Source organism: Somniosus microcephalus, unplaced genomic scaffold (assembly GCF_052327205.1).
Source record: "Somniosus microcephalus isolate GS21.2 unplaced genomic scaffold, FLI_Smic_1.0 unresolved_chr8, whole genome shotgun sequence".
NCBI lineage: Eukaryota > Metazoa > Chordata > Chondrichthyes > Squaliformes > Somniosidae > Somniosus > Somniosus microcephalus.
The window spans coordinates 12,367,357-12,439,445 of NW_028225186.1; the positions used below are offsets into that span (position 1 = coordinate 12,367,357).

At 44.4% G+C, this 72,089-nt stretch overlaps 2 non-coding genes across 2 annotated transcripts; one reads left to right on the forward strand and one right to left on the reverse strand.

Annotated features, from left to right (window-relative positions):
• Positions 1–18,624: 18,624 nt before the first annotated feature.
• trnar-ucu (transfer RNA arginine (anticodon UCU)) lies at positions 18,625–18,718 on the reverse strand. The gene is made up of 2 exons: positions 18,682–18,718; positions 18,625–18,660 (listed from the first exon to the last, which is right to left on the reverse strand). It is a non-coding gene; the product is annotated as a tRNA-Arg (tRNA).
• A 2,095-nt stretch (positions 18,719–20,813) lies between these two features.
• Positions 20,814–20,895, forward strand: trnas-cga (transfer RNA serine (anticodon CGA)). Its single transcript has one exon. It is a non-coding gene; the product is annotated as a tRNA-Ser (tRNA).
• The last annotated feature ends 51,194 nt before the right edge of the window (positions 20,896–72,089 follow it).

The following is a 72,089-nucleotide window of genomic DNA, read 5'->3' on the forward strand; positions in this document are numbered from 1 at the left end:
GATCTTGTTGTTTCTGAGATTGAGATTCCTGAGACTCCCAAGGTTGCTGAAGGTGTGTTCATAGAGTCATAGAGTTATACAGCACAGAATGAGGCCTTCGGCCCATCGTGTCTGCGCCGTCCATCAATCCCTGTCCAGTCTAATCCCATTTTCCAGCATTTGGCCCATAGCCTTGTATGCAATGGCATTTCAAGTGCTCATCCAAATGCTTCTTGAATGTTGTGAGGGTTCCTACCTCTACCACCCTTTCAGGCAGTGAGTTCCAGATTCCAACCACCCTCTGGGTGAAAAAGTTCCTCCTCAAATCCCCTCTAAACCTCCTGCCCCTTACCTTGAATCTATGCCCCCTTGTTATTGACCCCCTACTAAGGGGAAAAGTTCCTCTTTATCTACCATATCTATGCCCCTCATCATTTTGTACTCCTCAATCAGGTCCCCCCTCAGCCTTCTTTGCTCCAAGGAAAACAACCCAAGCCTGTTTAGACTTTCTTCACAGCTGAGGCGCTCCATCCCAGGTAACATCCTGGTGAATCTTCTCTGCACCCTCTCCAAAGCAATCACATCCTTCCTATAGTGAGGCGACCAGAACTGCACACAGTACTCCAGCTGTGGCCTCACCAGCGTTTTGTACAGCTCCATCATAACCTCCCTGCTCTTATATTCTATGCCTCGGCTAATGAAGGCAAGTATCCCATATGCCTTTTTAACCACCTTATCTGCCTTTTCCGCTGCCTTCAGGGATGTATGTACATGTGCACCAAGGTCCCTCTGACCCTCTGTACTTCCTAGGGTCCTACCACACATTGTGTATTCCCTTGCCTTATTTGTCCGTCCAAAATCCATCACCTCGCACTTTTCAGGGTTAAATTCCATTTGCCACTTTTCCGCCCATCTGACCAACCCGTTTATATCGGCCTGTAGCCTGAGGCTTTCCTCCTCGCAATTTACCACCCCATCAATTTTCGTGTCATCTGCAAACGTACTGATCATACCTTTTACATTCTCATCCAAATCATTTATGTAGATCACAAACAGCAAGGGACCCAGCACCGATCCCTGAGGTACCCCACTGGACACAGGCTTCCAGTCACAAAAGCAACCTTCGACCATCACCCTCTGCCTCCTGCCACTCAGCCAGTTTAGGATCCAATGTGCCAAGGCACGCTGGATCCCATGGGCTCTTACCTTCTTGACCAGTCTCCTATGCGGGACTTTGTCAAAAGCTTTACTGAAGTCCATGTAAACCACATCCACAGCATTTCCCTCATCCACCCACCTAGTCACCCCCTCGAAAAATTCAATCAGATTGGTCAGACATGGTTTACCCTTGACAAAGCCATGCTGATTATCCCCGATTAATCCTTGCCTCTCCAAGTGGAGACTAATTTTGTCCCTCAGAATTTTTTCCAATAATTTCCCTACCAGAGATGTTAGGCTCACTGGCCTGTAATTCCTTGGTTTATCCCTGCTACCCTTCTTGAATAATGGTACTACGTTAGCTGTTCTCCAGTCCTCTGGTACATCCACTGTGGCCAGAGAGGTTCTGAAAATTTGTGTCAGAGCCCCTGCAATCTCCTCATTTGCCTCAAACAACAGCCTGGGATACATCTCGTCCGGGCCTGGGGATTTATCCACTTTTTGGCCTGCTAAAACCGCCAGTACCTCCTCGCTCTCGATCCTAATATGTTCAAGTATGTCACAGTCCCCTTGCCCGATTTCTATGTCTACATCGTCTTTCTCCATAGTGAACACAGATGCAAAAAAATCATTTAAAACCCCGCCTACATCATCTGGCTCTACACACAGATTGCCACTTTGGTCCCTAATGGGCCCTACCCTTTCCCTGGTTATCCTCTTGCCCTTAATATACTTATAAAACATCTTAGGATTTTCCTTTATTTTGCTCGCCAGTGTTATTTCATGGCCCCTCCTCGCCCTCCTAATTTCTTTTTTAATTTTGCCCCTGCACTTTTTATACTCCTCTAGGGATTCCTCCGTCTTTAGTCTTTTGTAACTGCCAAAAGCCACCCTTTTTTTCCGAATGCATTTTTGTATATCCCTTGTCATCCAAGGTTCCCTTTGCTTGTTGGTCCCACCCTTGACCTTTACAGGAACATGTTGGCGTTGTACTCTCTCTATTTCCCTTCCGAAAGTCTCCCACTGCTTTGATGTGGATTTTCCTATAAGTAGCTGCTCCCAGTCCACTTTGGCCAGATCCTGCCTTATCATATTAAAATCGGCCTTCCCCCAATTTAGAACCCTTATTTCCGGGCCGGCTTTGTATTTTTCCGTGACCACCTTAAATCTCACCGAATTATGGTCACTGTCGCCAAAATGCTCTCCTACTGACACTTCCACCACTTGCCCGGCTACATTCCCTGGAATTAGTTCCAGTACCGCCCCCTCTCTTGTAGGACTTTCTACATGTTGGCTCAAAAAGCTCTCCTGGATGCACTTTAAGAATTCTGCACCCTCTAAGCCTTTCACACTCTGACTATCCCAATTAATATTGGGGAAGTTGAAATCCCCCACTATTATTACCCTATTATTTTCGCACTTCTCTGAGATTTGCCTACATATCTGTTCCTCTATCTCCCTCTGACTGTTTGGGGGCCTATAGTACACTCCCAGCAAAGTGCTTGCCCCCTTTTTGTTTTTAAGTTCTACCCATATGGCCTCATTAGAGGAACCCGCTAATATATCATCCGTCCTTACAGAAGTAATTGACTCCTTAATTAATATTGCAACACCCCCTCCCCTTTTACACCCCCCTCTGTCTCGCCTGAAGATTCTATACCCCGGAATATTGAGCTGCCAGTCCTGACCCTCCCTCAACCATGTCTCCGTGATAGCAACAATATCGTACTCCCATGTGTTCAACAACAACTTCAGTTCATCCACCTTATTTGCAAGACTTCTTGCATTAAAATAAATGCCTCCCAGCCTTGCCATATTCCTTTTTCCTTCACATATTTGCTCTGCCTTCCCAGCTGACTTGTTTTTTCCTCTGTATTTGGCTGTAAATCACCCCCTACTATAGCTCCACTCTGTATCCCATCCCCCTGCCAAGTTAGTTTAAACCGCCCCCAGCAGTGCTAGCAAACCTCCCCGCAAGGATATTGGTCCCCCTCTGGTTCAGGTGTAAACCGTCCGACTTGTACAAGTCCCACCTTTCCCAGAAGCAGACCCAGTGATCCAGGAAACTAAAGCCCTCCCTCCTGCACCATCCCTTTAGCCACGCATTCATCTGTTCTATCTTCCTATTCCTATATTCACTAGCACGTGGCACCGGGAGTAATCCAGAGATTACAAACTTTGAGGTCCTGCTCTTTAATCTTCCACCTAGCTCCCTAAATTCTTGCTGCAGGACCTCATCCCTCTTTTTACCTATGTCGTTGGTACCAATGTGGACCACGACCTCTGGCTGTTCACGCTCCCCCTGCAGAATGCCCTGCAGCCGCTCAATGACATCCTTGACCCTGGCACCAGGGAGGCAACAAACCCTCCTGGATTCACGTCTACGGCCACAGAAACGCCTATCTGTTCCCCTTACTATAGAATCCCCTACCACTATTGCTCTCCCACTCTTTTTCCTCCCTTCCTGGGCAGCAGGAGCACCCCCAGTGCCAAGAAGTTGGCTGCTGCTGCCTTCCCCTGGTGAGTCATCCCCCTCAACAGTATCCAAATCGGTATACCTGTTTGAGAGGGGAATGTTCACAGGGGTCTCCTGCACTACCTGCCTGCTTCTATTGCTCCTCCTGGTGGTCACCCATTTCCTTTCTTCCTGTGCAGCCCTTACCTGCGGTGTGACCAACTCACTAAACATGTTATCCATGACCTTCTCTGCATCGTGAATGCTCCACAACCCATCCACCCGCAGCTCCAGCGCCTCAATGCAGCCTGCTAGTAGCTGCAGCTGGATGCATTTCCAGCATGCGTGGTCAACAGGGGCACCGGCAGTGTCCCTGAATTCCCACATAGAGCAAGAGGAGCATAACACTGGGCTGGACTCTCCTGGCATGACTTACCCTTAAATTAATTTAAATTAATTCACGATCACCAATTAAAGATATCTCTAAGGTGCTTGTATAGTCTACCAACAGTCCCTGCTACACCAGAAAAGACCCTCGTAAATATAAACTACAGAGTTAAAGTTTAAAAAAGAGAAATACTCCCCAACCAATCACTTACCTGCTCCCTGGTGACGTCACACTCTGATTACTTTTTACCTCTCTCCCCGCTGCTGAGTTTGTGTGCCTCGCTGCTCCCTGCTCCGAACTGGTCAGGCCTCGGTACTCGTGTCGGTTTTTATACCGGGCTCACCTCGCTGCTCCCTGCTCCGAACTGGTCGGGCCTCGGTACTCGTGCCAGTTTTTATACCGGGCTCACCTCGCTGCTCCCTGCTCCGAAATGGTCGGGCCTCGGTACTCACGCCGATTTTTATACCGGGCTCACCTCGCTGCTCCCTGCTCTGAACTGGTCGGGCCTCGGTACTCACGCCGGTTTTCATACCGGGCTCACCTCGCTGCTCCCTGCTCCGAACTGGTCAGTTATGAGGTTGTTGTTGAGTCGGAGCTCCTGCAAGTTGGTGAGGTTCGAAAAGGCAGCCTTGTTGATGACAGCAATGTTGTTAATGTTCAGCTTTAGTGTCCGGAGATGGGGAGCATAAGAGAAGGCGTGACTATAAATGGTGAAAATCCTGTTGTAGCGAAAGGTTAGGAGTGACAGCTTGGGAAACACCGCGACTGCCTTCCCATCCTTGTAACAGGAAGGTAACTTGTTGACTCTGTTGTGCTCGATAAAGAAGGAAACAACTTGCTTTCTTTTCGATGCAAATTCAAAGCAGGCCACAGATGTGAGGAGATTGTGTGATAAATCCCAGCTGGGGATGGGTGGGCACTGGGATAGGGAATGGGCAGGGAGGAATACGATCTGATTGTTCTGCAGGACCAGGCTCTTCATAGGCCTGAGATCCAGATAGTGGCACAGGTTGGACAGCTGTCTCTGGTTGTGCAGCCTTAACCCAGAGTATTGAACATTCTGTAGATCCAGGTTTGCAGATTTGAGAAACTCGGTGTTTCTTAAGGGGTTGTTCTTGATGATCAAACACGAGATGTTCCTCAGGTCAACTTTAGAAAATTCCAAAGCATCGGAGAGTTTGTTATTGGACAGATCCAACTTGAGAATGTTGCTGAGGAAGTTCCGTTGGCAGTCAAATATTGTGAGAGAGTTGTTAGAGAGGGAAAGGTTTCGGTGGGAGGGCGGGAGGGCGGTGCGATGTTGTAGGGAGGCGAGTTGATTGTTGCCCAGATCCAGGAGCGTCAGATTACTGAGCCCAGAGAAAGCGCTCACCAGATGGGAGAAATTCTGGAGTTTATTGAAGCTTAAGACAAGTGTTTGAAGATTGTCCAATACAGTGAAGGCTTTGGGTTCAACTGTGACTAAGCGGTTGTGATGGAGCAGGAGTTGATCTAACTTTTCAATTTCTTGGAAGCCCGAAGAGTTCAGATGAGAGATACTGTTGTAGGACAGGTTAAGGGTCAGTAGGCTGGTGAGATTACTGAATGCACCACAGCAAACACTCTCAATCCGATTGTAATCCAGCCGCAGGGTGAGCAGCTTGGAGAGGGTGCGGAAGCTATCCGCTTGCAGTTGGGTGAGCCAGTTGTGGGAGATGTTCAAGTCCACGGTACTGGCTGGGAGGTCGGACACGGCACTAGAGACCTGTGTCAGGAAGCGGTGGATGCACTGAAAGGTACCATTGTGGCTGGCATCCTGCATGCTGTTATTGAAACTGTACCCGGGGACTGTGGGCAACAACACATTGCAGGAGAGGGCACAGAGAAGCAGCAGCCAGTCAACGCTCAGTCTCAACATCACAGCCTCCTTCTTCCGTCCGCGGGTTCAGATGTTTTGCAGGACCTCACTGAAGAAAAATTCTGTGTGTGTGAGATGTTTTTCTCTGTCGCTGCCAGAACATCCTGTAAAGTCAGAGATGGTTTACATTGTCAGTTTAGTAGAAATTAAGCAAATCAGTTAACCTGCTGCCACGGATATTCTGTTCTCTGCAACTCTGAAAAGCCATTCCCATGTTTAATATCTGTGATATGCGGAAGGCTCCTTTCTGTCCAGATATTACCAGCTCCCTGAAGACCCCTTACTCCTCTGAACACCTCACGCTCTCGCACACCTCGACCATTCCATCATCAGCTGCGGCTCTCCCAGGCCACGCCTACTTTCTCATTAAGATCTGCTTCCTGTTTGTATTGAAGTGCCCAAGGCCCCAGACCCTGATGACTGTGTTCTCGAATACTGAGGGAAGACAGAGAGGAGATAGCAGAGGCTTTGAGGACAATGCTCCAAACATCCTGTGCACTGGGCCCCATATTACAAAACGGATATAGAGGCACTGGAGAAGCTGCAAAAAAGGTTTGTACCAGAACTGAGAGGTTTCAACTATCAGGAAAGATTAAACCGGCTGGGGCTCTTTAGAAAAGAGACTGAGAGCTAACCTGATAGAGGTCTTTAAAATTATGAAGGGGTTCGATAGGGTAGACAGAGAGAAGATATTTCTAGTTGTGGGGAGAGACCAAAACTAGGGGCCATACATATGAGATAGTCACTAATTAATCCAATAGGGAATTCAGGAGAAAGTTCATTACCCAGGGAGTGGTGAGAATGTGGAAGATGCTACCACAAGGAGTGATTGAGCCGAATGTCATTTGAGGGGAAGCTAGATAAGGACCTGAGGGAGAAAGCAATAGAAGGATGTGGTGATAGTGTGAGATGAAGTAGGGGGGGAGGAGGCTCGTGTGGAGCATAAGTGCTGGCGTGGAGCGGTCGAGGCGATTGGCCTGTGTCTATGCTGTAAAATTCTATCTAAACCTTGGATATGGAAGTTGGGCCACATGCCTGCAGTTGCCAATATAACAACTCTCTTCAATCAGAGTGAAAGGGATAAATCAGATAACTACAGACCAGTCGGCCTAACATTGGTGGTGGGTGAGCTCCCAGAGAAACAAAAAAGAAAGTCTTGCATTTCTACAGCGCCTTTCATGACCTCAGGACGTCCCAACGCTTTAGCGCCAATTAAGTGTAGTCACTGTTGTAATGTAGGAAATGTGGTAGCCAATTTGTGCACAGCAAACTCCCACAAACAGCAGTGTGATAATGACCAGATAATCTGTTTTAGTTGTGTTGATTAAGGGATAAGTATTGGCCCAGGACTCAGGGGAGAACTCTCCTGCTCTTCTTCGAAATAGTGCCATAGGATCTTTAGCACCCACCTGAGAGGACAGACAGGGCCTCGGTTTAACATCTCATCTGAAAGACGGCGCCTCCGACAGAGCAGCACACTCTGTGTACTGCATTGGAGTGTCAGCCTGGATTTTTGTGCTCAAGTCACTGGAGTGGGGAGAGCGAGGGTTACTCAGGGCAAGGGTGCTTCCCACTGAGCCACGGCTGACGGGAGCAGGGACTGCAGGGAGGATGAGCAACCTGACCACAGCTCCGTGGAACGGGGGGCCATTCAAGAGGGTGGAGTAAATAGAAATGTTGTAGTGGTAGGGGATAGTATTATTAGGGGGATAGATAGAGTTCTCTGCAGCCGAGAGCGAGAGTCCCGAAGGCTGTATTGCCTACCCGGTGCCAGGGTTAAGGACATCTCCTCTGGGCTGGAAAGAAACTTGCAGTGGGAGGTGGTGGATCCAGTTTTCGTGGTCCATGTTGGTACAAACGACGTAGGTAGGACTAGGAAGCCGGTTCTGTTAAAGGAGTATGAGCAGCTAGGGGTCAAATTAAAAAACAGAACCTCAAGGGTAATAACCTCTGGATTATTACCTGAGCCACGAGCGAATTTGGCTAGGACAAATAAAATTAGAGAGTTAAATGCGTGGCTCAAATACTGGTGTGGGAGAAATGGGTTTTTGCTTCCTGGGACACTGGCACCAGTATTGGGGCAGGAGGGAGATGTTCCATTGGAATGGGCTTCACTTGGCCAGTACTGGGACTAGAGTCCTGGCGGATCATATAACTAGAGCTGTAGAGAGGGCTTTAAACTAACTAGTGGGGGGAGATTCCTAGAGAGCAAATAATAAAAATGACAACAGCGAAGGTCATAGACTTCGGTAGCAGTGGGGAAATTAAAAACCAGAGCGTGTCAGGAAGGGGCAGAAGGTATGGAGTAAAAGGTAAAGTAATAAAAAGGGCAAAAGCAGGAACTAAGTGTCACAAAACATATTTGAAAGTTCTCTATCTGAATGCACGTAGCATTCGTAACAAAATAGATGAGTTAATGGCACAAATAACGACATATGGGTATGATCTTGTGGCCATTACAGAAACATGGCTGCAGGATGACAATGCCTGGGAATTAAACATACCAGGTTATCTAACGATCAGGAAGGACAGGCAGGAAGGAAGGGGAGGTGGAGTGGCTATGTTAATAAAGGAAGGAACCACTGTAATACAGAGAAATGATATTGGGTCAAAAGATCAGGATAATGAAACAGTTTGGGTGGAGGTAAGGAATAATAAGGGGAAAAAAACACTAGTGGGCGTAGTCTATAGGCCTCCGAACAGTTGCAACTTTGTTGGACGGAGTATCAATCAGGAAATAGTTGAGGCTTGTAATAAGGGAACATCTATAATTATGGGGGACTTTAACTATCATATTAATTGGATAAATCAAATTAGGCAGGGCAGCCTTGAGGATGAGTTCATTGAGTGTATTAGGGATGGGTTTCTTGAGCAGTATGTAACTGAACCGACCAGGGGGCAAGCAACCTTAGATCTGGTCCTGTGTAACGAGACAGGATCAATTAAAAATGTCCTAGTAAAGGATCCCCTTGGAATGAGTGACCATAACATGGTTGAATTCCATATTCAATTAGAGGGTGAGAAGGTTGGATCTCAAACAAGCGTGCTAAGCTTGAATAAAGGAGACTATGAAGGTATGAGAGCGGAATTGAGTAGAGTGGATTGGGAAAATAGATTAAAGTGTAAGACGATACATGATCGGTGGTGTACATTTAAGGAGTTATTTTACAACTTCCAAAAAAAATATATTCCACTGAGAAGAAAAGGGTGTAAAAGAGAAGACAGCCATCCGTGGTTAAGTAAAGAAATTAAGGATAGTATTCGACTAAAAAGAAGGGCATATAAGGTAGCCAAATCCAGTGGGAGGATAGAGGATTGGGAAAACTTTAAAAGAAAGCAAAAAATAAAAAGATTGATTAAGAAAGGGAAGATAGATTATGAAAGTGAATTAGCAAAAAATATAAAAACAGATAGTAAGAGTTTTTATAGTTATATAAAAAGAAAAAGGGTGGCTAAAGTAAATGTTGGTCCCTTAGAGGATGAGACCGGGAAATTATTGGTGGGAAATATGGAGATGGCAAAAACACTGAATGAAGATTTTGTATCAGTCTTTACAGTAGAGGACACTAAGAATATCCCAACACTGGACAAGCAGGGGGCTATAGGTGGGGAGGAGCTAAACACGATCAAAATCACTAAGGAAGTGGTACTCGGTAAAATAATGGGACTCAAGCCGGATAAATCACCTGGACCTGATGGCTTACATCATGGGGTCTTGAGGGAAGTGGCAGTAGGGATTGTGGATGCATTGGTAATAATTTTCCAAAACTCCCTGGACTCAGCAAAGGTCCCGGCAGACTGGAAAACTGCTAATGTAACACCCTTATTTAAAAAGAGCAGTAGACAGAAGGCTGGAAACTATAGACCGGTTAGCCTAAAGTTTGTGGTCGGTAACATTTTGGAGTCCATTATTAAGGAGACAGTAACAGGACATTTGGATAATCATAATTTAATAGGACAAAGTCAGCATGGTTTTATGAAGGGGAAGTCATGTTTGACAAATTTGCTGGAGTTCTTTGAGGAAGTAACATATAGGGTGGATAAAGGGGAACAAGTGGACGTCGTGTATTTAGACTTCCAAAAGGCATTTGACAAGGTGCCACACAAAAGATTATTGCTTAAGATAAAAAATCACGGGATTGGGGGTAATATTCTGGCATGGATAGAGGATTGGCTATCTAACAGAAGGCAGAGAGTTGGGATAAATGGTTCATTCTCAGACTGGCAATCAGTAACTAGTGGTGTTCTGCAGGGGTCAGTGCTGGGTCCCCAACTCTTTACAATCTATATTAACGATTTGGAGGAGGGGACCGAGTGTAACATATCAAAGTTTGCAGATGATACGAAGATGGGAGGGAAAGTAGTGAGTGAGGAGGACATAAAATACCTGCAAAGGGACATAGACAGGCTAAGTAAGTGGGCAGAGATTTGGCAGACGGAATACAATACTGGAAAGTGTGAGGTTATGCACTTTGGCAGGAAAAATCGTAGAGCAAATTATTATCTTAATGGCAAGAAACTGGAAAGTACTGAAGTACAAAGGGATCTGGGGGTCCTGGTGCATGAAACTCAAAAGGTTAGTAGCAGGTGCAGCAAGTGATTAAGAAGGCCAATGGAATGTTGGCTTTCATTGCTTGGGGGATAGAATATAAAAATAGGGAGGTATTGCTTCAGTCGTACAAGGTATTGGTGAGACCGCACCTGGAATACTGCATACAGTTTTGGTGTCCATACTTAAGAAAAGACATACTTGCTCTCGAGTCAGTACAAAGAAGGTTCACTCGGTTAATCCCGGGAATGAGGGGATGGATATATGAGGAGAGGATGAGTAGATTGGGAATCTACTCATTGGAGTTCAGGAGAATGAGAGGCGATCTTATTGAAACATATAAGATTGTGAATGTGTTTGATCAGGTGGATGCGGGGAGGATGTTCCCGATGATGGGTGAAACTAGAACTAGGGGGCATAGTCTTACAATAAGGGGCTGCTCTTTCAAAACTAAGATGAGGAGGAACAACTTCACTCAGAGGGTGGTAGGTCCATGGAATATGCTGCCCCAAAAAGCTGCAGAAGCTACATCATTACATAAATTTAAAACAGAAATAGACAGTTTCCTAGAAGTAAAGGGAATTAAGGGTGACGGGGAGCGGGCAGGAATTTGGACATGAGTCTAGGTTCGGATCGGACATGGCCCTGTGGGTAGCGGAGCGGGCCCAGGGGCTGTGTAGCCTGATCCTGCTCCTACTTCGTGTGTCTAATTCTGTTGATTCAGGAGATGGTTCTATGATAGTAGATTGGCGGCTAGGATCAGATCAGCCATGATCTTATTGAATGGCGGAGCAGGCTCGAGGGGCCAATTGGCCTACTCCTGCTCCTATTTCTTATGTTCTTATGGTCTTATAGGGCCTGATGAAAGGGAGGAACTGAAAGAAATCAGTATTTGTAGGGAAATGGTGTTAGGGAAATTGACGGGATTGATGGCCGATAAATCCCCAGGGGCTGATAATCTACATCCTAGGGTACTTAAGGAAGTGGCCCTAGAAATAGTAGATGCATTGCTGATCATCTTCCAACATTCAATGGAATCTGGAACAGTACCCATAGATTGGAGGGTAGCTAATGTTACCCCACTATTCAAAACAGGTGGTAGAGAGAAAAATGGGAATTACAGACCGGTAAACCTGACATCGGTAGTGGGGAAAATGCTGGAGTCCATTATAAAAGATGTAATAGCAGAGCACTTGGAAAACAGTGACAGGATCGGACAAAGTCAACATGGATTTACAAAAGGTAAATCGTGCTTGAGTAACCTACTGGAATTTTTTGAGGATGTAACTGGTAAAATAGATAATGGAGAACCAGTGGATGTGGTGTATTTGGACTTTCAAAAGGCTTTCGATAAGATCCCGCATAAGAGATTAGCGTGTAAAGTTAAGGCACATGGGATTGGGGGCAAGGTATTGACTTGGATAGAGAACTGGTTGACAGACAGTTGACAAAGAGTCGGAATAAATGGGTCTTTTTCCGAGCGGCAGGCAGTAACTAGTGGGGCACCGCAGGGATCGGTCCTTGGAACCCAGCTATTCACAATATATAATAATGATCTAGACAAGGGAACTAGATGTAATACCTCCAAGTTTGCAGATGACACAAAGCTGGGTTGGCGTGTGTGCTGAAAGGAGGATGCCGAGAAACTCCAGTATGATTTGGACAGGTTGGGTGATTGGGCAAAAGCATGGCAGATGCAATATAATGCGGATAAATGCGAGGTTATCCACTTTGGTGTCAAAAACAGGAAGGCAGATTATTATCTGAATAGCAATAGATTGGGAGGAGGGGAAGTGCAACGAGACCTGGGTGTCCTTGTACAGCAGTCGCTGAAGGTGAGCATGCAGGTGCAGCAGGCAGTTAAGAAGGCAAATGCTATGTTGGCCTTCGTAGCGAGAGGGTTTGAGTACAGGAACAAGGATGTCTTGCTGCAGTTGTACAGGGCCTTGGTGAGACCACATCATGAGTATTGTGTGCAGTTTTGGTCGCCTTATCTGAGGAAGGATGTTCTTGCCATGGAAGGAGTTCAGCGAAGATTCACCAGGCTGATACCTGGGATGGCAGGAATGACGTATGAGGAGAGATTGGGTCGATTGGGCTTATACTCGCTGGAGTTTAGAAGAATGAGAGGGGATCTCATTGAAACTTATAAAATTCTGACAGGACTGGACAGACCAGATGCAGGAAGGATGTTCTCGATGGCCGGGGAGTCCAGAACCAGGGGTCACAGTCTAAGGATAAGGGGTAAGCCATTTAGGACTGAGATGAGGAGGAATTTCTTCACCCAGAGAGTGGTGAACCTGTGGAATTCTCTACCACAGAAGGCAGTAGAGGCCAGTTCATTAAATATATTCAAGAAGGAGTTGGATATATTTCTTAAGGCGAAAGAGATCAAGGGGTATGGGGAGAAAGCAGGGACCGGGTACTGAATTTGGATGATCAGCCATGATCGCATTGAATGGCGGAGCAGGCTCGAGGGGCCGAATGGCCTACTCCTGCTCCTATCTTCTATGTTTCTATGTTTCTATGTCCTTATATGGGATAAAATTAGTACTCAACTAGAAACCGTTCTAGAAACCAGGAAGCTGGTTAAAAGACAGAAGCAGAGAGCGGTAGTTATTGGGTGTTTTTTGACTGGACTATGTAAAGAGTTGGCCCCCCTGCATCACTGCTGCGACCGTTGCCCTTCTTGCTACTTCAACAATCTGGACTTAGGTACAGGAGGCAGACGTATCGACATTTGCTGCTAACACGAATAACAGGGAGCCTGGGTAGCTGTGAAGAAACCGTCAGTGAACATTTAGAGAAGAATATGGAGAGGAAATGTACACCAAATGCTGTGTTAAAAGCTGCCGAGGAGTCTCCAACAATAGATATTTAAAGAGCAGAGGAGACCATTCGGCCCACTGTGTTAATTCTGGGTCTTTGCCACAGCAATACTAAACTAAACCCACTGACCCACTATCTCCCCATAGACCTGTATCAATCGCAAACTAATCCCACTGCCCCACCCTCTCCCCAAAGCCCTGTCACAATCCCAAACTAATCCCACTGTCCCGCTCTCTCCCCAAAGCCCTGTAACAATCCCAAACTAATCCCACTGACCCGCTATCTCCCCATAGCCCTGTATCAATCCCCAAACTAATCCCATTGCCCCGCTCACACCCCATAGACCTGTATAAATCCCAAACTAATCCCACTGCCCCGCTCTCTCCCCAAAGCCCTGTAACAATCCCAAACGAATCCCACTGACCCACTATCTCCCCATAGCCCTGTATCAATCCGCAAACTAATCCCACTGCCCCATACACACCCCATAGACCTGTATCAATCACAAACTAATCCCACTGCCCCGCTCTCACCCCATAGCCCTGAATCAATCCCAAACTAATCCCACTGCCCCGCTCACACCCCATAGACCTGTATCAATCACAAACTAATCCCACTGCCCCGCTCTCACCCCATAGCCCTGAATCAATCCCAAGCTACTCCCACTGCCCCGCTCACACCCCATAGACCTGTATCAATCACAAACTAATCCCACTGCCCCGCTCTCACCCCATAGCCCTGAATCAATCCCAAACTAATCACACTGCCCCACTCACACCCCATAGACCTGTATCAGTCCCAGATAAATCCCAGTGCCCCACTCTCTCCCCATAGCCCTGCGCCGGCACTTTGAAAGAGCTTTGCAATTAATTTCATTCACCTGCCCTTTCCCCATAGCCCTGTAATGTTTTTCCTTCAAGTATTTATTCAAATGCCTTTTGAAAGTCACTATTGAATCTGCTTCCACCGCCCTTTCAGGCAGCGCATTCCAGATCACAACAACTTGCTGCTTAAAAAAAATGTTTCCTCATGTCACCTCTGGTTCTTTTGCCAATCACCATAAATCTGCGTCCTCTGGTTCCCGAAACTTCTGCCAGTGGAAACACTTTCTTCTTATTTATGCTATCAAAACTATTCATAATTTTGAACATCTCTATCAAACCTCCTCTTAACCCTCTCTGCTCTAAGGAGAACAATCCCAGCTTCTCCAGTCTCTCCACATAATTGAATTCCCTCATCCCTGGTACCATTCTGGTAAATCTCCTCTGCACCCTCTCTAAGATCTTGACATCCTGTGTTGACTTTAACAACATAGCACTGATTTGACACATTCCTGTGAAAGATCATTGATCATTAAGAGATTGTAAATCTCACCTGCTTGCTGCTGGGGTTTGCCGATGTTGAGCTGAGACTGTAAGTGCAATGGTTTTGAAATGACAATCAGAGGGGATGTGGTTTAGACGTCACATGAATGAAATGACAGTTTCATCTTAAAAAGGAGAAGTGTAAGTGAAGGCAGTCCACGAGGAGGCTGGATTGGCTCGTGTGTGTCATGGGCTGTGGTAACCCACTGTCCAAACTGCCTACTGTGGGCAGCAGCAGCTGGAACAGCTGGGAGCCCCTTTCATTATCTTTACAACTTCCCTTCTCCACCTCCCCCCTCCTGCTGAAACCCATCACAACTGGTCCTCTGCTCAGCCATTGCCCACAGCCAGCAGGGCGAGTGGACAAGAAGCCAGGCTCATTCACCCTCTCCCTAACACAGGGCCACCGACACCAATTGTAACCGCTGCCCAGGCTCAGGTCAGCTCCCTCAGCACAGGCCGGGGATGAAGCCAGGGCCTTTCCAAATGCAAGGAAGCAAGAAACAAATACTGGCCAGGAAAGTCTCAGCGAGTTCGAGTAATCTGTGTGTTTGTTTGATTGAAACCAAAACAGCTTCGAACACGAGGATGCGTCACACAGGTGGAGAAATTCAGTTCACTTTTTCGACACAATTCAAAGCAGCAGAAGCAATGAACACGTTGAAACCGGCAAATATGAACACCTATATCAATAAGCAACAATAGAATAAGGAGCATATGGCACAGAAAGGGAAGAAATGAAAGAAAGATTCAAAGAAAGAAAGAAAGTACAAGGACTTGGGGTTTTATACACGGGCACTGTGTTTCTTTCTGCGCCGGGACAGCAGAGGGCACAATCGGAACATCAGCCACGTTAGTGCCTGAAACATGGTTCAATAGGAACAGGAGGAGGCCATTCAGCCCCTTGAGCCTGTCGAACAGGAACAGGAGGAGGCCATTCAGCCCCTCGAGCCTGTCAAACCGGAACAGGAGGAGGCCATTCAGCCCCTTGAGCCTGTCGAACAGGAACAGGAGGAGGCCATTCAGCCCCTCGAGCCTGTCAAATCGGGACAGGAAGAGTCCATTCAGCCCCTCGAGCCTGTCAAACCGGAACAGGAGGAGGCCATTCAGCCCCTCGAGCCTGTCAAACCGGGACAGGAGGAGACCATTCAGCCTCTTGAGCCTGTCGAACAGGAACAGGAGGAGGCCATTCAGCCCCTCGAGCCTGTCAAACCGGAACAGGAGGAGGCCATTCAGCCCCTCGAGCCTGTCGAACAGGAACAGGAGGAGGCCATTCAGCCCCTCGAGCCTGTCAAACTGGAACAGGAGGAGGCCATTCAGCCCCTTGAGCCTGTCAAACAGGAACAGGAGGAGGCCATTCAGTCCGTCGAGCCCGTTACACTGGAACAGGAGGCCATTCAGCCCCTCGAGCCTGTTACACAGGAGGAGGCCATTCAGCCCCTCAAGCATGTTATACAGGAACACGAGGAGGCCATTCAGCCCCTCGAGCATGTTGCACAAGAACAGCAGGAGGCCATTCAGCCCCTCAAGCCTGTTACACTGGAACAGGAGGCCATTCAGCCCCTCGAGCCTGTTACAATGGAACAGGAGGACATTCAGCCCCTCAAGCCTGTTACACAGGAACAGGTGGAGGCCATTCATTCCCTTGATCCAGTTACACAGGAACAGCTAATTTATTATTAATGTTTCATGTGATGTGTTTGCTCAGAAATAAATTGTTAAAAACTTTAACCTGCATTGGCCGGGAATCTAAACCCGTGTCTCCCGGGTGGCAGGTGAGAATTCTACCCCTGAAGCACCAATGCTCACAGTGACAGCAAAACCCATTTTCCAGTAGCTACAATTTATTTTTGACTTTTGTTAATAGAAGCGAGGACACTGCGGTAAAATAAAAAGCGAAATGCAGCAGATGCTGGATCTGAAATTGTTCATTAAATGTTGGAAACACTCCACAGGTCAGGGAACATCTGTGGACAGAAAAACACAGGGTTAACCTTTCAGGTCCATGAGCTCTCGGTAGAACTAAGATTTTGCAGCTTTGTAGGTCCCGTGTGAGTTTCCTTCCAAACTTTTTAAACGTTTAAACTGCTCAAAAATTACGAAACTACACTTCCCTCGAAAAAAAAATGACCCGTACGGGGATCGAACCCCCGAACTTGGCGTTTTTAACACCACGCTCTAACTAACTGAGCTAACCGGCCCATCTGCAAAGCTCATCTACAGTAGCGTCCCTGTTTCTGGTATTTGCCCGCTAAGTCACTTTGTCTTTGAAGGCTGTAAAAGAAAGACTTGTATTTCTACAGCCCTTTCACGATCTCAGGACATCCTAAAGTGCTTTACAGCCAATGAATACTTATGAACTGTTTTGCATCTGTGACAGGTAGATTGGTCAGGAGGAGGTCAAATAGGTTTTCCCCTCGTGTTGGTTCCCTCACCACCTGCCGCAAGCCCAGACTGGCAGCCATGTCCTTCAGGACTCGACCAGCTCGGTCTGTAGTGCTGCTACCGAGCCATTCTTGGTGATGGGCATTGAGGTCCCCACCCAGAGTACATTCTGTGCCCTTGCTGCCTTCAGTGCTTCTTCCAAGTGGTGTCAACATGGAAGAGTACTGATTCATCAGCTGAGGGAGGGTAATCGGTGGTAATCAGCAGGAGGTTTCCTTGCCCATGATGTTCCTGTGTAACAGGCTTGAGGGGCTGAATGGCTTCCTCCTTTTCCTGCATAACAGGCTGAATAGCCTCCTCCTGTTCCTGCATAACAGACTCGAGGGGCTGAATGGCCTCCTCCTGGTCCTGTATGATAGGCTCGATGGGCTGAATGGCCTCTTCCTGTTTATGTGTAACACACCCGAGGAGCTGATTGGCCTCCTCCTGTTCCTTTATAACAGACTCGAAGGGCTGAATGGCCTCCTCCTGTTCCTGTATAACAGACTCAAGGGGCTGATTGGCCTCCTCCTGTTCCTGTGTAACAGGCTCAAGGGGCTGAATGGCATCCTCCTGTGCATGTATAACAGGCTCGAGGGGTTGAATGGCCTCCTCCTGTTCATGTATAACGGGCTTGAGGGGCTGAATGGCCTCCTCCTATTCCTGTGTAACCGGCTCGAGGGGCTGAATGGCCTCCTCCTGTTCCTGTCTAACAGGCTTCAGGGGCTGAATGGCTTCCTCCTTTTCCTGTATAACACGCTCGACAGGCTGAATAGCCTCATCCTGTTCCTGTATAACAGGCTCGTGTGTCTGAATTGTCTCCTCTTGTTCCTGTGTAACAGGCTTGAGGGGCTGAATGGCCTCCTCCTGTTACTGTGTAACAGGCTCGAGGGGCTGAATGGCATCCTCCTGTGCATGTATAACAGTCTCGAGGGGCTGAATGGCCTCCTTTTGTTCATGTATAACAGGCTTGAGGGGCTGAATAGCCTCCTCCTGTTCATGTGTGGCAGGTTTGAGGGGCTGAATGGCCTCCTGCTGTTCCTGTGAAACAGACACGTGGGTCTCAATTGCCTCCTCCTGTTCCTTTATAACAGACTCGTTGGTCTGAATTGCCTTCTACTGTTCCTTTATAACTGGATCATGGGCCTGATTTGCCTCCTCTTCATCCTATGTAATAGGTTCGAGGGGCTGAATGGAGTTCAACTGTTCTTGTACAGATCTTGTATCGCTGAATGGCTTCCTCCTGTCCAATGCAACAGGCTCGAGGCGTTAAAGGCCTCCTCTTGTCCCTGTGTAACAGGCTCGAGGGGCTGAATGTCCTCCTCCTGTTCCTGTATAACAGGCTAAAGGGGCTGAATGGCCTCCTCCTGTTCCTGTGTAAAAGTGTCATGGTACTGAATGGTCTCCTCCTGTTGCTATGTCAAACGGCCATGGGACTGAATGGCCTCCTCCTGCTCCTGTGTAACTGACTCAGGGGTTGAGAGTACTCAGAGGGAAAGTGTTGGGGTGGTAGTTTCCCTTCTCTGAATTACTGATTTACTGCAAAATGTACCGGCAGTGGAGGAACCACGACCCAAAATCCGACTCTGGTGGGACTCGAACCCACAACCTTTGCAATGCCTTAATCTGTCATACAACTAGAAATCCAATGCGCTATCCATTGCACCACAGAGCCAATTACATAGAACTCTATTACAAAAGCAAAATAGTGTTGATGCTGGAAATCTGAAATATAAACACATGAAATGCTGGAAACACTCTGCATGTCAGGCAGCATTCCATGTCTTTTTAAAAGGGGTCTATTTTCAGTCCCGGATCATTCTGTGTCTGTTTAAAAGGGACATGCTGTCAGTCCCGGATCATTCTGTGTCTGTTTAAAAGGGACATGCTGTCAGTCCCGGTTTATTCTGTGTCTGTTTAAAAGGGACATGCTGTCAGTCCCGGATTATTCTGTGTCTGTTTAAAAGGGATGTGCTGTCAGTCCCGGATCATTCTGTGTCTGTTTAAAAGGGACATGCTTTCAGTCCCGGGTTATTCTGTGTCTGTTTAAAAGGGATGTGCTGTCAGTCCCGGATTATTCTGTGCCTGTTTAAAAGGGATGTACTGTCAGTCCAGGATCATTCTGCATCTGATTAAAGCGGGTGTTGCATAATATTATCGAGTCTGCTTCACCGAAACAGTCCATTTGCACGAACTGGTCCCCACACGAGGCTCCTCCTTCTCTATTTCTCCTCACCCCCCAAATAAAACTAGAATCATTAATGGTAACCATGAAACTATCGCATTGTCGTAAAAACCCATCTGGTTCACCAATGTCTTTCAGGGAAAGAAATCTGCCGTCCTTACCTGGTCTGGCCTTTGTGTGACTCCAGTCCCACAGCAATGCGGTTGATTCTTAACTGCCCTCTGAAATGGCCTAGCAAGCCACTCAGTTGTAACAAACCGCTATGAAACAAAATAATAAAAATAATAAAAATGATGCTGGACAGATCCATATCATCCTCCCCTTGAGGTCCCCACCATCACAGAAGCCAGTCTTGAGCCAATTCGATTCACTCCACGTGATATCAAGAAAAGGCTGAGCACACTGGATACAGCCATGTCTCTGGGCCCTGACAACACCCCGGCTATCATTCTGAAGACTTGTTGCTCCAGCCAAGCTGTTCTAGTACAGCTACAACACTGGCATCTATCCAACAATGTGGAAGACTGCCCAGGTATGTCCTGTCCACAAAGAGCAGGGCAAATCCAATCCAGCCAATTACCGCCCCTTTACAGTGCTGTAAAGTGGCACTTACTGACCAATAACCTGCTCATTGATGCCCGGTTTGGGTTCTGCCAAGAGCACTCGGCTCCCGACTTCATTAAAACCTTGGTCCAACATGAACAAAGGAGCTGACCACCAACATCCTGTGGGTTACCATTCAACATAAATACTGTGACAACAAGAGAAGGTCAGAGGCTAGGCATTCTGCATCGGGTGTCTCACCTCCTGACTCCTCAAAGCCTTTCTACCATCGACAAGGCATAAGTAAGGAGTGTGATGGAATACTCTCCACTTGCCTGGATGAGTGCAGCTCCAACAACACTCAAGAAGTTCGACAACATCCAGGACAATGCAGCCCGCTTGATTGGCACCCCATCCACCACCTTAAACATTCACTCCCTCCACCACTGGCGCACCGTGGCTGCAGTGCGTACCATCTACAAGATGTACTGCAGCAACTCACCAAGGCTTCTTCAGCAGCACCTGCCAAACATGCAACCTCTTCCACCTAGAAGGTCAAGCGCAGCAGGCGCATGGGAACACCGCGACCTCCAAGTTCCCCTCCAAGTCACACACCATTCCGACTTAGAAGTATATCGCCGATCCTTCATCGTCGCTGGGTCAAAATCCTGGAACTCCCTCCCTAACAGCACTGTGGGAGCACCTTCACCACACGGACTGCAGCGGTTCAAGAAGGCGGCTCACCACCACCTTCTCAAGGGGCAATTAGGGATGGGCATTTAATGCTGGCCTTGCCAGTGCACCCACATCCCATAAACGAATTTAAAAAATCCTATCAGCATATCCTTCTATTCCTTTCTCCCTTCCTCTTAAATGCATCTGTAGTATTCGCCTCAACTAATGCATTCTCAGCGCTCTTTGGCCAAAGAAGTTAATCCTGAATTCCCTGCTGGAATTATCGGTGAGTATTTATGACCTGTTTTCTCTTAGCTATTTCCTGACTCACTCACAGTAGGAAGCATTTTCTCCCTGCTAATGTGCAGCTGCGATGGCCGAGTGGTTAAGGCGTTGGACTCGAAATCCAATGGGGTTTCCCTGCGCAGGTTCGAACCCTGCTCGCAGCGACTTTGATGCAAATTCTTTATTTTATTTCATCGGCTCCCTGTGGCGATCACTGGCCCCGAAATTGATCAGAATTCCCTCCACTGCACTTTATTACTCTGATTAACCCAAAGTTCCACTTGAAACACTAATAATTTATCGGCATCAATTAGATATTGTGGATTTGTTGGGAAGTAGTGAGCAAAACACACAAAGCAGCATCAAAAATACTAATTAATAAAGAGCCCTGCAGTGTTTGGTAGGGAATCACCTTCAGCTAGTAAGTGGGAACAGGTTTGGTTTTATAAAACTGAACACGAATTAATAAGTGTGTAAAAAGACCGTGGCAGGACTCGAACTTGCAACTTTCATGATAACTTCAGGATTAGTGCCATAGTCTAATGCCTTATCCATTGGGCCACGCAACCAGTAGGAGAAGTTTGTAGATCAGCGCCATCTGTGGACAGATAGACACAGGGTCAACCTTCCAGTTCCTTGAGCTCTCGGCAGAACGAAGGTTTTGTAACTTTGCTTCAAAGTATTACAGCTCCAATCTTTTCAGCAAATAGCAAAATTAAGAAACTACCCACACCATCAAAAGTAAATGCCATGTACAGGAATCGAACCCACGGCCTTGGCATTACTAGCACCACGCTCTAACCTACGGAGCTAACCAGCCGGCCTTAACTCCCTTTCCTATTAAATTCAATTTATGTTGATTTTTGGTTTTTGTCAGTTGTCAGTGCTCCGGTTTCCTCCCACAGTCCAAAGATGTGCGGGTTAGGTTGATTGGCTATGATAAATTGACCCTTAGTGTTCGGGGGATTAAATACATGGGGTTACGGGGATAGGGTGGGATATGTGTTGGTGTAGGGGTTACGGGGATCGGGTGGGATATGTGTCGGTGCAGGCTCGATGGGCCGAAATGGCCTCTATCTGCACTGTGGGGTTTCTGTGATTCTGTGACTTCGAAGGCTGTAAAAGAAGGACTCTGATTTCTACAGCGCCTTTCACCTGAGGACATCTCAAAGCGCTTTACAGCCAATATAGTTGTAGTCACTGTTGTCACATAGGAAAAACAGCAGCAGCTAATTTGTGCACAGCAAGCTCCCACAATGTGATAATCGAGGATAACCTGTTTTAGTGATGGTGATTTGCGGATAAATATTGGCTACAGGACACCGGGGTAAACCTCACCACCCCCTGCTCTTCTTCCAATAGTGCCATGGGATCATTTATGTCCACCTGAGAGGGCAGAGGGGGCCTCAGTTTTGGAATTGTATTCCACCACAATCTGTAACCTTATGAACCGGCATATTCCTCACACTACCATTAGCATCAAGACAGGGGACCAACCCTGGTTCAATGAGGAGTGTAGGAGAGCATTTCAGGAGCAGCACCAGGCGTACCTAAAATGAGGTGCCAACCTCATGAAGCTACAACACAGGACTACACACATGCTAAGCTATGGAAACAGCATGTGTAGACAGAGCTAAGCGATCCAACAACCAACGGATCAGATTAAAGCTCTGTAATCCTGCCACATCCAGTCGTGACAATTTTAATTTAATTTAATTTGTTCCTAGGACTTGGGCATCGCTGGCAAGGCCAGCATTAATTGCCCATCCCTAATTGCCCTTGAGGAGGTGGTAGTGAGAAGCCCTCTTGACCCGCTGCAGTCAATGAGGTGAAGGGACTCCAATAGTACTGTTAGGGAGGGATTTCCAGGATTTTGACCTAGCGACGATGAAGTTATGGTGATATATTTTCACGTTGGGATGGTGTGTAACTTGGAGGGGAACTTGGAGGTGATGGTGTTCCCATGCACTGGCTGCCCTTTTAAGAACATAAGAACATAAGAAATAGGAGCAGGAGTAGGCCATTCGGCCCCTCGAGCCTGCTCCACCATTCAATAAGATCATGGCTGATCTGATCTTGGCCTAAACTCCACTTTTCTGCCTGTTCCCCATAACCCTTGACTCTCCGATAGGTCAACAATCTGTCTATCTCAGCCTTGAATATAATCAATGATTCAGGCTCCACAGCTCACTGGGGTAGATAATTCCAAAGATTCACAACCCTCTGAGAGAAGAAATTCCTCCTCATCTGCGTCTTAAATGGACAAACCCTTATTCTGAAACTATACCACCTGATTCTAGATTCCCCCATGAGGGAAAACAGCCTCTCAGCATCTACCCTGTCAATCCCCCTCAGAATCTTATATGCTTCAATAAGATCACCTCTCATTCTTCTAACCTCCAATGAGTATAGGCCCAACCTGCTCAACCTTTCCTCATAAGGCAATCCCTTCATCCCAGGACTCAACCTAGAAAACCTTCTCTGAACTGTCTCCAATGCAAGTATATCCCTCCTTAAATAAGGAGAACAAAAATGTATGCTGTACTCTAGGCGTGGCCACACCTGTACAGTTGTAGCAAGATTTCCCTACTTTTATACTCCATGCCCCTTGCAATAAAGGCCAACATTCCATTTGCCTACTTAATTACTGCATGCTAACTTTTTGTATTTCATGTACGAGGACACCCAGATCCCTCTTAACCGCAGCATTCTGTAGTCTCTCTCCATTTTAATAATATTTTGCTTTTCTATTCCCTCCACGGCCTCGCCCCTCCCTATCTCTGTAATCTCCTTTAGCCCCATAACCCCCTGAGATATCTGCGCTCCTCTAATTCTGCCCTCTTGAGCATCCCTGATTATAATCGCTCAACATTTCTGTTGCCCTAAGCTTTGGAATTCCCTGCCTAATCCTGTCCACCTCTCTTTCCTCCTTTAAGACGCTCCTTATAACCTATCTCTTTGACCAAGCTTTTGGTCACCTGCCCGAATTTCTCCTTATGTGGATTTGTGTCAAATGTTTTGTCTGAAAATACTCCTGTGCAGCACCTTGGGACGTTTTACTACGTTAAAGGTGCTATATAAATGCAAGTTGTTGTTGATGATGGTGGTGGGGGATTCGGTGATGGTCATGCTGTTGAATGTGAAGGGGCGGTGGTTAGACTTTCGCTTGTTGGAGCTGGCCATTGCCTGGCACTTGTGTTGGCTGTTGTCATGTGTGGCACACAGTGACATATGTACAGTATTTGCCGATAGGATAGTGTAAGATTGACAACTGCAGGATGTATGCCTAAAGATTAATACAGGAAATTGTCAGATAGAGTCTCGAAAATATAAGCTTATATACAGATGAGCAAAAGCTGACGGCCGATTAGCTCAGTTGGTTAAAGCGTGGTGCTAATAACGTTCGATTCCCGTGCGGACCATTAACATTTTTGTTTAGAGGTTAGTTTCGTCTTGTTCTTTTTGAGCAGCTTAAAAAGTTTGGAAGAAGACTCACACGGGACCTGCAATATTTTAATGCAAATCTGCCGAATTAGTTCTGCCGAGAGCTCATGGACCTGAAAGGTTAACGCTGTGTTTCTCTGTCCACAGATGTTCCCTGACCTGTTGTGGTTAGGATCCGGAGTGCAGTGACTGAAAGGGTAGTGGAGGCAGGTTCAAGTAGTAGCTTTCAAAAGGGAAAAACATTGCAGGGCTGCAGGGAAAGGGCGGGTGAGTGGAACAAGCTGAAGTGATCTTGTAGAGACCCTGCACGGGCTCGTCGGGCCGAATGTGTTTTCGAGCCCTGTGTCTCTCGAGCCCTGTGCCTCTCGAGCCCGGTGCCTCTCGAGCACTGTGCCTCTCGAGCCCTGTGTCTCTCGAGCCCTGCGTCTCTAGAGCCCTGCTTCTCTCGAGCCCTGTGTCTCTCGAGCCCTGTGTCTCTCGAGCCCTGTGTCTCTCGGGCCCTGTGTCTCTCGGGCCCTGTGTCTCTCGGGCCCTGTGTCTCTCGGGCCCTGTGTCTCTCGGGCCCTGTGTCTCTTGGACCCTGTGTCTCTCGAGCCCTGTGTCTCTCGAGCCCTGTGTCTCTTCTGGGATTTTCGCTATCGCCATCCTGATTGTCCAGAGGGAACGACGGGAGCCGTTCCAAGGGGTGGGGATCCTGTGAGGGTGCCAGTCAGTTCCTTCTGTACCCTCTAGATGGCACCTTCACTTGTTTGTTTCTAGCCCTTTGTTAATTGTTCCTAGCCTCCTGTGTTAATTCTTAACGGCCTGTTAGCTGTTCATGGGTTTCACCTGGTGTTCTTGGTATATAAATTCTGTGGTTGCTTCCCTCTTTGCTCAGTCCTAACCAGGGAACCGGGTACTAGCCTTCGCTCTGTGGCTCCTGGCTTTGTCTAGCTGGTTGCCATGGTTCTCTCGAGCTCTGTGTTTAAGATGTATCTAAGTCTGTGTTCTTGTTGTTCTTAGTCTTGATACGGTGCTGGGCTGGACTAGCGTGTTGCCATGCTGGCGCTTGTCTTGAGCTCTGTATTGATAAGCCTGTTACCCCTGTGGCAGCCCCTCGTGATAGCTTGTCTCGAGTCTCGTCTCAGCAAGCTGGTTGCGCTTGTGGTAAGCTTATCCCAGCTCAGTATGGACAAGTAGGTTGCCTCATGGAAGCTGTCCTGAGTTCCTATTCTTGACTTGCCGTTTTGTAACTTGTCTCGAGTTCTATGTATATTGTTGTGCTCCTTGTATGAATCTAGTTATGTGTGAATCTAGTAAAGTACCTTAAAGATTGTATACTTGCCTCTAGCCTGGTTTCTGCACTTGGGTCCAGAACCTACCTTGCCCGGAGAGCACGGCCCCGTATCTACACGGCCCCGTGGCTCCCCACCCCCCTGACAGTTCTGAAAATCATCCGTTAATTCCTGCTCTCTGCTTTCTGTCCGTTTGCCAATCCCCAGTACATAGTAATATATTACACCCAATCCAATGAGCACTAATCTTGTGTAACAAACTCTTGGTTAGCCCCTTATCGAATGATTTCTGAAAATCCAAATATACTACATCCACTGGCTTCCCCTTATCTACCCTGCTAGTTGCACCCTAAAAAAACTCTAATAGATTTGTCAAACACGATTTCCCTTTCATAAAACCGTGTTGATTCAGCCTAATAATATTTCGATTTTCCAACTGCCTTGTTACCGCCTCCTCAGTAATAGATGCTAGCATTTTTCCGATGCCAAATTTCAGGGTACTGGCGTCTAGTTCCCTGTTTTCTCTTTCCATCCTTTCTTGAAAAGCGGGGTAATATTTCCTGCCTTCCAATGCAGGGGGACCGTTCTAGCATCTGGGAAATTCTGGAAGATCCAAACCAAACTCTGCTAACAGCTGCTTTGTGTCAGCTGTGGTCATTTGGTAGCACCCTCGCATTGAAGTCAGAAAGCTGTGAATTCATAGTCGCACTCCGGAGATTGAGGACAAAAATCTAGGCTGACCCTCCAGTGTAATACTGAGGAAGTGCTACACTCTCAGAAGATCCGTCTTTCAAATGAGATGTTAAACTGTTGGCCCCGACTCTTTCTCTCAGTTGGATGTAAAAGATCCCATCCCACTATGTCGAAGAAGGGGAATTATCGCCAGTGTCCTCACCAATCATCACTACAGCAGAAGATCTAGTTATTGTCACATGGCAGTTTGTGGAAGCTTCCTGTGCACATATCGACTGCTGCCTTTTCTACACTGCAAGTGACTACTCTTCAAGAATTACTTCATTGGCTGTAAAGTTCTATTGCTGTATATCTGCAGCCACTCCAGTTAAAAACAAAGGATGTAGGCCATCAGCTCCAGGGGATTTGTCTGCTTTTAGTCCCATTAAATTCACCATTACTTCTTCTTTAATAATATTAATTCCTTTAAGTTCCTCATGCTCATTAAACCTTTTGTTATCCACAATTTCTGGTATGTTACTTGAGCCTTCTACTGTTTAGACAGATGCAAAATATTTGTTTAACTTCCATGCCATTTCCTTGTCCCCCATTATAAATTCTGCTCTTTCTGCCTCTGAGGGACCCACGTTTATATGTGCTCATCGCTTCTTTTTTACGTACATTAAAAATTTACAATTTATTTTTATAATTCTTTCTAGTTGACTCTCATATTCTATTTTCTTCCTCTTTATCAATCTCTTGACCATTCTCAGCTGAATTTTAAAAATCTCCTAATCCATTGGATTGCTCTCATTTTGGCAACTTTGTAAAACTCTTCTTTTAATCTAATACTATCCTTAACTTCTCTAGTTAGCCATGGTTGGACAACTGTTCAAGTGGAGTGTTTTTATTCCCTAGGGATTTTACATTCGTTGAGAATTATTAATTATTAATTTAAATGTTTGCCATTGCTGTGAACCATCATATCTTTTAACAACATTTTTCAATCTACTTTACGAAAGTTGCCCCTCATATCCCTGCAATTGCATTTGTTTAAATTTATAACCCTAGCTTCAGACTTAACCGGAGCATTCTCAAATTTAATATGAAATTTTATCATATTATGATCACTCTTACCCAGATGATCCTTTACTATAATATTACTAATTAACTCAGCTTCATTACACAATACTAAATCTAAAATAGATTGTTACCCAGTTCGCTCAAAATATTGTTCTCGACAACTGTTTCGAAGCATTCCATTAACTCGTCCTCCAAAACATTCTGCCAATTTTGTTTAAAGTCTTAATGAAGATTAAAGGACCCTTTTTTGCATTACCCTTGATATATGCTACACTAATTTCCTCATTATACGCTGTCCAACACATTGATTACAATTAGCGTTCCTATAAACTAGTGTTATCTGCCCTTTGTATTGCATTAGCTCCACCCATACTGGTACTACATTCTGATTTTCTGTTCTAAGCTCTTTGCTCACAACTGCCTTTATCGCATCCTTTTTACTTAGTGCTACCTCCTTTTCCATTATGCCTATCGTTGCTAAACGTCAAGCACCCGGGAACATTTTGTTCCCAACATTGGTCACCCTGTAACCACGTCACAGTAATGGCGACTGGATCAAACGTATTGATCGCTATTTGTGCCATTAATGTATCTCTCTTGATATGAAGTTTTCGAGCATTCAGTCATAACGCTTTTAATATTAACTGCTCTACAACCTGACGTTACTCTGTGGATCTTAAATTTTCCCTTACCTGAACCCACACTCCACTTATTAGGGATTGTTCTCCTTGGAGCAGTGAAGGGTAAGAGGTGTTCAAAATCATGAAGGTTGTGATAGAGTAAATGAGGAAAATGGTTTCCAGTGACAGAAGGTTTGGTAAATAGAAGACACAGATTTAAGATGATTGATAAAAGAACCTGAGGCAACATGCAGAAATATGTTTTAATGCAGCGAGTTGTTATGATTTTGAATGCGTGGAGGAAGCAGACTCAATAGTAACTTTCATAACAGACTTGAAGGGGAAATGTACATGGCTATGGGGAAAGTGCAGGGTATTAGTACTGACTGGACAGATCCACCAAAAGCCGGCACAACGACTATCTCTCGGTCTCTCTCTCACTCTCTATCTCTCTCTCTCTCGCTCTCAATAAAACAAGGCTAAATGTATTTAATGACCCAGCCTCCAAGGCTCTCTGGGGCAGAGAATTCCACAGATTTACGAACCTCTGAGAGAAGAAATGCCTCCTCATCTCATTTCTAAAAGGGCGACCCTTTATTCTGAAACTCTGCCCCCGAGTTCTAGATTTCCCCACGAGGGGAACCATCCTCTCTGCATCTACTTTGTCGAGCCCCCTCATTATCTTATATATTTCAAAAAGATCACCTCTCATTCTTATAAATTCCAATGTGTATAGGCCCAACCTTCAAAATCTTTCTTCATAATTCAACGCCGTCATCTCAGGAATCAACCGAGGGAATCGGCCCAGGATTCCCTCAAATGCAGGAATATCCTTCCTAAAATAAGGAGACCATAACTGTACGCAGTACTCCAGGTGTCTTCTCACCAATAGCCTGTACAGTTGTAGCAGGACTTCCCTGCTTTTTATCTCCAACATGCTTGCAATAAAGCCAACACTCCATTTCCCTTTTTGATAACTTGCTCTACCTGCCTGATCACCTTTTTGTGTTTCATGCACAAGGACCGCCAGGTCCCTCTGAACTATAGCATTTTTTAATCTCTCTCCATTTAAATAATAATTTGCGTCTTTATTTTCCCTGCCAGAATGGATAACCTCACACTTTCCCACATTATACTCCACCTGCCATATATTTGTCCACTTTGAGTCCTCTGCACAACTTGCTTTCCCAGTGTAAGATTCGAATTTGGAGGAACTCTAGAGGGAGATGTAATTGAGGGCAAATACAGCATTTATGAAAACAACGAAGAAAAGCTTGTTAACAAGGAGAGTGACCCTGCTTCCTCAAACAAGAGGTGTACTCACAGGGGATTAACAGTGGTTCATTCAATTTATACAATTTTATAAGCAACGCCCACTTACTACAGAATGGGGTGTATATGCACAAACAGTTTCAAAACAGTTGTCCTTTATTGCTTATCGTGGTTAGTCACTCAACTGTCGGCTCCACCCTTCAACTGTCGGACCCACCCCCTTGAACTCAGGTACCCTTGGACCATGTTAGCCACAGATGCGGATTGTAATTCTGCTCCCCGCATTCATCTTTTCCCCATTGTAGGCCGTGTATGTAGTTTGAGAAAACATGTCTTATCCCTTTCTGTCGAGCAGGCCGGGTAATTGCAAGGCCACACTGATTCATATGTTCTGAACTAATACCATTTGATTGTTAATTGTATTCTTATCTCCTGAGAAGACAGGCAGTGTTTAGACAATGCTCTACTTGAGGGGCTGCAAACATTTTCCCATGCACTTATCACTTCTATGTGTATTTGATGCTTGATATTCGACCTGCTGCATTCCTATCTGTTCCCAGCTGCATGTTGTCAGTATCTGTTCCGAAAACCCATCTCTGTCTTAAAAAGCTAACATAGTCAAGTATCCCAGAATTCATTGGGATCAAGCTGCACCTTTCAGTTTAACGTCGTCAAGTATTCCAGAATTCATTAGGAACAAGCTGGATCCTTCAGTCCCCCCTTCCAACCCCCTGAAAGGACCCTTGAAGCGGGGTTGGAGAGTGTGCTCTCTACGCTACGATAGTGTGATAAGCTGGTGGGTTTATAGTATTTCAGAAATGCATATAGGTTTCCCCAATCAAATAGCATGAATGATGAAGATTTTCCTGTAATCCCCCTCCCAATTTCTTCTATACTTCCCCCCCCCCAGTTCTTTGGCTATTCCAGGTAGGCCGCATATTTGTTGCATATAGATCTGGTGTGAATCCTGTCGGGACGGCTACCCATCGAGGCACCAGATATGCATCAGATGAGTAAAGTTAATATTTAGGTATTCCCCAATTCATTATACGATTGCTTCATTATTCATACACTTGATTTTTCCAACATGTTGTTAAAGACATCATCTGAGACGCTAAGAGTAGGAGCAGTACAAACATTATCAGTTTTAACAATTTGTTTTGCAATTCGTTTAGCCTGAATGCGTTTACATTTCCTGCATGTCATACATAACAAGGTCAGGACAATTACTAACTGCACCCCGAATAATGCATGTGTAATCAGTCGGATCCATGGGTGGATCTGTATATTTAGTCCCCAGTCTATCCTTATTCCTCCGCCCGCTGCTCCTATTGCTGCATCATATGGTCTGGCAGTAACGGCCCTGATCTGATCCCTTCCTTAAATTCAATTCACTGTTCCGGTGTTCCAATTCTGCCCCGCCTGTGGTATCCTCTTTTTCTTCTATCTTTCCTGATGTTACCCCGCCTGGGGTCTCCTCTACATTGCTTCGGATGTTCTTATTCAGTGTGCTCAATTAATTGATTAGTGCTGGTTAGTCATGGCCATGAATACCCAATTGGCTTATATATCAAAATCTTACTGCATAGTGTATAAATTCATCAAATACACTCATTACAAGTTGGAGACTACCAAAGCCTGTGAAATAATAGGAACCTAAGGGTGTGCTGATATATTAAGTGCAATATCCCACCAGTGTGGGTTATCCTCTATGCTGTCAATTTCAATATCCATTCTCGAGTTGTCTTGCTACAAAATATAAAAAAATGCTTTAGGAATGAGTCCAGTTGCATCCTGAGCTCACTGAAACCCTCAAACAACAGGGAAATGTAGTCGAGTATCAGAATTTTGCCATATAATTGTGCAGCTCCTACATAAGTATCTCATTTACTGTCAATTTCACTTGAGCATAGGTTTCGATATAAAGTGAAAAGTGTTGATCACCTCATATTAGATTCGTACTGGTTCATCCCACGCTCTGTTACCTACAAAACACAAGTATTACAGTCACAGTTAAATTCAGACTTACATTCATTTCCAGCGACATTACAGTTTAACATCTAATCAACAAATCTTGGAATTAAAAGATTCTCCAGATCTCTCTATTACTTGTATCCATCTTGTGGATAATTCTTACTAAACATGATTTCTCCTTAGCCTCAATTGCCCCAATCCAGATTCCATGTAACTCTCCACTTCAACTCCAATTTCAATCCCTTTAGAAGGTAGCAGTGTGTTTAAATCAATTCTGATTGTTTCATTAAATAGATAGTTTCTCGATGGAGTATGTGTCAATGCTTTAAACGTTGTCTCACTCTCCTGAGCCACATTAACTATTTTTTGCCTTGCTGTTGTCAAGTAACTGAGCAGACTGAGACCCGTTCTTCAGTGCAGATTCACCATACATTATCGGATGGTTATTGCATCATACATAACGAAGCACCCTTGCACGCTAATACCAGTATCTCAATATCGTGCCACACGTGTCCTCTGATACAAGCCTTTATAGGGCTTTCAGGCTTCTTATCAAAAGATTGTAGACGTCTGAAGATCTTTGCTCATCTTCCTCTGCATGGTCCCGATGTGTTGGTTAGTGGCCAGATTACGAAATTCAGTTTTCTTAAAAGTTCATTAAAGGCAGGGACACAAATATCACCAAGACAAATCTACCAATTTACTATTCTTTACTACACTTTCCTGACTTTCAATACTAAATGTTTTAAATACCCATTCAGTAGTGTAATTCCCTTATTTCAATTTTAACCCTCTATGACTTTCCTTCAATTCCCATTCATATCTCATTCATGAGCCCTGGAGTAACTTTACTGTCCATTACAATATTTTGGATTGAAAACATAGATCAAACATTTTCTCTTGGTCCAAGTTATTAACGCTTTTTTATTCATCATTATTGTAGAGAATCTTTTATTTTCCCAAAAGTAACCAAATATAGTGCCTGAGTCCATTTTGTCATTTCAAAATTATCCCAAAGTCCAACCAGCAGTAGAGTTTATCAATTTATCTTCCATTTCCAATTTCACAAACAAGTGATTCTCAGGCTACGTGGCTTACACATTGTTTTAACATTAGAGACAGAAGTGGAGCAATTAGTTTACAAGATAACTTCCATATAACAAAAGAAAGAAAATAACCAATTGTGACTCTGCTTAGAGCCCAAGGCGTTAATTTATCAAATCATAATTTTCCTTCTATCACTGTGGGGAAATATTAACCAAAAATTAAGAAAATTAAATTTAATAATGTCCAATATCTTTATACTTCATACTAAATTTGTTGCTCTGTGAACTTAAACAGCGGTCAGTGGAAAGGGTTAACTCCTTTGCAGGCTTCTAGAAGGTGGATCAAAATATTATCAGACACACGCAATTGCGTCACTTCACGTAAATTTAAAAATAATATCTCCCATCGAAAAGACAGTTGTGTTTTCACACTTTAACAAAACACGAACACGGAGGTAACATGGACAGTGAACAAAGACGGAATTGAGCAAAGTTCACAAGCTAAGTAAGTCTTTGTAATGGCCTCTGCAACTGCAAGATTTTTCTGATTATTGCAAGACCGTGAGAGTTGGCACTGCCCCGTGAATATCTACACCACCTGCATTTTTAGCGTTTTGCTACCAAAGAACGGCTGCTTTGCCTAATGAAAATTCCAGAAGCAGTGAAATTGCTGGTGTTTGAGTGACAGTATATCGTTGGACCTAATTATTGCTTAGCTGCAGTTTATCAGCGTTATTTCCCTGATTGTATTAATTCGAGATGTTCTTTATCAGACTAGGGAACTGGTGACGGGAGGCAAGAGCTTCCATTCTACTGGTTATGGTTCATCAGTTTGCAACTAACCATAGATAAGCGCTCTCTGAGCTTATCCTCCATTTCTCCCTCACACGGTGCTGTTCCACAAAATTGTGCACCAGTCAAAAATAAACGAGGTCAGAGGTTAACACTTAATGATTGTTCTGCTAGATTCAACAGACTTATGCAATGGGCCAGCTCTGCACCACAAACTGATGCTTTGTATCGTTGCTCTGTAAAGATTAGGACAGGTCGACAAGTTCAGACCATCCCACAAACATTTCCGCCCTAACATTGGCGTCGGGTTTACGGATTGCTTTGGTATGGACACTGCGATAGGAAAATTGTAATTAAGTCAAAATGCTTATGTGACGCTCATGATTCATCACCTTATATTACTCCCACCATGAGTGACAGACTTGTAATCACCGGTGCTTCACTCCCGTGTTATGTAACTCAAAATACTCTTTCCAATAGAACATAAGTTTGGGAATCTATAATCTAATTGTAGTGCCAGGTGATTTCCCTTCACCTCCACAGTTCAAGTAGACATGTTATGAAATTTCATTTTGCTTTGAAAGCGCAGTGAGAGGATAACAACTGATTTATTTAATTTTTTATTATTGGGTGGCTTAGATTCAGCAGGTGATTTTGTTTAGCTGGTTAATTATTGTATGCTCCCAGCAGCAACATAGCAGTAAAGAAAAGAGAAACAAACTTTTAACCTTTAAGTGCAGAGCTGTGTGAACTGCGATACGATTTGGATTCAAAACAAATATAGGGGCTCTCGCACTTGAATTTGCTTTTATTTTGGGAAATGCCAGTGCCATATTATTTACCTCTGGATTTAAGCTAATCGATAGAATATTCTGCAGTGGAAGATTGTCCCCGTCTCTAGCAGGGGTGGGTGCAGCAACGCATCTGGACAATACTGCAGCTACAGGCTGCTGCTTAGTGGAGTGGTACACTACCGGCCTTTGTCTATCCCTCTGCACCTGGGTTACTACAGTATTACAATGATCCTTCTGTGGTAGCTTTAGATGTGGAATGGCCTATTCTGGTCTGGTAATCCCAGGGCAGGAGCCCTCATGAGGGCTTGTTTAACTTTACAAATGCTGTTTCACGGTCGGTGCCCCAGTCCACCAACTCCTGGGATGGTTTCCCCCATTGGATCATATCCTGTATAGGCTGGGCCATTTCTGAATACTCTGGGATAAAGTTCCAGCAATAACAAAGTAGCCCTAGTACATGCCTGACCCCTCCAATGCGGTCTACACAAATTACACTAACCAGAATTTCACCGTGGCCACAATGAGGGTCTGGTTTTAATAGGTTAATTAGATTCATAACTCCAATTTAATGCCGATCAATTTTTTTAAACTAACCAGTAACACTTGGAAAAGAAAGAAAGAAGCCACATTAACAATGAAACACTCACTCATGCCTTGTAAACATTCAAATTCATTTTCTTCCAGGCACATTGGCAACAGTAACTTCAAGGCTAAAGCTTATCTTTTGTAAAACAATGAACAGATAAAACGAAACAAAATAGCACATTCTTGCAGAAAACAGTAAATTACGTCATAATTCTTATTGCCCTTTCTTCAGACGCCTTTCCAAAATACTCTAAAAACATAAATTATTTTTCTCATTTAAGCAAATCAAATCAAAATGCTTTGGAAGATTTCACCATAGCAACCGCGACTCCAAGGTTAAATCTTAATCTGAAATTTAATGTTTAGTTAAACAAACTTTTTGTTCTTCTCAGTTTTTACACAGCAGCTTAACTTAAATTGTAGTCGTTTTTTTCAATTCTGGGGGCACAATCTTATTCGCACATTCTTAAAACTTCCAAAATCCAAGACGAGGCTAAAGATTTAAACGCTTTTAATAAAGAGAATTGGGTGGAGCTAAACAAACATGACAGAATCTTTCTTTTAAAGACAGACTTTTCAGACAAAAGAAATACCCTAACTTCTTCAACATTCATAGTCAGGAAAAGTTTCACACTTTAACACACACTTTCACACAAACTGAAATTCCTGCACTTTGTTCTTTAAGGTTCCTTTCACTCAGCAAATCTGGTGTTTAATTGCCTTGGCACAGACGTTAATAACTTCCATGTCGGTAAAGCTTTGTTTCTCTTTTCTTTTCTTTTTACAGCGGTGTCTCAGCAGCTTTTCCTGGCTTTCCAAATCCCTGATTTTTTTCCTTCCTTTGCTGAGTTTCCAAACTGGTTAGCCTGCAAATTAGATCTTTATCCTTCTCTATCTCTCCCTCTCTCCCCTGCACCTTATGCTTAACCACCTGGCTATGTTTCTCTCTTAACCCGTTGTGGTTTCTTTTGAGTGAGACTTTCCAGAATAAAGTTTATCATTTTTTTTCTCAAAGGGGACTTGGTCTCCTTTGATTAAACATCCCGTCAATTATCAATTCACGGGCACTCCCTACTCCCCGTGGGGTTTATTCATCCTCAAGAGAAGCAGCTGATCAGGAAGCTACTTTCGAGTTCGGATCTATTACACAATTGTTGCGTATATTATTATAATCCATCTTATACTTAATCAGCACAAACAAATCACCTTATACTCTAAACCAGAGTAATACACTTATGTTTAATCAATTCCGTCAGTCCGTGGTCTCCATGAGGAATAATTTTACTATAAGTGTAATTTAATACTGACTGACCATACATGGTTTAGCCCTACTAGTGACGAACGAGTCCATGTTCCTCCTAAATGTCTTCCTCTGGCTTCTCTGCTTAGGACACGACGTGGGCCCGCCTTAACCATCACTTCCAGTGTATTTTAACTCCTATGGTCCTCTTACATGCAGCATCCCACTTCTGACACCAACTGCTCGATTCGAATTTGGAGAAACTCTAGACGCAGACAGAATTGAGGACAAGTACAAACTTTATTAAAACAACGGAGAGAAGCTTGTTAACACGGGAGAGTCACCCTGCTTCCTCAAACAAGAGGTGCACTCATAGGGGATTATCAGTGGTTCATTCAAGGTATACAACTCTATAAGCAACGCCCACTTACTACAGCACGGGGTGTATACGTACCAACAGTGTCAAAACAGTTGCTCTTTATTGCTTTATGTGGTTAGTCACTCAACTGTCGTGTCCAACCTTCAACTGTCGAACCCATCCCCTTGATCTCAGGTAGCCTTGAACCATGTTAGCCACTGATGTGGATTGTAATTCTACTCCCTGCATTCCTCTCTTCCCCGTTGTAGGCTGTGTTTGTAGTTTGAGAAAACATGTCTTTTGTTTTACTGTAGAACAGGCCGGGTAATTGCAATGCCACAATGATTCATGTGTTCTGAACTTATACTATTTATTGTTAATTGTATTCTTATCTCCTGAGAACACAGGCAGTGTTTAGACACTTCTCTACTTGAGGGGCTGTGAACACACATTCCCATGCCCTTATCACTCTATGTTTCTTTGATGTTTGATATTCGACCTTGCTGCATTCCTATCTGTTCCCAGCTGCATGTTGTCAGTCACTGTTCTGAAAACTCATCTCTGTCTTTACCAGCTAACATAGTTAAGTATCGCAGAATTCATTGGGAACAAGCTGGACTTTTCAGTTTAACAGTCAAATATCCCCGAATTCATTGGGAACAAGCTGGATCCTTCACCACCCATCCGCAAACTTGACTACATTACACTCGGTCCCTTCATCCAAGTAATTAATGTAGATTGTAAATAGTTGAGGTCCCAGCGTCGATCACTGTTGCAGCCGACTAGTTAACTTTTACCAACTGGAAAATGACTCATTTATCCCGACTCTCTGCTTTCTGTTAGTTAGCCAATTCTCTATCCATGCTAACATATTAGCCCCAACTCTGCGAGCTCTTATCATATGCAATAACCTTTTATGTGGATCCTGATCGAATGCTTTCTAGCAAAACAAATACACCTCATCCACAGGATCACCATTGTCAACCCTTATCGTTATATCCTCAAAGAACTCCATCAAAGTTGTTAAACATGATTTCCCTTTCATAAAACCAAGCTCACTCTGCTTGACTGAATTATGATTTTCCAAATGCCCAACGACAGATGTTAGGCTCACTGGTCTATAGTTTCCGGCTTTCTGCCCCGTACGGGCCATTTATATTTTTTGGTCGAGAGGGTAGTTCCTTATTGTTATTATTTTTGAGCAGCTTAAAAGGTTTGGTAGGAAATTCACACGCAACCTGCAACATTTTGTTGCAAAGCTGAAAAAGATCAGATCTGCTGAGAGCACATGTTCCCTGACCTGCGGAGTGTTTCCAACATTTAATGAACAATTCCAGACTCAGCATCTGCTGCATTTTGTTTTTTATTTTACTGCAATCTCCCCATTTGTTGTAAGAAATAGAAATATTGTGGTTAGAATCTGGAATGCACTGCCGGAAGGGGTGGTGGAGGCTGATTCAATAGTGGCTTTCAAAAGGGAATTGTCACCTACCTGAAGGAAGAAAAATTGCAGGGCTGCAGGGTAAGGGCGGGTGAGTGGGATGAGCTGAAGTGCTCTTGCAGAGGGCAATCACGGCTCGACGGGCCGTATGGGCTCCTTCTGTGCTTTATCCATTCTGAAAACCTCGAGTCCCTTCGCTGGGAGCAAGCAGAAGCCAAGCACAACTAGCGCAAGGAGCACACATCAACTCAAGCACCCCACCAATCCGCCCCTTCAACCTCCGTCTGCCCCACTTGTGCCAGAGACTGTAGGGCCCGCATTGGACTCATCAGTCACCTGAGAACTCTTTATTAATGTGGAAACAATTCATCCTCGATTTCGAGGCGCTGCCTAAGAAGAAGAACCATTCTGTTATAGTCTTCTGAGAAAAAGTGACTGAGCTGCCAAAAAAACATGAAATTAACATCTTTGCAAGTTAGCTCAGTTGGTTAGAGCTTAATGATAAAAATGCCAAAATCACAGATTTATTCCCCATACGCAAATCCTGAGTTCTGAGCTGCGGAATGTTTCCAGCATTAAATAAACACTTCCAGATCCGTCGGGACTTCTCGTGTTAAAATCAGTGAATGGTTCTCAGCCGCTGACTGGTTTGAAGTGCAAAGAATAGAATTGAAATAAATACAATCCTGGGGTTTAATCACTCATTATGCCAATAGCGAACATAAACAAACTAACCAGTCCAGGCCGGCGTTTATGCTCCACACGAGCCTCCTCCCGTCTTTCCTCATCTAAATTTATCTGAATAACCCTCTGTTCCCGTCTCCCTCATGTGCTTGTCTAGCCTCCCCTTACATGCATCTGTACTGTTTACTTCAACCGCTCCCTGTGGCAGCGATTTCGACATTCTCACCACTCTTTGGGTAAAGAAGTTTCTCCTGAATTTCATATTGGATTTCTTGGTGACTATCTTATAATGATGTCCTCTAGTTATGCTGTTCCCCAGAAGTGGAAACATTCTCTCTGTATCCACTCTGTGAAAACCTTTCACAATTTTAAACATCTCTATTGGGTGGCTCCTCGGCCTTCTTTTTTCAAGTGAAAAGACACCTAGCCTGTTAATCCTTTCCTGATAAGTTTACCTTCGCAATTCTGGTATCATTCCTGTAAATGTTCACTGCACCATAACTCCCACAGCTAGCGGGGCTAGACTTCCTCCCACCGCACTACTTGTAATGACTGTATTCCATTCTGCCAGTTTCTCTGTTTCCGTCACATCTGTTCTAAAAATGTCCACGCTATTGCTTACTTTTTCCACAAACGAGGATGCCCCTCTACCTTGGTTGACACGGCCCTCGACCATGTCCGTTCCACTTCCCGCACTGCTGCTCTCACCTCTTGCCCTCCCTCCCAGAAGCATGATAAGTTTCCCCCTGTCTTCACCTTTCCCCCCACCAGCATTCACTTTCAATGGATCATCATTTGAAATTCCGCCACCTTCAGCATTATCCCACCATCATAAACATCTTGCCCTCCCCCCGTTTAAGAATTCCGAAGGTTCCACTCCTCTATCACTCCTCTATCACGCCCAACACCCCTACCCCTTCGCCTGGCACCTTCCCATGAAAGCACAGGAGATGCAACCCTGGCCATTTTACCTTCTCCCTTCCCGCCGTCCAGGGCCCAAAACACTCCTTCCAGTTGAATCAGCGATTTACCTGTGCTTCTTAGAATTTAGTTGCTGTATTCGCTGCTCACGATGGGGTCGCCTCTACATTTGAGATCAAAGCAGATTGGGTGACTGTTTTGTGGAACACCTAGACTAATAGAATCATAGAACCATAGAAAGTTACAGCATGGAATGAGGCCATTTCATCCCATCGTGTCTGCACCGGTGAACAAAGAACTATGAAGCCTAACCCCACTTCTCAGCTCTTGGTCTTTAGCCCTGCAGGTTAGAGCATCCCAAGTGCACAGCCAAGTGCTTTCTAAACGTGGTTAGGGATCCTGCAACTACCACCTTTTCAAGCAATGAGTTCAATGCCCCACAATCGTCTGGGTGAAGAAATTTCCCCTCAAATCCCCGCTGAATCTTCCATCAATTTTTTTAAATCTGTGCCCCCTGGTTTTTGACCCCGCTGTTAAGGGAAATAGATCCTTTCTGTCCACTTTATCTAGGCCCCGCATAATTTTATACACATCAATACGGTCTCCCCTCAGCCTTCTCTGTTCCAATGAAAACAGACCCAACCTTTCCAGTCTTTCCTCATAACTAAGATTCTTTGCTCCCTGCAAAATCCTTGGAAATCTTCTCTGTACCCTCTCTATTGCAATCACATCTTTCCTGTAATGTGGTGACCAGAACTGCATGCAATACTCTAGCTGAGGCCTCACTGGTGTTTTATACAGTTGAAGCATAACCTCCCTGCTCTTGTATTCTATGCTACGGCTAATAAAGTCGAGCATTCCCTATGTCTTCTTAGCCAAATTACCTACCTGGCCTTCCGATTAGGCACTTTACAGCCTTCCGGACTCAATATCGTGTTCAACCATTTCAGATCATAACATCGGCCCCTATTACATCTTTACATATTTTTTATCCACACCTTTGTTTTGACCCTTTACCCACCTTTTTCCTCTCCCACATGCCAGCTGTCTCCCATTATGCCAGCGCATTTCACACCTAATCTAGAGCCGCCTTTTGTCTCCACTGGACTTCTCACCATCTCGTCTCGTTTTGAATACCTCAAAGCGTCTCTTCACTTATCTTTTGTTCTCTCCCAGCCTGGCCTTCAGTCTTGTCAAAGGGATTGATCCGAAACATTGACTCTATTTTCTCTCCACGCAGGTTGCCTGGCCTGCTGAACTTTTCCAGCATTTTCTGTTGTTATTTCGTATGTCCAGCATCTGCAGTATTTTGCTATCGTACCATTATCTACCTGGCCTGCTACCTTCAGGGATCTGTGAACATGCCCTCCAAGGCCCCATTGATCCTCTACACTACTCAGTGTCCTACCATTTAATGTGTATTCCCATTCTAAACCTCCGTTCAGTGCGCAAGCATGACTCCGAGCTTCCGATCGCCTGTCACTATAATCTCCGCTCCCCTCCCAATCTGATTTCTCCTTCTTCAGCATGTTACCCTGTGGCAATGAAGTTCAACGTACGCTCGAGGTTCAGCACCACATCATTCTATTCGGCACTTTACAGCCTTCTGGACTTAACATCGAGTTGAACAATTACAGGCTATAAATTGGCCCCTGTATTTCTTTATATTTTTTAATTTGTTCTCATGTTTCCTCACTTGGTAGCTGATAATGTTGCTGCCATAATCATTCACACCTCTTCTGGAGCCATCTGTTGTTTGTTAACATGTCCCATTACCTCTGCTTTTGACTTGCACCATCATCCCTTTTGTCAGTCAATCTCTCCTGCCTTCCATCCTATCTTAGACCTTCCCATTGTTCTTTCCTCACCTCCTCCCACTCCTGCTTAAAAATCTCTCTTCCCTAACCTTTTCCAGTTCTGATGAAGGGTTCGACCCGAAATGTTGAATCTGCTTCCCGCTCGTCGATGCTGCCTGCCCAGCTGAATTTTTCCAGCTTTTTCTGTTATTACTGAAATGAATGCAGACATGGTGTTTAATCACTCATTATTATGATTAGCTTGTCTTGCATTCACGTGGCCTCTGATAAATCATGATGTTATCAGAAGAGTACAGGTACGAGTCCAGCCGCGGTCGTTTTACACACTTTTTAATTCTTGTTCAGCTTTATAAAACTAAATTGTGTTTCCACTCATTTCCTTCCAAACATTGCAGGGCTCTTCATTAAATGGATTATTTTTCGTGCTGTTCTGTCTGTATATTTCTCACTGCTCTTTTCAAATATTTTCCAAAAAATCCACAAATTGATGCCGCTAAATTATGAGTTCTTCCCATTGGAACAACAGCTTTCCATTAATCAGAGTACTGAAGTGCACTGGAGGGAATTCTGATCAGTTTCGGGTCAAGTGATTCCTACAGGGAGCCGATGTAATAAAATGAAGAGTTTGAAGCAGAATCGCTGTGAGGATGGAAAGGCCATTGGATTTCAGGTCCAACCCCATAACCACTCGGGAACCACAGCTGCACAATAGCAGTGCTTCAATAGTGGAATGACCGGTTTGAAATATCAGACAATTGCCCTGCACAATACAAATGGAAGGAAGTTTTCTGACTGCTATACAGAGGCCTGCTTAGGTCAGTGTGTACAGTTCTGTGCACTGCTCCACAGAAAGGGTATATTGACCTTGGAGGGACTGCAGTGTAGATTCATCAGGGCTCCAAGGGTTAGACTATGAGAAGAGATTACATAAACGTGGCTTATATTCCCTGGAATATTGAAGGGGAAGAGTTGAGTTCATAGAATAATGGAATTGCAGAAGTTTACAAAATAGAAGGAGGCAATTCGGCCCTTCTTGCCTTTGCCAGACCAAAAACAGCTGTTTTGCCTTATCCCACTTTCCAGCTCTGGGTTCGTTACCCGGTAGGTTGCAGCACTTCAAATATATCTCCAAGAACTTTCTTCTAATGTGATGGGTAGTGAGTTCTAGACCCCCAGCACTCTGTGGGAGAAAGGTTCTCCTCAACTCTTCTCTAATCCTTTTACCAGCTACTTTAAATCTACGCCCACTGATCATTGACATCTCTGTGAAGGAAACTAGCTCCTTCCTATCCACTCTATCTTGTCCCCTCATAATTTTATACGCCTCAATATTGTCTCCCCTCAGCCTCCTTTGTTCCAAGAAAACAATCCCACCCTATCTAATCTTTCCTCATAGCGAACATTCTCCAGTCGTGGCAACATACTTGTAAACCTCCACTGTACCCTCTCTGATGCAATCACATCATTATGTATTGTGGTGACTAAAATTGTGCGTAGTACTCTAGCTGTGGCCCAAATCACGTTTCATACATTTCAAGCATAACCTCCCTGTTCTTGTATTCTATGCCCTGGGAAATAAAGGAAAGTATCCCCTAGGACTTCTTAACGATTAATAATAACAGAAATTCTGGAAATATTCCGCAGACAATCTGAAACAATGACCTGCTGAATATTAACAGCATTTTCCGTTTTTATTTCAGATTCCAGCATCCACAGTCTTCTTCTATTTCCTTCTTAACCACATTACCTACCTGTTCTGCTACCTTAATGGATCAGTTGACATGCACTCCAATGTCCCTCTGTTCTTCTTCACTTCTCAAGATCCTACCATTTATTATGTATTCCTTTGCCGATTCGCCCTCTCCAAATGCATTACTGCGCAATTCTACGGAATGAATTCCATTTGCCACTTTTTTGCCCACCTGACCAGTTTTTTGTCATCATACTGCAGTCTACTACTTTTTCCTCACTATCAACCACATGGCCATTTTTTATAACATCTGCAAATGTCTTAATCATGCCACCGACACTGAAGTCTAAGTCACCGAAGTATACCACAAAAAGCAAGCGGGCGAGTACTGAGCCCTGCTGAACCCAACAGGAACAACCTTCCAGTCACAATAACACCCATCAACCATTACCCTTTGCTGCTTGTCAATGAGCCAATTTTGGATCCTTCTAGGCACTTTCTCTTCGATCCCATGGACCTGTCTTACCAGTCTGCCATGTGGGAAGATTGTGAATTATAGAATTTTGAAAGGAATTGCGACAGTAGATGCAATCACATCCTTTCTATAATGTGGCGACACATGTCAAGAGGACTTAACTTTAAAATTGGAGCCAGGCAAGCCAGGAGAGAAATTACGAAACATTTCTTAATACAAAGGGAGGTCAAAGTGTGAAACACACTCCCACAAAAGACAGTTGACGTTAGATCAATTAATAATTATATATCTGAAATCGAAAGACTTTTGCTAGACCAGGGTCTTAGGGGCATATAATAACGTTGTTTAAAAAAATCGCCAAATATATAATTATACTTTAAAAGTGTGTGCTCCACCTGGAGGTTGAATGTGTATGCTGCATGTTAGCAGGTCTGCAGAGTTAGTAATGTCGAGTGTGCGCCCTGGTGGGTTAATGAGCACAGTGCATGTTAGCAGGTCTGTCTCTTGATTGACAACTGAAGGCTGTTTGTGTTTCATTAAATGCAGGAAGATCCCAGCTCATAGTTTTTTGGATTGAAAGATGCAAACGACTTCCTTGTCACAGTAAAAAGTGAATTATTCTGTGTCTGTTTAAAAGGGGTGTGCTGTCAGTCTTAGGGCATTCGGTATCTCTTTACAAGGGATGAGCTGTCAGTCCCAAATTATTCTGTGTCTATTTAAATGGATGTGCTGTCAGTCCCTGATCATTCTGTGTCTGTTTAAAAGGGGAATTCAGAAATTTCTGGATCATTCTGTGTCTGTTTAAATGGTTTGTGCTATGGGTCACGGAACATTCTCTGTCTGTTTAAAAGGGATGTGCTCTCAGTCCCGAATCATTCTGTGTCTGTTTAAAAGGGGTGTGCTGTTAATATGGATCGTGCCAGTCCTGAACCTTTTCAAAATCATGAGGAATCTGGAGAGAGTTGATCCAGAGCAACTGTTGCCATTAGCAGAAGTGTCAAATACCAGAGGAAAGAGATTTAAGGAGATTGGCAGAAGAACAAAGGCGACATGAGGACAAACATTTTTATGCAGTGAGTGGTTAGGATCTGGAAAACACTGCCTGAAATGGTGGTGTAGGCAGATTCAATCGTGGCTTTCAAAAGAGATTTTGATAAGTAACAGAAGGAACAAAAATTGACGGGCTATGGGGAAAGGGCGGGAGAGTGGGGCTGGCTGAAGTGCTCTTGCAGAGAGCTGCCATGGGCTGGAAGGGCGGAATGGCCTCGTTCTGTGCTCTAACAATGCTATGATTGTATGATTGATCACTCTGTATCTGTATCTTTTGTAAAAGAGATATATTTCCAGCTGCGATATCTGATTGGTTGTGGCATTGATCTCGGAGTCCAGTGGGATTTAGGCATGATGATCTGAACCCTGCCCGACGCAGATCTGCTCATTTTGTTGAAATATCAAACGCCTCCATAATTTTAAGATATCTATCGAATCATCCCTCAGCCTGCGCTTTCCCATGGAAAGGAACACCAGCCTGTTCTTTCTTTCCTGATATTTATAAAATCTCAGTTCTTGTTTCATCCTTCTTAATCTTCCTTTTTTTAATTCGTTTCTGGGATGTGGGAGTCGCTGGCAAGGCCAGCATTTATTGCCCATCCCTAAATGCCCTTGAGAAGGTGGTGGCAAGCGCTCTCTCGAAACGTTGCCTTCTGTGCGGTGAAGGCACCCTCACAGTGTTGTTCGGTAGGGAGTTCCAGGATTTTGACCCAGCAATGTTGAAGGATCGGTGATATATTTCTAAGTCAGGATTGTGACCACAGTGGCGGTGGACCTGGGTGAAGCAGCGGCGGTGGCGGAGCTAACTTAAAACCGAGGCGGCAGCAGCAGGTATGCCCCACAGTGGCGGCGGACCTTGTTGGAGAAGCGGCAATTTAAGAGGTGGCAACAGGTAGGCTCTACAATCTCAGAGCCGCAGAGAGAGAATTAAAATTTAATCGAAGTGTGACATCACCAGAAAGCACGTAAGTGATTGGTTGGTGAGCATTTCTCTCTTTCTCCTTTTTTCCAAAAACAAACTCTGTGGTTTATAGTTTCTAACCTCTCTGTGGTGTAGCGGGGTCTGTTGGTAAACAAGGGCCCTTGAGTATAACATTTAATTACAGTGTAATTGGTGGTATTGATTTGGTTTAATTTAATTCAAATTATTTAAAGGGTAAGTCATGACAGGAGAGCTCGCCCCCGTGGTGTGCTCCTCCTGTGCCATGTAGGAAATCAGGGACACTTCCTGTGTCCCTGATGACCAAGTGTGCAGGAAGTGTATCCAGCAGCAGCTACTGGCAGACTGCATTGCGGCGCTGTAGCTGCGAATGGATACATACTGATGCATTCGCGATGCTGATAATGCTGTGGATAGCACGTTTAATCAGTTGGTCACACCGCAGGTAAAGGCTGCACAGGCAGAAAGGGAATGGGTGACCACCAGGCAGAGTAGTAGGCGCAGGCAGGTAGTGCAGGAGTCCCCTGTGGTCATCCCCCTCTCAAACAGATATACCGCTTTGGATATTGTTGAGGGGGATGATTATCAGGGCAAAACATAGAAACATAGAAACATAGAAGATAGGAGCAGGAGTAGGCCATTCGGCACTTCGAGCCTTCTCCGCCATTCAATGAGATCATGGGTGATCATCCAAATTCAGTACCCTGTCCCTGCCTTCTCCCCATATCCCTTGATCCCTTTATCCTTAAGAAATATATCCAACTCCTTCTTGACTATACTTAATGAACCAACCTCCACCGCCCTCTGTGGCAGAGAATTCGACAGGTTCACCACTCTCTGGGTGAAGAAAATCCTCCTAATTTCAGTCCTCAATGGCTTACCCCTTATCCTTAGACTATGACCCCTGGCTTGGACTCCTCGGCCATCGGAAACATCCTTCCTGCATCTAGCCTGTCCAGGCCTGACAGAATTTTATAGGTTTCGATGAGATCCCCTCTCAATCTTCGAAACTCAAGTGAGTATAAGCCCAATCGACACAAACTCTCCTCATATGTCATTCCTGCAATCCGAGGTATCAGCCTGGTGAATCTTCGCTGCACTCCTTCCATGGCAAGACCGTCCTTCCTCAGATAAGCCGACTGTTGGTAAACCATTAAGCTTTAGAGTAATTAGTGGGATTGATTGATTTAATTCAAATTCAATTAATTAAAGGGTAATTCATGGCAGGACAGCCCGGTCACGAGGTATGCTCCTCCTGCGCTTAGTCGGAACTCAGGAACACTTCCTGTGTCCCTGACAACTACATGTGCAGGAAGTGCATCCAGCTGCAACTACTGACAGACCGCATTGCGGCACTGGAGTTGCGATTGAATCCAGACTGGAGCGTTTGCAATGCTTGGGACGTCGTGAATAGCACGTTTACGGAGCTGGATGCACCGCAGGTAAAGGATGGACAGGAAGAAAGCGAATGGGTGACCAACAGGCAGAGTACTACGCGCAGACAGGTAGTGCAGGGGTCCCCTGTGAACATCCCCCTCTCAAACAGATACACCACTTTGAGTTATGTTGTGGTGGATGGCTTTTTAGAGGAAAGCAGCAGCAGCCAACTTCCTGGCACCAGGGGTGGCTCTGCTGCAAAGCATGGGAGGAAAAAGCGGGTTAGAACTAAAGTAATTGGGGATTTTATTGTAAAGGGAATAGATAGGCATTTCTGCGGCCGCAAACGAGACAACAGGATGGTGTGTTGCCTCCCTGGTGCAAGGCTCAAGGATGTCTCAGAAGGGCTGTGGAACATTTTGGAAGGGGAGTGTGAACAGGCAGTTGTCGTGGTGCATATAGGCACCAACGATATAGGTAAAAAACGGGATGAGGTCCTAAAAGCGGAATATAGGGAGTAAGGAGGTAAATTAAAAAATAGGACCTCAAAGGTAGTAATCTCAATTTGCTATCAGTGCCACGTGCTAGTCAGAGTAGAAATAGAAGGATATTTCAGCTCAATACGTGGCTAGAGGAATGGCGAAGTGGGGAGTGGTTCAAATTCCTCCGACATTGGTACCGGTTCTGGGGAGGTGGGACCAGTACAAACCGGATGGTTTGCACCTGGGCAGGACCGGGACCGATGTCCTAGGGGGAGTGTTTGCTCGTGCTCTGGGGGCGGGTTTAAACTAAATTGGCAGGTGTATGGGAACCTGAGCAGGGAGACAGAGGAAAGGGAAACAAGAATAGAAGCATAAGGCAGGAAGGAGAAAAATAAAGGTGGCAGTCAAAGAAATCAAGGGTTTAGATCAAACATGGCCGCAGTAAATAACAATTCTAAAAGGTCTAAGAGAGTTAAATAAACAAGCCTAAAGGCGTTGTGTCTTAATGCGAGGAGCTTTCATAATAAGGTGGATGAATTAGCTATGCAAATAGACATAAACGAATATGATATGATTGGGATAACAGAAACATGGCTGCAGGTTGACCAAGGCTGGAATCTCAACATCCAGGGGTATTCAATATTCAGGAAAGATAGGTAAAAAGGAAAAGGAGGTGGGGAAGCATTGCTGGTTAAAGTGGGGATTAACACAATTGTAAGGAAGGATATTAGCTCTGATGATGTGGATTCTGTATGGGTAGAACTGAGAAATACCAAGGGGCAGAAAACGTTAGTGGGAGTGGTATATAGACCCCCAAACAGTAATGCGGAGGTTGTGGATGGCATTAAAAGGGAAATTATTGAAGCGTGAATAAGGGCACAGCAGTTTACATGGGTGTCTTTAATCTACATATAGATTGGGCTAACCAATTTTGTAAAAATACTTTGGAGGAGGAATTCCTAGCATGCATATGGGATGATTTCCTGGACCAACATATCGGAGAACCAACCAGAGATGAGGCCATCTTAGACTGGGTATTATGTAATGAGAAATGATTCATTAGCAATCTTGTTGTTCGAGACCCCTTGGGTCGGAGCGATCATAATATGATAGAATTCTTCATTAAGATGGAGAGTGAAGTAGCTGACACAGAGACTAGGTTCATGAATTTAAATAAAGGAAACTATGATGGTATGAGGTGCGAGTTGGGTAGGAATGATTGGGGAATGTCACTCAAAGGGTTGACGGTGGATTGGCAATGGCAAACATTCAAAGATCGCATGGATGTACTACAGAATTTGTTCATTACAGTTTGGCATAAAAATAAAACAAAAAGGTGACTCAACCGTGGCTAACAATGGAAATTAGGGATAGCATAAGATCTTAGGGGAGGACATATAAATTGGCCAGAAAAAGCAGGAGATCTGAGGATTGGGAGCAGTTTAGGTTGCAACAACGGAGGACAAAGGGATTAATTAAGAGGGGGAAAATAGAGTTTTAGAGCAAGCTTGCAGTGAACATAAACCTGACTGTAAAGGCTTTTATAGATATGTGAAGAGAAAAAGTTTGGTGAAGTCAAGCGTAGGTCACTTGCAGTCAGAAACAGGGAAATTTATAATGGAGATCAAATAAATGGCAGACCAATTACTACACACTGTGGTTCTATCTTCACAAAGGAGGACACAAATAACCTCCCAGAGATGTGTCGGGGAACATAGGGGCTAATGCGAGGGAGGATCTGAAAGAAATCAGTATTTGTAGGGAAATGGTGTTAGGGAATTTGACAGGATTGAAGGCCGATTAATCCCCAGGGCCTGATAATCTACATCCTAGGGTATTAAGGAAGTGGCCCTAGAAATAATGGCTAAATTGTTGGTCGTCTTGCAAAATTCGATAGACTCTGGAACAGTACCTATGGATTGGAGGTCAGCTAATGTTACCCCACTATTCAAAAAAGGTGGTCGAGATAAAATGGGGAATTATAGGCCGGTAAGCCTAACATCGGTAGTGGGGAAAATGCTAGAGTCTATTATAAAAGCTGTCATAGCAGAGCAGTTGGAAAACAATGACTGGATCGGACAAATTCAACAAGGATTTACAAAAGGTGAATTGTGTTTGACTAAACTACTGGAATTTTTTGAGGATGTAACTGGTAAAATAGATAAGGGAGAACCAGTGGATGTGCTGTATTTGGACTTTCAAAAGGCTTTCGATAAGGTCCCGCATAAGAGATTAGCGTGCAAAATTAAGGCACATGGGATTGGGGGCAAGGTATTGACTTGGATAGAGAACTGGTTGCAGACAGAAAGCAAAGTGTTGGAATAAACCGGTCTTTTTCCGAGTGGCAGGCAGTTACTAGTGGGGTACCACAGGGATCGGTCCTAGGACCGCAGCTATTCACAATATACATTCATGATCGAGACGAGGGAACTAGAAGAGGATGCCGAGAATCTCCAGTATGATTTGGACAGGTTGGGTGATTGGCCAGAAACATGGCAGATGCAATATAACGTGGATAAATGCGAGGTTATCCACTTTGTTGTCAAATACAGGAAGGCAGATTGTTATCTGAATGGCAATAGATTAGGAGAAGGGGAAGTGCAACGAGACCTGGGTGTCCTTGTGCACCAGTCGGTGCAAGTAAGCATGCAGGTGCAGCAGGTGTTTAAGAAGGCAAATGATATGTTGGACTTCGTAGCGAGAGGGTTCGAGTACAGCAACAAGGATGTCTTGCTGCAGTTGTACAGGGCCTTGGTGAGACCACATCTTGAGTATTTTGTGCAGTTTTGGTCCTCTTATCTGAGGAAGGATGTTCTTGCCATGGAGGGAGCGCAGCGAAGCTTTACCAGGCTGATACCTGGGATGACAGGAATGACATTGAGGAGAAATTGGATCGATTGGGCATATACTCGCTGGATTTTAGAAGAATGAGAGGGGATCTCATTGAAACTTATAAAATTCTACCATGACTAGACAGACTAGATGCAGGAGGCGTGTTCCCGATTGACGGGGAGTCTAGAACCAAGTGTCACCGTCTAAGGATAAGGGGTAAGCCATTTAGGAGAGAGATGAGGAGGAATTTCTTCACCCAGAGAGTGGTGAAGCTGTGGAATTCTCTACCACAGAAGGCAGTAGAGGCCAATTAATTAAATATATTCAAGAATGAGTTAGATATATTTCTTAAGGCTAAAGGGATCAAGGGGTATGGAGAGAAGGCAGGGACAGGGTACTGAATTTGGATGATCAGTCATGATCTCATTGAATGGCAGAGCAGGCTCGAGGGGCCGAATGGCCAATTCCTGCTCCTGTCTTCTATGTTTCTATGTTTCTATGTATGTGACTTGGAGGAGAACTTGGAGTTTGTCATGTTCCCATATGCCTGCTGTCCTTATCCTTCTAGGTGGAAGAGGTCGCGGGTTTGGGAGATGCTGCCGAAGAAGCCTTGGTGAGTTGCTGCAGTGCATATTGTAGATGATACACACTGCAGCCAAGGTATGCATGTGGTGGAGGGAGTAAATGTTTACGGTGGAGGATTCGGTGTCAATCAAGCGGGCTGCTTTGTCTTGGATGGTGTAGAGCTTCTTGAGTGTTGTTGGAGCTGCACTCATCCAGTCATGTGGAGAGTATTCCAACACACTCCTTACTTGTGACTTGCAGGTGGTGGACAGGTTTTGCGGTGTCAGGAGATGAGACACTCGTCGCAGAATACCTAGCCTCTGACCTGCCATTGTTGCCACAGTATTTCTGTGGCTGGTCCATTTCATTTTATGGTGAATGATAACCCCCAAGATCTTGATGGTGGGGGTTTCATCGCCGGTAATGCCTTTGAATGTCAAGCGGAGGTGGTTTGACACCCAATTGTAGGAGAAAGTCATTGCCAGCACGTCTGTGGCGCGAATGTTACCAGCAGCATATCAGCCCAAGCCTGAACGTGGTCCAGGTCTTGTTGCATGCGGGCATGGACTTCCTCATTATCTGAGGAGTTGTGAATGGTGCTCAAGACTGTGCAGTTATCAGCGAACATCCCCATCTCTGACCTTATCTTGAAGAGAAGGTTATTGATGAAGCAGCTGAAGATGGCAGGGCCTACAACAGTGCCCTGAGTTACTCATGCAGCGATGTCCTGGGGCTGTGATGATTGGCCATCAACTACACAACCCTATTCCTTTCTGCTAGGTAATGCTGTGGAGCTTTTCCCCACTGATACCTGAATCATTGACATCAGTTTTACGAGGGCTCCTTCATGCCGCACTCGTTCAAATGCTGCCTTGGTGTCAAGGGCATTCACTCCTCCTCACCTCTGGCATTCAGCTCCTTTGACCATGTTTGGTCTAAGGCTGTAATGAGGTCGGGAGCTGAGTGGACTTGTCGGAACCTAATCTGGGCATCAGTGAGTAGGTTTTTGGTGTGTAAGTGCCGCTTGATAGCACTGTCTATGGAAACTTCCATCACTTTGCTGACGATTGAGAGTTGACTGATAATTGATAATTGGCCGGGCTGGATTTATCTTCCTTTTTGAGGACAGGACACACCTGGGCAGTTTTCCACATTGTTGGATAGATGCCGGCATTGTATCTGTAATGGAACAGCTTGGATAGGGGCATGGCTGGTTCTGGAGCACAAGTCTTCAGCACGATATCCGAGATTTTTCGTGGCCCATAGCCTTTGCTGTATCCAGTGCGGTCAGCTGTTACTTGATATCACGTGGAGATGATGTCATCGGTGCCGGCGCAGCGCTAACGGCCTAACGCCGATTTAGGGACCCACTCAATTTCCAAACTGGCCATAATTCCGGCGCTAGGCCCTCTAGCGCCTCAAAAGCGGCGCTAAGCCTACCGAATTTCTAGGCCGGGGACTTTAATCTTCATACAAGCTTTAAAAATATGTAAAAATGAAGCGATTAGCACAAGTGAATGTGGGTTCCTCAGAAGCAGAGAGACCAGAAGTTATAATGGGCGAAAAGGAAATTGCAAGAAGCTAAACAAATATTTTGCCTCTGTCTTCACAGTAGAAGGCTCAAATAACACACCAGAAATTGTGGAGAACCAATGGTCTAATGAGCATGAGGAACTTATCGGAATTAATATTAATAAAGAAAAAGTAATGGAGAATTTAAAGGGACGAAACGCTGATATATCCCCTCGACCTGATGGACTAGATCCTTTGGTTTTAAAGGGAGTGATGTCAGATATAGTGCAAAAGCACTTTAAAGCCATTGAAGTACTTTTGGAATTGTAGTCACCTGTAGTGTAGGAAATGCAACAGCCAATTTCCGCACAGTAAGTTTCCACAAACTGCCATGTGATAATGACTAGATCATCTGTTGTAGTGATGTTGGGTGGGGACACTGGGGATAATTCCCCTCCGTCGAAATAGTGGCATGGGATCTGTTCCTTCCAACTGAGAGAAAGAGACGGGGCCAACAGTTTAACATCTCATCAAAAAAAAGGGCATATCAACTGGCAAAAAAAAGCACCAGACCGGAAGATTGGGGGCAGTACAAGATACAGCAAAAGAGGACAAAGGGATTAATCAGGAAGGGGAAAATAGAATACGAAAGTAAACTTGCAGCAAACATAAAGACAGACTGCAAAAGCTTTTATCGGTATATCAGGAGGAAGAGACTGGTAAAAGCCCAAGTCGGTCCCTTGCAGTCCGATTCGGGAGAATATATAATGGAGAATAAGGAAATGGCAGACCAATTAAACTCATACTTTGGTTCTGTATTCACAAAGGAGGACACAAATAACCTCCCAGGAATATCGGCAAACATAGGGACTAATGAGAGGGAGGAGCTGACAGAAATTAGTATCTCTAGGGAAATGGTGTTGGGTAAGTTGAGGGGACTGAAGGCCGACAAATCCCCGGGGCCTGATAAACTACATCCTAGGGTACTTAAGGAGGTGGCCCTGGAGATAGCAGATGCTCTAAGGATCATCTTCCGGAACTCCATTGACTCGGGAACAGTACCCGTGGATTGGAGGGTAGCTAATGTTACCCCAATATTTAAAAAGGGGGGTAGAGAGAAAGCAGGGAATTATAGACCAGTAAGCCTTACATCGGTTGTGGGCAAAATGCTAGAGTCCATTATTAAGGATAAAATAGCGGAGCACTTGACAAATGGGGAAAGGATCGGACAGAGTCAACATGGATTTACAAAGGGTAAATCGTGTTTGACTAATCTGCTGGAATTTTTTGAGGAAATAACTGGTAAAATAGATGGGGGAGAGCCAGTGGATGTGGTGTACCTTGACTTCCAGAAATCCTTCGATAAGGTTCCACACAAAAGATTATCATGCAAAATTAAGGCTCATGGGATTGGGGGCAAAGTATTAACGTGGATAGAGAACTGGCTGGCGGATAGAAAACAGAGAGTTGGAATAAACGGCTCGTTTTCGGAGTGGCAGGCAGTGACCAGCGGGGTGCCGCAAGGATCTGTCCTGGGACCCCAGCTGTTCACAATATATATAAATGATCTGGATCAGGGAATTGGATGCAATATTTCCAAATTCGCTGACGACACTAAACTAGGAGGTGGGGTGGGCTCTGATGAGGATGTCAGGAGGCTGCAGTGCGATTTGGACAGGTTGGGGGAATGGGCAGATACGTGGCAGATGCACTATAATGTGGATAAATGCGAGGTTATCCACTTTGGGGGTAAAAACAGGAGGGTAGATTATTATCTAAATGGCAATAGATTGGGAGATGGGGAAGTGCAGAGGGACCTGGGTGTTCTTGTGCACCAGTCACTGAAGGAGAGCATGCAGGTGCAACAGGCGATCAAGAAGGCAAATGGTATGTTGGCCTTCATATCAAGGGGGTTCGAGTATAGGAATAGGGATACCTTACTACAGCTGTACAAGGTGCTGGTGAGACCGCATCTGGAGTATTGTGTACAGTTTTGGTCGCCCCATCTGCGGAAGGATGTTCTTGCCATGGAAAGAGTGCAACGGCGATTCACCAGGCTGATACCTGGAATGGCGGGAATGACCTACGAAGAGAGATTAAATAGTTTGGGCTTGTACTCACTGGAGTTTAGAAGATTGAGAGGGTATCTCATCGAAACATATAAAATTATGGCAGGCCTGGACAGGCTGAATTCAGAGAGAATGTTTCCAATGGCCGGGGAGCACAGAACCACGGGCCACAGTCTAAAAATAGCGGGCAAATCATTTAAAACAGAGATGAGGAAGAATTTCTTCACTCAAAGAGTGGTGAGCCTGTGGAATTCCCTGCCACAGAGGGCTGTGAAGGCTAATTCAATAAATATTTTCAAGAGAGAATTGGATATATTTCTGAAGGCTAAGCGGATTAAGGGTTACGGAGAAAAGGCTGGGACGGGGTACTGAACTGATAAGATCAGCTATGATCTCAGACGAAGATCAGCCATGATCTCATTGAATGGCGGAGCAGGCTCGAAGGGCCGAATGGCCTACTCCTGTTCCTATCTCTATGTTTCTATGTTTCTATGAAAGACGGCACATCCGACAGTGCAGCCCTCGCTCGAGTGCTCGCTTGAGATTTTTGTCCTCAAGTCTCCAGCATGGGACTATGAACCCAGAACATTCTGACTCAGATGTGGGTGCTACCAACTGAGCCAGATTCTAGAACGGTGCCCCTGTATTGGAAGGCAGGAAATGTTACCCTCCTGTTCGGGAAAGGATGGAAAGAGAAAACAAGTAACTAGACGTCAGTAATCCTGACATCAGGCATCGGGAAAATGCTTGGATCTATTATTAAGGACGTGGTAACAATGCAGTTGGAAAATTTAATTTGATTAGTCAGAGCCAACACTGTTTTATGAAATGCGAAATCGTGTTTGACAAATCTGTTAGAGTTTATTGTGGGTTCAACTAGCAGGGTAGATAAGGGGGAACCAGTGGTTGTAGTATATTTGAATTTTCATGAAGCATCCGATAAGTTGCCACACAAGAGGTTGTTACATAAAATTAGTGCTCATGGGATTGGGTGTAATATATTAGTATGTATTGAGGATTGGCTAACGGACAGAAAGCAGAGGGCAGGAATGAACGAGTCATTTTTGGAATGCCAGGTTGTAACGAATGGAGTGCTGAAAGATCAGTGCTTGACCCTCAGCTAATTACAGTCTATATCAATTACTTAGATGAGGGGCCGAGTGTAATATATCCAAGTTTGCTGCCGATACAAAGCTCGGTGGGAAAATAAGCTGTGAGGCGAAGGTAAATAGGTACTAAAGGATATATCCCAGTTAAGTGATTTGGCAAGCAGTTGACAGATTGAGTATAATGCGGTATTGTGAAATTATCCACTTTGGTAGGATGAATGGGAAAGTTGATATTTTGAAAAGATGAGAGACTAATGAATGTTGCTATTCAGAGGGATTTGCGGGTCCTTGTACACAAATCACAGAAAGTTAACATGCAGGAACAGCAATCAGTTAGGAACAGAAATGGTATGTTAACCTTTATTGCAAAGGGCTTGGTGTATAAGAGTAAGGAAGTATTGCTGCAAATATATTAGGGCTTTGGTGAGACCACACCTGGAGTACTGTGTACAATGTTGGTTTGCTTACCTGGAAAGGATTATTACTAGTCCTGGTCCCTTTCGGGCTACCCCAGATCTGGTGTATTCCCCAGAGATTCGCCATCAACTAATGTTAGAGGTAGCCGAATCATTAAGACGCTTAATTGGTTCTAATGTTCCAGATTAACTCTCCCTAAAGGAAAGGAACGACCTGAAGATGTTACCGTCCTCCAGATAGCACATTTAATAAGCTTAACTAGACTGTAACCTTCCGGATATTATGTGGGTGCAGAAAACTTCCCCAGAATTCTGCAACTCCTCACCAAAGTGTGAACAAAGCTTGAGTTCACGAGTTTGATACAGAAGTACTATGTGAGACAATTCTAAAAAAATATAGATTTATTAAAGAACCAACATGTGACTTACAGCTGGCGATTCAATCGCAACATTAACAGTTAAAAATACAGAAAACTTACAATGCTTTTGATCAGAGATCCTTATTCTCAAATCTTAACTTCGATACATTTTTACATCTCTTAGTCTTCTTCCAGGATATCCACCAAAATCAAATACCTATGATACCCGAGACTCAAAGAGTTAAAAACGTACTGACTCTGTTCTGAAGCCTGAGAATAGCTTTGCCCCTTCACAGCGAATCCATCTTCCCATTTTAAAAGTTCTATATTTATACTGTTTTTTCAGTGGTATATCCTTTGAAGTTTTCTGCTGATGTAAGCTAATTATCTCTAGTCATTTTTGCTGTTAACTTCTTCTATTCCTACAGTCAGTTCAGCTGTTGCAAGCAGACTTGTTTCTGCTGAGTAGGTGTCTCTACCTTTAGATGTTCAATACTTATTAAAATAACATGGAGCAGTGGTTCTATTTGATGTCATTATTATCAAAGTCTCCTGTTTTTTCTTTTGCATTTAGAATACCTCAAATGCTTGCACCACAGACTTCGTGTCACCTAGGTGCTCCAAGTTCAACACAAAAACAAAGTGATGGCTGGTGCCTCCCGTGCTTCATTTGATGTCAGGTGCTCCTTTTACTCGATGGCATTTTTAAAAAGATACATATTTCTTTAATTTTTGTGATTTCTTCCGAAGTGTTGATTTATAACACTTCAAAAGGGTATGGCTATTGTGTTCTTTCCAAGCTGCAGGCTTTTAGGAACATTTAACTTTCTACTTCAATAAGGCCATTGTCAACAACTCTTCTTATCTCAGAAACCTGTATGCTGTATTCAGCTTTTGATTGTTAAGGCTTCCAGACTTGCAGACCCAGTACGTGATGTTTTAATAAATTCTGTTCATAGGATGGTGTATTTTTCTGAAAATGGCTTTTGCTTCACAACCTAAGGAAGGACATAATTGCCTTGGAGTGGATGCAAAAATGCTTTGCTAGGTTGATTCCAGAGAGGAGAAAGCTCTCCTATAAGGAGGGATTGAGTAGAAAGAGTCTATACTCGCTGGGTTTTAGATGAATTATAACTGATCTCATGGATATGTATAACATTCTTAGAGAATTTGACAGGGTAGATAGTGAGCGGCTGCATCGCCTGGCTGGAGAGTGCAGAACTCCAGGCCTTACTCCCAGTTGAATGGGTCGGTCATTAAGGACTGAGATCAGGAGATATTCCTTCACTCAGAGGGTTGTATATCATTGGAATTCACTACCCCAGAGAACTGTGGATGCTCAGTCGGAGAGTATAGTCAAGACTGAGATCGATAGATTTCTGGCAGTAGAGAATCAGGGACTATGGGGATGGGCGGGGGGAATGAAGTTGATGTAGCAGTTCAGCCATGATCTCATTGAATGGTGGAGCAGGTTCGATGGGCCGTATTACCTATTCCTGCTCATAATTCTTCTGTTCTAATGTTCCAGGACAGAGAGCAAACCCATTTTAAGCAGAAACAAAATGATCCCGGACTGAGAAACCCCTTTTAACAGGCACAGACCGAGCAGGATTGAGAGTAAACCACTTCAAACAGGTGCAGAATGATCCAGGAAAAACAACAAATCCCTTTAACCCGACACGGAATGATCCGGGATTGATTAACTTAATGTAATCTGAGACAAAGCAGTCATTTGCAGCTATCGATCATAAACACGGTTGGAAGGAACTTTGTGCATTGAATGAACCACAAACAGCCTTCAGCTGGCAATCAACAATCCCCCGCCCACAGCACCCCACACATCAGAGAGAGAGAGGCTGTCAAATAACCTTCTGCATTCAGCGCTGACCCTGTTACACTCACCAGGTCCTCACACAGAGCTCTGGTGTCATAAACACAGAACATTTTATCCAAAAACCTTGAAATGCAGCATTTCAAATGAGAAAAGTTAAAACATCACCACACTTTGGTTCAATGAAAGATAAGTTAAGAACGTTTTCACCATCACTCGGTATCCCTGTTGGTCATTCCTTCCTCCCATAGACTAAATTATCGGCTGTAAGAAATGCTAATTTTTCTCCCTGAGTTGAATTATTACAGTGTCAGGAGCTTAATTTCTTGATACACATTTTATTAAAAAAATAACCAAATATCGAACAAGTACTTTAACGGTTGAATGCATCGCACTTTCTGCATTAAACAACCAGTGGGCGCACAAGCATCCTCACTTATACTGTAAATCGGTTAGCATGGACCAGCAGGGTGCGCAAACTTGCCGTTACTTAGACTGCAGACATGCTAACAGGCACCGTGTACATTAGACCAGCAGGGGGCGCACACTCACCATTACATACACTGCAAACCTGTTAAATGCACCGCGCACGTTTGACCAGTAGATGGCGCAAACTCACGTTAATAAAACTGCAGACCCGCTGACGTGCACCATGCACATGAGAGCAGGAGGGGATGCACACTCACCATTACTTATACTGCAGACCTAGTAACTGCACCGTACACATTTGATCAACAGATGGGGCAAACTAGCATTACTTAAACAGCAGTCCTAGTAACATGCACCGTGCACATGCAACTGCCAGTGGCGCACACTTGCCATTTCTGATACTTCTGTAAATACGAAAGCAACATTTTTCTTACTTTGGAAATCTGAAATAAAAACTGAAAATGCTGGAAAGTCACGAGGGAAACAAATTAAATGTTTCAGTTCGATGACCTTTCATCACAATATGAAAAAGTTAGAGATGTAACATATTTCAGGCAAGTACAGAGCCAGTGAAATGGGAGAATAGAACAAAAGTGTCTAGAGAAGGTGTGCATTGAGTGCTGCGTGAGTTTGGTAAGTGGGGAAAAGTCATTTAAGTGTATTTTGTGAATTTTAGTGTGTTAAAAGTTAATTATTTCAAGTGAGTTAAATTATTTAAGTGTATATTCAACTGCTGGGAAGTTTAAACCGGAAGTAGAATCCGGGTATAAAAGTGGCGGGAATGGTGCTGGTGCATAGAGTGCTGTGCATTGAGTGCTGCGAGTGTTTGGTAAGTGGGAGAGTTCGGGCAAGTGGGAGGTGAGGGTGTGTTTTTTGCTCTGTTTTGTTCCCCTCTCCCAGGCTTAGACAGAACTGCGGAAGCGGAGCAGCGAGACGAGTCAACCAAACAGGCCCCACAGACAGTATTCAAGGAGGAGGTTGGCGATCAGCTGGTTGGTTGGTTTTCTTCCTTCTCCTTTATACCTTTAAGTTGGTAAGTCCTATTGAATAGTGGTGTAATATTATCATCTATATCGGGCAGAGGGTCTTCAAAACTAAAAATTAGAATTTTAATTAATTACATAGATATGGGTGAACAGGTGATGTGTCACTGTTGCGAAATGTGGGAGCTGGTGGACCCCATTGAAGCTCACGGTGATTACATTTGCGATAAGTGTTTGCTGCTAGAGAAACACAAGCTCCATGTTAACGAGCTTGAGACCGAGCTTCAGACACTGCAATACATCAGGGAGGGGGAGAAGTTCCTGGACTCTATGTTTCAGGAGATGGTCACACCTATGAAATTAATTAATGCAGATGTAGTCCGTGGTCAGGGACAGAACGGTCTGACTATGAGTGAGGCAGGTACAGGGGTCCAGGAGCAAGTGTTGAAGGGTCTGCAGCCCTTGCACTTGTCAAGCAGGATCGAGGTTCTTCCTCCCTGTGAGGGCAGAACCGGGGACTGCAGGGAGGATGAGTAACCTGGCCACAGCACCGTGGTACAGGGGGCCATTCAAGTGGAGGGAGTAAAAAGAAATGTTGTAGAGGTAGGGGATAGTATCATTAGGGGGAGAGATAGGGTTCTCTGCAGTCATGAGCGGGAGTCCCGAAGGCTGTGTTGCCTGTCCGGTGCCAGGGATAAGGACATCTCTTCTGGAAAGAAACTTGGAGTGGGAGGGGGAGGATCCAGTCGCCGTGGTCCATGTTGGGACAAACGATGTAGGTAGGACAAGGAAGGCGGTTCTGTTAAAGGAGTATGAGCAGCCAGGTGTCAAATTAAAAAACAGAACCTCAAGGGTAATAATCTCTGGGTTATTACCTGAGCCACGAGCGAATTTGGCTAGGATAAATAAAATTAAAGATTTAAATGCGTGGCTCAAAGACTGGTGTGGGAGAAATGGGTTATGCTTCTTGGGACACTCGCACCAGTACTGGGACAGGAGGGAGCTTTTCCGTACGGACGGACTCCACTTGGCCAGTGCTGGGACTAGAGTCCTGACGAATCATATTACTAGGGCTGTAGAGAGGGCTTTAAACTAATTAGTCGGGTTGGAGGTTTCTAGAGAGCAAATAATAGAAATTACAACGGAGAAAGTCATAGACTTCGGTAGCAGTGGGGGAATAAAAAAACAGAACGTGTCAGGAAGGGACAGAAGGTATGGGGTAAAAGATAAAGTAGTAAAGGGGGAAAAACAGGTACTAAGTGTCACAAAACATATTTGAAAGTTCTTCAGCTGAATGCACGTAGCATGCGTAACAAAATGAATGAATTAACGGCACAAATAACTACATATGGGTATGATCTTGTGGCCATTACAGAAACATGGCTGCAGGGTGACCATGACTGGGAATTAAACATACCAGGTTGCTTAACAATCAGGAAGGACAGGCAGGAAGGGAGGGGAGGTGGGGTGGCTATGTTAATAAAGGAAGGAATCACTATAATACAGAGCAATGATATTGGGTCAAAGGAGCAGGATAGTGAAACAGTTTGGGTGGAGATGAGGAATAATAAGGGGGAAAAAAACTAGTGGGCGTAGTCTATAGGCCTCCGAACAGTTGCAACTCTGTTGGACGGAGTATTAATCAGGAAATAGTTGTGGCTTGTAATAAGGGAACAGCTATAATTATGAGGGATTTTAACCATCATATTAACTGGACAAATCAAATTGGGCAGAGCAGCCTTGAGGATGAATTCATTGAGTGTATTAGGGATGGGTTTCTTGAGCAGTATGTAACTTAACCGAACAGGGGGCAGGAAACCTTAGATTTGGTCCTGTGTAATGAGACAGGATTAATTAAAAATGTCCTAGTAAAGGATCCCCTTGGAATGAGTGACCATAACATGGTTGAATTCCACATTCAATTAGAGGGTGAGAAGGGTGGATCTCAAACCAGCATGCTGAGCTTGAATAAAGGAGACTATGTAGGTATGAGAGCGGAATTGATTAGAGTGGACTGGGAAAATAGATTAAAGCGTAAGATGGTACATGATCAGTGGTGTACATTTAAGGAGTTATTTTACAACTTCCAAAAAATATATATTCCACTGAGGAAAAAAGGGTGTAAAAGAAAAGAAAGCCATCCGTGGCTAAGTAAAGTAATTAAGGATAGTATCCGACTAAAAACAAGGGCATATAAGGTAGCCAAATCTAGTGGGAGGATATAAGATTGGGAAGTCCTTAACAGAGAGCAAAAAATAACTAAAAGATTGATTAAGAAAGGGAAGATAGATTATGAATGTAAATTAGCAAAAAATATAAAAAGAGATAGCAAAAGTGTCTATAGTTATATAAAAAGAGGAAGGGTGGCTAAAGTAAATGTTGGTCCCTTAGAGGATGAGACCGGGAAATTAATGGTGGAAACATGGAGATGGCAAAAACGCTGAACAAATATTTTGTATCAGACTTTATGGTAGAGGACACTAAGAATATCCCAACACTGGACAAACAGGGTCTCTGGGGCGGAGGAGCTAAATACGATTAAAATCACTAAGGAACTGGTACTTGGTAAAAAAAATTGGACTCAAGGCAGATAAATCCCCTGGACCTGATGGCTTACATCCTAGGCTCTTGAGGGAAGTGTCGTTAGGGATTGTGGATGCATTGGTAATAATATTCCAAAACTCCCTGGACTCAGCAAAGGTCCTGGCAGATTGGGAAACTGCTAATGTAACACCCTTTTTTACAAAGGGTAGTGGGCAGAAGGCTGGAAACTATAGACCTGTTAGCCTAACATCTGTGGTTGGTAAAATGTTAGAGTCCATTATTAAGGAGACAGTAACGGGACATTTGGATAAACATAATTTAATAGGACAAACTCAGCATGGTTTCATGAAGGGGAATTCATGTTTGCCAAATTTGCTTGAGTTCTTTGAGGAAGTAACAGACAGGGTGGATAAAGGGGTACCAGTGGACGTAGTGTATTTAGACTTCCAAAAGGCATTTGACAAGGTGCCACACAAAAGATTATTGCTCAAGATAAAAAATCACGGGATTGGGGGTAATATTCTGGCGTGGGTGGAGGATTGGCTCGCTAACAGAAAGCAGAGAGTTGGGATAAATGGTTCGTTCTCAGACAGGCAATCAGTAACTAGTGGTGTTCCGCAGGGGTCAGTGCTGGGTCCCCAACTCTTTACAATCTATATTAACGATATGGAGGAGGGGACCGAGTGTAACATATCAAAGTTTGCAGATGATACAAAGATGGGAGGGAAAGTAGTGAGTGAGGAGGGCATAAAAAACCTGGAAAGGGACACAAACAGGCTAAGTAAGTGGGCAGAGATTTGGCAGATGGAATACAATACTTGAAAGTGTGAGGTTATGCACTTTTGCAGGAAAAATCATAGAGCAAGTTATTATCTTAATGGCAAGAAACTGGAAAGTACTGTAGTACAAAGGGAGCTGGGGGTCCTGGTGCACGAAACTCAAAAAGTTAGTATGCAGGTGCAGCAAGTGATCAAGAAGGCCAATGGAATGTTGGCTTTCATTGCTAGGGGGTAGAATATAAAAACAGGGATGTGTTGCTGCAGTTATACAAGGTATTGGTGAGACAGCACCTGGAATATTGCATACAGTTTTGGTGTCCATACTTAAGAAAAGACATACTTGCTCTCGAGGCAGTACAAAGAAGTTTCACTCGGTTAATCCCGGGGATGAGGGGGTGGTCATATGAGGAGAGGTAGAGTAGATTGGGACTCTACTCATTGAATTCAGAAGAATGAGAGGTGACCTTATTGAAACATATAAGATTGTGAAGGGGCTTGATTGGGTGGATGCGGTGAGGATGTTCCCAATGATGGGTGAAACTAGAACTAGGGGGCATCATCTTAGAATAAGGGGCTGCTCTTTCAAAACTGAGAGGAGGAGAAACTTCTTCACTCAGAGGGTGGTAGGTTTGTGGAATTTGCTGCCCCAGAAAGCTGTGGAAACTACATCATTAAATAAATTTAAAGCAGAAATAGATAGTTTCCTAGAAGTAAAGGGAACTAAGGGTTACGAGGAGCGGGCAGGAAATTGGACATGAGTCTAGGTTCGGAATGGTCATGGCCCTGTGGGTAGTGGAGCGGGCCCAGGGGCCGTGTAGCCTGGTTCTGCTCCTACTTCTTGTGTTCTAATTCTGTGTTAGATTTCAGGAGATGGTTTTATTCCTGTTCCTGACTGGGGTGGAGATCGCCTTTACAGAAGGTAAGTACTGTAGAAAATAAAGGGAAAGAGTGATCTCCTGGATGAATTTCGATCGCCTATATGTGTTGGAGAGGAATTTCCAAGATTTATTCTCCCAAATTGGACATTGGGTTTTTTATCTGGCTTTTAGCCTCTCCCAGGAGATCACATGGGTTCGGGTGGGATGGAAAGAGATAGAAGATTTGAGGTTAGGATCAGATCAGCCATGGTCTTATTGAATGGTGGAGCAGGCTCGAGGGGCCGATTGGCCTACTCCTGCTCCTATTTCGTTTGACCTTATGTTCTTAAATGGCAATAGCAGAAATATTAACAACAGCTGTAGTCTAAAAAATTGGAGCGGTGTTTATGATCAGAAATTGTTGATCTCGACGTTGAGTCTGGAACGGTGTATAATGCCTAATCGAAAGATGAAGTGCTGTTCCTCGAGCATCCACTGAGCTTCATTTCAACAGTGTAGCTGGCTGAATGAAAATAAAAAGAAAGGCGAAGGGGAGCTCAGGGTCAAGCTTGTGAATGGAAAGGAGGTGTTCCTCAAAGCGATTGCCCAATCAGCGTTTGATACCCCAGTAATGAGGAAACCACATCCTGAGCAGCGAATATTTAATAGTAAATTGAAAGAAGTACGAGTAAATCGGGAAAGAACTGCTGAGATGCACCATACGTATTATACCACCAGGGGTTGCATACTAGCTGTCACTTATACTGCAGAACCCGTAACAGGCACCGGGTACAATAAACCACCGGGGGGCACTCATTTGTAAAAACATATTTTGCAGACCTGCTAAAATTTTGCCCGCCAACCATCTACCATATTACCCATTCACTACCTCCAATTCTGGTGCGGCGTAAGAAAGCTTTGGCAACAAATGCTAACCTTGCCAGTGACGTCCAAATTCCACAAATAAATAAAAATAAAAAGAGCTGTTGACATGCACCGTACACGTTCACCACCTGGCGGCGCTCACACGCCATTACTGAACAATCAGAACTGCTAACACGCCCCGTGCAATTACTGTATCCCCTTCCATTCAGCCCGGTGCTGATTCCACAGCTGCCGTTTCTGCACAGCAGCCCCTGAATAGGGTATTTCGTTGGTCTCTGCGCCGCGCTCGCTGCTTTCCTCAAATACTCTCAGTGTGGGCGGTTCTCAGGCCTTTTCAGACATTGCTTTTCTGAGTGGAATCACGGGTTTGCCCGATGTCACTCAACCAGCCCCGCTCCCCTGTTCCACCGGTCCCTCTGAGTCACTCCCGCTATAATCCACGTGTGGAGCTGCGGTGATTCTGTCAACTACTCTTCACACTCATTAACCTGGACTTTCGATGCCTGTCTGGATCGAGACATTATGCACAGATAACCGTTGTTCATAGTGCAAAAGAACAAATGGAATTTCGGATAGGTGGCGATTTAAGTCGAGAACTTTACTGTCCTAATTACAAAACACAAAATTCAAATGATGTAAATCTGAAAAGGAACGAGAAAGAAGCAGGAAACCCCATATATGTCACTAATTATTTGTGGAGAGTGATCCTGAAAAGTGGATTCAAGTGTATATAGACACGCTAATTGAGTGGCTAAGAACATGGCAAATGGAATATAACGTGGAAAACAGTGAAGTTTTCTACATTGTTCGGGAAAAAAGGGAAGCAGACTATTTTTGAAATGATGAGAGTTTGGGAAATACTGTTGTTCAGAAGGACCTGTTTTTCCTTGTACACGAATCACAGAAAGTTAAAATGCAAGTACAGCAAGCAATTAGGGAAGCAAATGGTACTTTGGCCTTTATTACAAGAGGATTTGAGTATAAAAGTAAAGAAGACTTACTGCAATTATACAGGGCCCTTTTGAGACCACACCAGGAGTATTGTCTAAAGTTTTAGTCTCCTTACCGAAGGAGACCAAAAATTGCCACAGAGGGATTGCAACGCAGGTTCACCAGACTGATTCCTGGGATGGGGCGATTGTCCTATGAGGAGAGATTAATTAGGTTAGGTCTATATTGTCTAGAGTTTAGAAGAATAAGAGGAGATCTCAATAAAACATACACAATTCTTAGAGGGCTTCACAGGGTAAATGCAGGGAGGATGTTTCCCTTAGCTGGTGGGTCTAGAAACAGAGGTCACAGTCTCAAATAAAGGTGTGGGCCACTTAAGACTAAGCTCAGGAGAAATGTCTTCACCCAGAGGGTGTGAATCTTTGGAATTCTCTAACCCAGATATCTGTGGATTCTCATTTGTTGAGTATATTCAAGATATATATCGATAGATTTTTGGATATTAAGGAAGTCAATGGATATGGGGATAGTGCAGGAATGTGGAGTTGATGTAAAAGTTAAGCCATGATTTTACTGAATGGCGGAGCAGGCTTGAGGGCTTAAATGACCTACTCCTGCTCCTATTTCTTATGTTCTTATGTTCATCCATCATCCCCTGTGCTCACTGACCTACACTGGCTCGCGCTCCATTAACCCCAGGAGTTTAATATTGTCATCCTCATGCTCAAAGATGACCATTGCCTTGCCCCTCCCTATTGCGATAACCTTCTCTAGCTCTTCTACTTTCCGAGATCTCTGCACTACATTGATTCTGACTTTTCGCACAGCACTGATTTTCTTCACCCCACCATTGGCCGCTGTGCCTTCAGCTGGCTAGGACCCAAGCTCTGGAATTTCCCGCGTAAAAGTAAAGGGAACAGTGCAATTTACGAGGGCCTGAAGGAGCAGAGAGACCTGGGGTTCTCCAACACATGTCTTTGAAGGTAACAGGACGAGCCGATAAAGCTGTTAAAAAGCATACGGGATCCAAGGCGTTATCAACAGAGGCATAGAGTACAAAAGTGGGGAAGTTATGCCTTACCTTTATAAATCAATGGTTAGGCACCAACAGGCGTATTGTGTCCAATTCTGGGGATCACCCTTTACGAAGGAGGCCAAGACCTTGGAGAGGGTGGAGAGGAGATTTACTAGAATGTTACCAGGGATGGGGGACTTCAGCTATGTGGAGAGACTGGAGAAGCTGGGATTGTTCTCTTCAAGCGGAGAGAATTAAGGAGAGATCTTTTAATGGTGTTCAAAATCATGAAAGCAATATGGAGAAACTATTTCCAGGAGGGTCGGTAACCAGACGACAGAGATTTAAAACAATTCGGTAACGAACCAAAAGGTCAGATAAGGAAACTTTTTTTTTACACATCGAGGTGTTGTGATCTGGAATGCATTGACTGAAAGGGCGGTGGAAGCAGATTCATTAGAAACTTTCGAAATGGAATTGTACAAACAGTGGAACTGAAAAAATTACAGGGCTATGAGATTTACGATGATGTTGGCAGGTCTGGAGAATTCTAACTATGAGGGAGGTTTGGATAGGCTGGGCTGCACATAAAGGGCGATCCGATACCGCCCGTTTAGGTCCAGCATCCGAGACAAAATTCTAGGCCTAAAAATTAACCGATGGCCGTTTAATCAGGTTGTTTTTATGAACAGTGCAATACTTTTCTACCCAACTTCCACATTGGTTTGTCTGATGGAAAGGCGCATGTCACAGCGAGGACTAACTGATTCAATAACTGTTCTTGAACTGGCTGCACGGGAGAAGCAAGTTCAAGTTCTAAAGATCAGTATGTCTGCCCTCAGCCCTTTAAGGTGGAAGTGGATCGCCGGCAATGCTTCTTTCTCTGGAACACCAGAAGGCGCAGCTAACATGGGTCTCTTTTCATTAAAACAACATATTACGGGCCGATTTGATCAGAAGATTTTAAAGTATTAAATGAAGGGACGGATATATAGAAGCTGACTGCTTCAGTAGTTGAGCGGAATGGGCCGGGATGTTATGGACGCAATAATAACATTCCAGGGAATCTGAACAGAGAACTGAAGTATCTTCTTTACAAAGATAAGTGTGGGGCTGGGAAATTCACTTCCTGGTTAGTGCTTGAGGCCGAAACCACGTCAATGAACAAAATTAAACTGATAGGTGGATGACTAACAGGTGGTTGACGGGATAGCGGAACAGTGTGAGTAAATGTGATCAGAAACACTTGATCTTGTGGGCATGAACGGCAGCACCGATTGATTGGCCAAAATGCCCTGGTTGTGTTTTAACTTTTATCGATTTCGATGGTAGAAAGAACGAATATTGTAGGAAAGTAAGACATGCATTTCTATAGCGCCTTTCACAACCTCAGGACGTCCGAAAGCGCTTTGCAGCCAATGAAGTAATTGTTGAAGTGTAGTCACTGTTGTAATGTGGAAATTGCCTATAGAATCCTAAAGTAAATTAACTTCAGCTGCGAATGTTGTGGAATTTACCAAAGAAGAAATGCGGTTAATGTTTGTGTTAAATAAAATCATGTTTGTGGGACCTTGTTGTGGGCGGATTGGTTTTCTGATTTCCCTCCAAAAACACGAGTGACACCAATTCAAAAGCAATTCATTGGCTGTGAAGATTCTGGCAGCTTCGGAAGATGTGAAGTGCGCTGGAAGAATGGAATGTTTTCTTTCTCTCCTTTTTCCTTCTTTCTGTCTGTCTTTCTTTTTTCTATATTTCTCTCTTTCTCTCTCTCTGTCTTTCTCTTTCTGTCTCTCATTCTTTCTTTCTTTCTTCCTATTTACATGTATATAAATCTTCCAGTCTTTCAGTTGCCCAATTCCTTTAATTTGTTGCTGCCGTCCATTATTTCTCTTTTCTCTCTGCCTAATCTACAAACGTTACTGTGTCCTCCTGAAGACTTGAAATTTGTCTCGGGCCGTGGCTCAAAACGTATGCAGTCACATGAACTGAATATCAGGCGCTGCGCACAATGGGCGGTCGATCCGACACATCCGTTTCCTCCACCGCAGAAGGTGAATTTCTGGGCCAAAATGTCTCTATCCCCCTGAGGTCTCTAACACACTTTCATCTTACACTCCGGCTCACAGTTAGTGATGTGTTTTTCAAAGAGCCAGCAAAGGCAAATTGAGCCGACTGGCCACCTTCTGTGCTGGAGGAAGCTATGATCAGATGATCATCAATCGACTTACTGCTCAGGTTCACCATGTCCACTGTCCTCTCTGGGGACAGCGGGAGACCGGGCTCAGCTGTTAGGCGTGACTCAGTTGTTGTCAATCTCATCTCTGAGTCATAAGGTCGTGGCATCGATCCCCACTCCAGAGGCTCGAGCCCCAAAATCCTGCCCGACACTCTGTGTGTCAGGACTGAGTGAGCGGTAACTGTTAGTGACGTGCCATGTCTTTCAAGTGTAACTGTTGATTACTCGACCGATACAGAATTCAAGCTCGTTTTTGTTTTAGGAACATTACTGTTGTCAAACTAATCACTGTGGCCCTTGTGACCTCGCTTTGACCCCTGTGACCTGCTGTAATCTCTGACCCACAAGCGTGAAAACTATCTATGAAATAACATTGTATGTTTCCAGTCATGAAACAACTTCGTTATCAAACTACCAGATTAAATTACCCGCTGTCGCTCCGTATCAAAAACCTTTTGCAATTCAATATGAAAAAAACAACTGTATTTTCTTTAACAAGAGATTCTTTCATTTTGTCAAAGAACATTGTCTAAATTAAACAACTCCATTTGTGATCTACATTATACATGGTTTACTCTAATCAAGACATGTATTGCCTGCTGAGTATTCATGTTATCCCGTATTATACCCTCAAGAGCTTGCTCACTGCCATCTTAATCTGAGTTGTCTACATTTAGATTAATTATCCCGTGCTTTCTTTTTTGAACACAAGTGTTACAAGGAGAAACACAACAACAGCAACTTGCTTTTGTATAGCGCTTCTCAGGGAGAAAAAAGTTACCACGGAAAAGCAAGGGAAGAAATAGCGGAGACTCTGACAATCATTTTCTAACCCTCACTGACAACAGTTGTGGTGCGGGAGGACTGGAGGACTGCTAAATTGGTACTGTTGTTTAAAAAGGGAGAATGGGATGGAGCGAATTATTACAGTTGGGTCTGCCTAACCTCGGTACTGGGAACATAATTGAAATAAATTCTGAGGGGCATTATTAATCGTCATTTAGAAAGGCACGGATTAATCAAGGACAGTCAGCATGAATTTGTAAAGTGAAGTTCGTGTCTGAATAACTTGATTGTATTATTTGAGGATGTAACAAAAAGGGTTGGTGAGGGTAGTGCGTTTGATGTACTCTACATGGATTTTAACAAGGTAACTGATAAGGTCCCACATGGCAGACTGTTGAAAATAGTGAAAGCCCATGGCATCCACGGCGAAGTGGCAAGTTGTATCCAAAATTGACGCAATGGCGTGAAGCAATGCATAATGGTCAATGGGTGTTCTTTTGGCTGGAATACTTTAGCAAGTGGGGTTCCACAGGGCTCAGTGCTTGGTCCCTTGCTTTTTGTGGTATACATCAGTGATTTAGGTTGTAATGTAGGGGGCATGTTTAAGAAGTTTGCAGATGAAACAAAAATTGGCAGTGTGGTTGATTGGGTGGAAGGAAGCTATAGACTGCAGGAAGATATCAATGGACTGGTCAGTAGTGAAGAAAAGTCGCAAAATGAATTCGATCAGGAAACATGTGAAATAATGCACTTAGTGAAGTCTAGCAAGGCATGGGCACACGCAATAAACGTTAGGGCAGTGAGAGGTGCGGAGGAGCAGAGTGACCTTGGAATACATGTCCACAGATCCCGGAAAGTCGCAGGGCAGGTAGATAAGTTGGTTAAGAAGGCACATGGGAAACTTTCCATTACTAGCCGAGGAACACAATCTATGTGTGGGCAGGTTATATAGGCACTGTAAAAAATAGTAGTTCAGCCAGAACTAGAGTACTGCGTTCAGTTCTGGTCACCACATTACAGGAAATATGTGATTACACTAGCGTGGGTACAGTGGAGATTTAGGATGATGGTGACAGGACTGGAGAATTTTAGCGATGAGGAAATATTGGATAGGATGATGTTGCTTTCAAAGGAACAGAGGAGGCTGAGGAAGTACTTGATTGATGTGTATAAAATTATGAGCGGCCTAGATGGAGTGGCTAGGAAGGACCAATATCCCTTAGCAGGGTGGTCAATAACCATGGGCATAGATTTAATGTAATTTGCTGAAAGATTATTACCCAGAGGGTGGTGGGACTCTGGAATTCACTGCCTGAAAGGGTCGTAGATGCAGGAAACCTCATCACATTTATAAAAGTACGTGGACATACATTTGAAGTGCCGGGATCTGCAAGTTTACGGACCAAGAGCTGAAAAGTGGGATTAGGCTGGATAGTTCTTTGTCCGCTGGCACAATACAGCGATGGGCCGAATTGCCGTACATTTATATATTCAGTGATTCTCTGATTCAAATGGAATCATAGAGGCACAATCAGAAATAAATGCTTGCTCGGCCAAAGAGGAATCTTGTTTAAGAAATTGCCATGAATGAAGGTTATTGAGGAAAAGGCGGAGGCGGGATGTGGAAGGGCTTAAGCAAGATTTTCAAGAGCACAGACCCGAGTTGTTTGAAGGCACCACCACCAATGGTGAGACAAATCTATTGGAAATGTACAGAAGGGTTTGACGGGGAGCGAGAGCTCTGAATGAAGTTGGTTTTAGTACAGCCGGAAATCATTACTGATTAGCAAGAATTTAGCTTGTGGAGGGATCTAAACACAATGTTGTGAACTTTAATTTGGCGGTTTTAGAGGCCTAGGGCCTAATGTAGTTCTAAAAGAACATGCTTGCCCGAGCGGTAACTTGGAGGGGATAGGAAGCGGGCAGCAGGGTTTCAGTGGAGCTGAAGTTTGTTAAGGTTGTAACATTAGGGGATCGACCAGGAGCGCATTGGAATGATAGAGTCTCGAGGTGACAAGTGCATGCATGAGCGTTTCAGCAGCAAGTGGGCTGAGGCGTGAATGAGGGACATTAGTGGCACAGAAGTGATTCTGTGATCGAGACAATATGAGTTTCTGAAGTTATTTGTGCGATCGAAAGGAAAGAGAATGTTGCAAATATTATGAGTCAGACTGCGACAAACGCTAGGGAGGGGCCTGAAATTCATGGCGAGTTTAAAGAGCTTGTGCCGTGGGCTGAAGACGGTGCCTTCGGTCGTCCCAGTATTTAACTGGAGGAAATTGCGACTCATTGAATACTGGATGTCAGTCAAGCAGTCTGAAAACAGAGCGGCAGTGTAAGTGTTGAGATTGGTGGTGGAGAGGGAGAGATTGGACACGTCAGCGTACATGTGGAAGCTAACCCCATTTGTTCTGATAATGTCTTCAAAGGGCTGTATGTAGATGAGAATGAAGAGGTAGAGGACAAGGGAGATCATTTGTGAGTCCAAGGAAAACATTGAGGCTACTATTGGACAGGTAGGAGTGGAACCAAGCGAGGGCAGTGGCACTGAGTTGGACAGTGGAGCAGAGAAATTGAACGAGGATGGTGCGGTCAATCGTTTCAAAGGCTGCAGAGAGACTGAGGACATCGAGGCTGGATTGTGCACCACGGTAACAGTGATAGATTGTGTGAAGCATTACGATAGTTAGAAGTTTTTCAGTACTGAGGCAGAGATAGAAACCTGATTGAAGAGATTCAAATAAGGAACAGTCAGAAGGACGTACACAGTTGAGAGTCAGCAAAATGTTGAAGGTCTCAGGAGATGAAAGGGAGTTTGGAGATGGGGTTGCAGTTTGAACAGACAGAGGGACTGAGTGCTGAAAAGAGGGACACGTGTTAATTATCAACCAATATGGGGGCCAGGAACTAGAAGTTCAGATGTTCGTTAAATTCATGTTTAATATTGTGGCCCTTAGACACAATTATAACAAATCTGGATGAAGATAATTAATTCCAATTTTCCCTTCACCTGCCCACAGAGTGATGCGTGAAGCTGTAAACGCTACCAGGTCGATGTCAGTCATTGCTTGTTGATCTATTAGCTGCTGCTCAGTGAGCAGCACTCACGCTTCTCGACTCAGAAGATTGTGGGTTCACAAATAGATTCCAAGAGACTTGAGCACAAAAAT